Source organism: Pocillopora damicornis, chromosome 2 (genome assembly GCF_964200805.1).
Source record: "Pocillopora damicornis chromosome 2, jaPocDami1.2, whole genome shotgun sequence".
NCBI classification, from domain to species: Eukaryota; Metazoa; Cnidaria; class Anthozoa; order Scleractinia; family Pocilloporidae; genus Pocillopora; species Pocillopora damicornis.
Genome location: NC_142671.1, coordinates 9,400,819 through 9,471,993, shown reverse-complemented (window position 1 = coordinate 9,471,993; position 71,175 = coordinate 9,400,819). Strand labels below are relative to the sequence as shown.

The window sequence follows — 71,175 nt, the reverse complement described above, 5'->3', positions numbered from 1 at the left end:
TTTCCATGTCACGACAAAAATAATTATGAGACTGATAGATGTGTTGCTCAATACTGATAAATTATTACTCTGCGTAGTGTTGCTCTTATCAGTGGTAACATCATCATCCTCGGATGATGACAGTAGGTTTTTAAACTGCAATTCAGCCTCATCATCAGTCTCTCCCTAAAAAGAAAAAAGGGTAAATGTGTAACTTTCAACCAATATTAAAAGAAAAAATACCCACTCAACAGCATTCTGTTTCTTTTACCGTGAAATTTACATAATGCCATTAAATACCCCTTCTTCATCAGAGGAAAAGCTCAAAATATATTCTAGTCATGCAATGCTTTAGAGAAGTATACAAGTTACAAGTGGAATATTCCATGGTAATATTACTTCAAGAAAGCGTTGCATAACTATTTTATACTATGCCATTGAAAATACATGTACAGTGGCCAACACTATCAATGTGACCTATGCATAATGGGAAGGTTGAGTATTGCAATGAATTTCAGGTCAAACTGATTTTCACTACATGTAGTATGATTTGCATTTTCCCTCATTTAAGGATTATAGTAATAAACATGGAATGAGGGAAAATACATACAAACATCCATTATTGACTTTCCCCAAAGAGGCTTTTCAAAGACAATACCAATTTGTTAAAAATATTGTCTTCATGTTGTCAAGTGGAGAAAAAAAAATTACAAATACAAATACAATACAAATATTTAATTACAAATACAGTTCAAATTCCTTTAAAATAGAATTAAGCTAAAAATTAATTTCAGTGCAGCTCTTTATTTTGTACATGCTCCACCCACTGAGCAGCACAGGCTTATAACAGGCTAGATGATATTTACTGATGTATTAGTCAGACAATTAAAACATCTGGCTTACATGTAAACTGTCAGATGACTCAGCACTTGACAACCCATTACTGTCGTCACTTCCAGAAATATGTGTATCTGTTGGTTAAAGAGAAATATAGGTCACTTCAAAAGAGAGTGAGAGCACAGGTTTAGTCACCAGCAAAAAAAAAAAAAAAACAAGTGCATTTTTGCTCATAAAAATAACTAACTTCTTTTTCACTCAAAAAAGAAGTTGCATGATTCTCTATTGTGACACTTGCAACACCATATGCATTACAATCCCAACTATTCATATATCTGTTACCTTACATGTCAATGCCAAAAAGTTAACTCGTGAACACAAAATCGTAACAAGTCCAAGGAAAATTTTGTCTTGGAGGAATTACAATGATTTGTAAAACAGCATCTTATATTTCAGCTTAAAAGTGAGGCCTATAGGTCACAAACAATGAATAAACATGCACAACCAACTGCATTTTTGTGTCCCCTAGGTCTAGCTGCATAGCTGAATTGTGATATGTAAAAAGTGGTGTTTTGCAATTAAATTTAGCCCCATCCTGGAGCGGGCTAACATCTGCAATACAAAACTGTACTTTATAAGCCAATTAACTTCAAGCCCTCAAAACTTCAATCTCACCCAAACTTTGCTTTCAAAGAAGGTTTATTCTGAAGGTGAATAACATTAAAGTTTGGTGTAAATAGATATATGAATATATACCTTGAAGTTCCGGACTTTCAGCGGTAAATTTTGCAACTTCAGAACATTCATCGCTTGATAAATCAAAGTCAAGATCCAGGTCGCTTGAATCTGAGTGAATTCGAAGATCTTGGCTAAGCAATTCATCTGTGTAATCTAAGATCAAAAATAAAATTAGACACAGTTACAGATTAAGATGTTGTTCCTCAATATGAAAGTACTAAAACATCGACAGGCAGTTTGAAAAGCCGACCAAACAAAAGCAAACAACAACCATTCAAAGTCACACTGACTTACCAATTTTTGCATTATCGACGGTCTTCCTTCGCTTGTGGGCATTAAACGTCCTGATCGAGACCAGACGATCGCAGTGATCACAAAATCTTTTCTTCTTCCTCTTCGAACAATACACAATTTTCTCATTTGCAGGTAAAACAGAATTCATCTCCTCCACCAACGTGACTGGAAAACTATGCTAACTCGTTGAAAAAAGGCTTGGTTGCGAAGCTCACGCAGCCGCTTCGTGGTTATTTGTTGGTTCTTTGTGGCGGGAATTTTCAGTTCACGAGGTTCGCTGATTCAGACTGTTTCTCGACTTATGCAAATTCTTCCGCGGTTCAAATAGTGTTATTCATCTGATTTCAAAAACATGGATCGGAATTCCAGCGCACAAAGTCGCGGTAGTGCACCAAGCAATTTTTATTCAATATCACGGACTCCATCCCCTTCTAGCGGTTCGAGTTCGCGAGTAAGTTCAGTTGGTCGGTCGTCATCTTCTGTCCGATCCAGCGGATCTACGCCCCTATCCTCACGAGAAACAGCGCAGCAGTTGATCACTGGCCTTGCTGCCTGCCAGAGTTCGATTGAGGAACTACTTCAGACCGTGCGAAGCTCAAACGAGCGTGTTGAAGAACTGGCCGAAAAAGTAAAAATCCTAGACGGCAAGGTAGAAAAGCTTTCTTCCCAGCCCGTAGATGGAACCGAGAGTGATTCTGATGGACGAGGGAAAAAGAGAAAGAGAACAAAATCGTCTCTTCATGTTCAGGTGAGTTTGAAAATTTTGACTGAAAAACCTTGGATTGCTGTTGTGGTACCTGATTCCCTCTGCTAAGTTGGCGTCATTTTGAAACGATCGAACAACGATGTATATTTCTCTCATTGAAGACTACACCCTGATGGTAATTTTCTCATTTACATCAGTTACATGATATCGTTCAAAATCTCAGTTAAGCTAAATGAATACATGTCAGTCGCTGGTTAACTTTTTAATTTTAAAAGCTTAAGGGAAGCTGCTTGCTCTGGCTTTTCAGTCGTTCTGTTGATCGAGGTGAGAAATTTTCATGTACGTGTGATTAAAGCTTACAAGCTTTTGTCTTGGTACCGCTCAATTTAGGTCACTTAGATTTCATTTAGTTTTTGGAGTTTTCATGAGAGGCTGAACACAACCTGTTTGTGACGTGAGTTACTTGCTTTACCGTGAAAATGGAAGTTTATAATGTTGCACTGATTGCGGCAGTATTCAAATTTGTGTAATAGGAAGAGGTTCACAAGCTCCACAATAGTAGAGACCCCGCAAGGCAATACAGAGGAAGGGAATCGTAAGTAAAAATTAAACTGTGCACTTGTTTAGAATTTAAATTCTGATAACGACCTAGTGCATGTATATCTATTTCCAACTCGCATGAAATTGTATATGATTCACGTAATGTCAGCGCGAAGACAAAGCTACACGCGGAACTCTGTGATTTTGTTGGCAACGTTTTGCCGCCATCTTTCCTATTTGAGGAAGGACTTTGAGCTTGCCGCCTAAGTATTTTGTATAACAATAGTAGGGGCCCGTTTCCGAAAGTTTCAATTAACTTGTGCGCGCGAAAATATTTGGACCCGGTGAGTTCTCGGGACTTTTCTAAGTCCCGGCAGAAGAATCACTCATGGCACATGGTTCGTGCTACTCCTTGAAGTCCTTGAAAAGCCCTGGAATTAAATTTTAGATTTCAAGGGCGCTTGAAAAGCCCTTAAAAAGAAGAATTTTTGGTAAAAGTGCTTGAAAATAATGGCAAGCTTTCTTGGGTGAGAGTTATTCCCGCTAAATAATCATTTGCGCATCGAGACATCTGATTTCTCTCTTATCACTGAGGAAGAATTATGAAGAGAGTTTTAGGTTAATGGTAGGGAGAAACGACTCTAAACAAGTAAAACTAGGTCGCGTTCTCATGACGTGCAATTAGATCTGGCAAGCTGAACTAGTTCGAGACACTTTCAGCATGTAGTTGACGGAAAGCTCAAAAGTACCATACATGTAGGTTCCTGTTATTTGCCTAGCGTTCAGATCGTATAATACTAAGACGAACACTGTAACTGCTTTACCTCTGCGCCATTTCCCCGCGCGTTCATAGGAAGGAAGCTGTTGACCAAAGGCCATGTTCACCAATTTTCCTGGTTTTCGCGCGCTGCCAACTTTGCTACAACTGGCGGGGATTTTACAAATTGAACATCAGATTTTTGGGGATTTTGAAAGTATTCCAAGTCGATCGGCAATGTTCGAAAGAAATTTAAGGGCTAGAAAACCCGAAATAAGGAAAGAAGTCAAATCAAAATTGTGCAACGGAAATCAACTGGTAATTAAAATTTATCATGTAGGTTTCAGGGTAATTATTTTTTGTGGGACTGATATAATCTAATTAAGACCCCGTCCACACTACACCGGAGAAATTTGAAAACGGACTTTTTACTCTGAAAGCGCATCAAATGTTCACCGTTCACATTCCGCCGGAGAAATTTGAAAACGCAACAATCAACGGCGACAAAAACTCTTGAGTGCATCCTTGAGGGTTAGGATTAATCACAAGATTATCGTGAAGTCATTGTTTTCGAAAAGCTCCGCTTTTAAAATGTTCTCTGTCCACACTAAAACGCAAGGCCAAATTCCTTCAGTTTGAAGAGCGTTTTCGGAAAGCTCTGTCTTCGTCTCCGGATTAGTGTGGACGGTAGGCTTAACCGTGGAATGAAGCTGCGTTTTCAAATTTCTCCGACGCAGTGTGGACGGGGCCTAAGGCAGGCTTGAAGACCCATGAGCACTTTTTCTCATATGCAGACTTGGACCCATACATTTAACCCAAGTTTAAGAGTGAATAAGTAAAGGCACTAAGAAATTTTTTCACCGAGATACAGAGGCCTAAATATTTTGTATATTTTCTCCCTGTCAGGGTCACCAGCCCTCACAACACAAAGGTAACTCAGCTGATTGTTGATGAACTTTGCCGCCGAGGCCACCGAGGTGGATTTGGTAAAGCTGCTGTACAACGTAAGTTTACTATATAAGCAATTTAAAACTAGAGGACACCACTGCAACCAAGATTTATTGTCCATAACAGATAATCAGGCCCCAATCACGCAATTTTGAAATTAAAGCCTTTTTTGTTTTGTTCAGGAACTGCCAAAAAGTATCATGAGCACTTACGGAGGACTGCCCTTGGAAAAATAACGGATGAAATAAAATTGAAAAATAAGAAAAATCTTCGAAAAGAACGAGTAAGTATATAGTTAATATGCATTAAAATAACTTAAATGATACATTTTGAATGATGCAATGAAAGTCAGTTGAAAAGTACTAAAAAGCAAATTTTTCTTTATCTCATAGAAATATGAGAGAAGAAAAGCTCATGTCAAGGATGAGACTGAGTCCCGTGCCTTCGCAAAGTTAAGTAAAGAGCACATGTCTAGTGACGATGATGACACAGATACTGATGAAGGCGAAGGAGGATGGGTGTCTAGGCCCCCAAAATACAGGAGCAAAACTCTTGAAGCTTTCCTAAACAAGTAAGAAGCATGCTAAAGGTTTAGTCCTTTACTGATATTTCTAATAGCAAGAAAGATGGAAATGTTTCTATCCTTAAAAATTGTCCAGTATTGCCAGACTGTTCCTTGTTATTGACAATGATAGGCTTTAAAGTCAGTTTATTTGTTAGTCACCTATTAGCGCTTTTTTGCCCGGTTTTTTTTAAGGGTTGGATTTACGTCACGGTTTCAGTCAAGTCAACGGTATTTTCTAATTATAATATTGTTATTGTCTTAGGCTTGACAAGCGCAGCGAAAAGACAGAAAACACAACAAACAAAAGGTGGAAACGAACAAAGGCTCGTAAAGGGGAGCCTGTAGAAAGAGAGCCACCCACAGGTTCTCCTAAATGGGCGCTGTCCGATGAATGGAGGGAAATCATGCAAAGGAGAGAGCAGGAACAAACGGAAATGTAAGAATATACTGCTTAGCCTTTACACTCCTTATTGGATGTTGTCGCTTTTACTTTTAGTTTACCAACTATGGAAGTGAAGCACATAAGAATGTATAAACTATGTAAACCGATGTAAAATTCTCTGTCTCTATATATTGCATGCTATGAAAAATTTCGTAATATGCTTGTTTCCTTTATACAAGGTTGTTACATTGTTTAACTAACATTTTTTTGGTTCAACAGAGAACTTGAGGATGAAGAGACCACTGACGAAAGCAGAGCGGAAGAAAGAGAAGGAGAAGAAAGTGATAATGACAGCTCCTCAGGAAGCGATTGTGATTTTGAGAACGACTAGTTTGTTTTTCTGTGTGTTAAAGGAATAGTGTGATTGTACATAAATCACAACTTTTAATCATTGGATTATACCTTTTCGTAAATTAGATTTTCAACTTTCATTCTTCTCATTATTATTAACAATACTATTTTTGAGAAACACAAATGTTAGGTTTTTTAGTTTTTTTTTTAATGTATATGTACTACGAAAAAAATAACACGTGACTGAGGAATACTGAAATAAATTAACAGCTATTTGTAATTGAAGCATGAGATGATTCACGATTTTATGATTCCACCTAGATCACACCTAAGCAATGCAAAAATCTTTAACGCTGAACGTACCCCGTAAGAATACTCGAGAATGGTGAATTTTCCCATTAAGATTGCTCAAAAAAGGCTCGTTAAAGCCCCACAATACGCACCTTCTACTATCAGTACCTTTCCTGCTTCATGCAGTATACATCATATATACGGACTTGTGTAATAATGAATAAGAAATCCTGCAACGACTGCATACGTGCCTTCCACACAAAATCAGTATACCTCATAATTCCTTCCGTATACAACATGTATACTGAAACGAGTACTGGCGTATAAGAAATCCTGCTACAAGTGTATAAGATCCTGCTATTTTCTTGGCATAGCCTGACGTATACTGATCCTTAAACAGTACCTTATACATCATGACACCTCCTTATAGATCCCGTACACGACTTTGTGTACTGACTGTATAAGACCTACATAAGGGACCGTATTCGGATTATTTCACGCAGTGTTGTTTCGGGTCACTCAGCAAGAGCTGTGAAAAGTAGCCGCACTGGAATAGGAATATATTTTTTCCAATCCATGAAGATATTTGACCTTTCAAAATAGCTCGTCCCTATGGGCTCAGGTAAATAACAACTAAAAAATGTACTACCAAGCAGGAACTGTCTCCAATGATTTTTGTATCCTCTTCATTCTGTTGTCCAATGCGACTATTAAAAACACTATGAGTTTTACGACTTGCATGTTTTATTGATTGAGCTTGTCAAACAACACTACAGTCTGTCATTGATAGAGAAAATAAAGTTTAATTTTGGCAATATTCGATGAAAAATACTAAGAATTTTCCAAAGAGGGCACCGAAGAATAAATAATGTGCACTGTCATTTTTACGACATTTAAAAAGGAGGGAAGGGGGTGGGGGAAAGGATTTAACAACCATACTACTCTCTCTCCCCAACCACCCACAAAGTGCACAGTTTGCACAGTATACTAGTGGAAACGTCACATCAACATTTATATGTTTACGTTTAATAGCACAATTACGGTCGTTGCATCACTCCAATATGGCCATAATAAATAATTCATTGGAGACAGTTTCTGTTTGGTAGAACATCAAGTAGTTGGTTGCTTACCTGAGCCCACAGGGACGAGCTGTTTTGAAAGCTCAAATATCTTCATGGATTGGAATAAATTTATTCCTTTTTCCAGTGCGGGTGCCTTCCTCAGCTCCTTGCAGTGACCAGAAACAACTTCCGGGATGGTGCAAAGATTACCCGTCCTTCGCCAACCTAAACCTAACTTGGCACGATGAACCGGACAGATAGTCATATCCGATAAATTCGCCGGCTTTTGAAAACATCCACATCTCGCCAAAATTAATTCTACCTCCATTTCAATTCCGGAAAATTTCAACGACTTTTTGTGAATTTTGATATCCCTGTTACACCGCGTGAGAGGCGTGGCGGAAGTTGAAGAACTTGTGCGTTCGTCTGCGCCGCAAATCCCACCAACAATATTCAAGAACGAGCAAGACATCGCTGTTCTATGAAGTTCCCCGACAGTAAACTCTGGTTTTAGATGCAATGTTTCACAGATAAAGATAATTGGATTTATTTATTTAAAGAACGATGCAATTTTCGTGAGAACAGGTACTTCTGATTGGCTATCGACGGTATAAAGCTTCTCATTCTTAATAAAATCAATTCTTATCGTTTCAGTTTGAATTGCTATTATGATATTTTCTTTTATTTTTACTTCAGCAAGTTAACTGGGGAACCTGGCACATCGTTGAGTAACATATTTTAAAATAAGACTTATTGTAAATTAACAGATGTAACTATCTGTTTGTTACTGTACTAATTGTAGCGAAGTCGCTCGTGCGTGACACAGATTAGGGAGCGAGCCTGTGAGATTTAATTTCAGCTCGTGGTAATTTTGGTGTTTCATAGTTTGTTTTACCTGTGTAGACAATATTTAACATCAATATATATTTTTAAAAGGTTCAAACCGCTAAGAAAGTAAAACCCTCATTATGTACAAACTTTGGCCGAGGAGTTAATTGATTCAATAGTGCATTGTTATGTAGAGTTGTAGATTTCAAAGGCGCTCAATTGGAATTTTATCGAATTTTGATCGGCGTTCATGCAAAAGTGCTACTAGATCCTAAAGATTTAAAACCATAGACCTAAAAATCAATGACTGAACTGTCTTTGGTTATAATATCAGAGGATTTGAAGAACTACCGGTCAGCTTTTTTCGTCGCTGAGTTTGGATTATTTTACACCTTCGCGTAAATGAGAAAAGTGTGTCTTCTTAATCGGGTCTCAGTTCGCTCACAAATAAGCAGAGATAAAAATAATTCCCATGGTTTGACTAAGGAAGAATCAATGAATTCAATTATACTTAAGAAAGATTCACAGCTATGTAAACGTCTGTGTAGCGAGAAGCTGAAAAGTGTAAAATTTCGAGTTTCCGTTAGGTGAAATCCGAGCTTCCGGTAGGGTGACCGTTTTTCGTGGTTTTCTGCCGTTATATGGAATATTTCAAAAAACTAACCTCATATCCTTCAGTTACTTACCTAGGCCTTCAAACTGACAAAGTATGAGCGAAATCGATTTTTTGACCGTGGCCACGATTTCTTTGATTTTTACTGACAATCACTCTTAATCTTTTAATACTAGTGAACACGCATGTAACAGGTAAAAGACGCTTACTCTCGTTCATTAATCAATTAATCAGTTGGTATACACTTACAATCCAGTTAAGTTGGTCAGGTTGTCGAATATTCCCTCCTGCAACGTATGGAGCTCGTTGTCGTTTACACCCCTATAGTTGGGTTAAAAAAAAACACATCAGAAGTCCAGATTAAAGCAATCTATACTCTCTTCAACAATAGGTAGACCAGCTTATTATTCAGATTATTCTTATTCTATTTTGTTTTCCTTACTGCTTTCCTTTGAGCATATTTGCTAACAGGGAAACGTTTCACATAATTTAAAAGTACTCAATTTACTACTCACAAGATCTGCAGCTGAGTCAATTCATCAAAAACTTTTGGTGGTAGTTCTTTTAGTTGATTACTAACTAACCCCCTGTAATAAAGAATGTGGATGGTAGGTTAGCAACAACTATGACAATAACCATGACAATAATTATGGCAATTTATTTGTTTATTTTGTTTTCCTTACTGCTTTCCATTGAGCATATTTGCTAACAGGGAAACGTTTCACATAATTTAAAAGTACTCAATATACTACTCACAAGTTCTGCAGTTGAGTCAATTCATCAAAAACTTTTGGTGGTAGTTCTTTTAGCTGATTATCACCTAAAAACTTGTAAAAAAGGATGTGGATGGTAGGTTAGCAACAACTATGACAATAACCATGACAATAATTATGGCAATTTATTTGTTTATTTTGTTTTCCTTACTGCTTTCCGTTGAGCATATTTGCTAACAGGGAAACGTTTCACATAATTTAAAAGTACTCAATATGCTACTCACAAGATCTGCAGCTGAGTCAACTCATCAAAAACTTTTGGTGGTAGTTCTTTTAGTTGATTACCACCTAACCACCTGTAAAAAAGGATGTGGATGGTAGGTTAGCGACAACAATGACAATAACCATGACAATAATTATGGCAATTTATTTGTTTATTTTGTTTTCCTTACTGCTCTCCATTGAGCATATTTGCTAACAGGGAAACGTTTCACATAATTTAAAAGTACTCAATATGCTACTCACAAGATCTGCAGCTGAGTCAACTCATCAAAAACTTTTGGTGGTAGTTCTTTTAGTTGATTACCACCTAACCACCTGTAAAAAAGGATGTGGATGGTAGGTTAGCAACAACTATGACAATAACCATGACAATAATTATGGCAATTTATTTGTTTATTTTGTTTTCCTTACTGCTTTCCATTGAGCATATTTGCTAACAGGGAAACGTTTCACATAATTTAAAAGTACTCAATATGCTACTCACAAGATCTGCAGCTGAGTCAACTCATCAAAAACTTTTGGTGGTAGTTCTTTTAGTTGATTACCACCTAACCACCTGTAAAAAAGGATGTGGATGGTAGGTTAGCAACAACTATGACAATAACCATGACAATAATTATGGCAATTTATTTGTTTATTTTGTTTTCCTTACTGCTTTCCATTGAGCATATTTGCTATCAGGGAAACGTTTCACATAATTTAAAAGTACTCAATATACTACTCACAAGTTCTGCAGCTGAGTCAATTCATCAAAAACTTTTGGTGGTAGTTCTTTTAGCTGATTATCACCTAAAAACCTGTAAAAAAGGATGTGGATGGTAGGTTAGCAACAACTATGACAATAACCATGACAATAATTATGGCAATTTATTTGTTTATTTTGTTTTCCTTACTGCTTTCCGTTGAGCATATTTGCTAACAGGGAAACGTTTCACATAATTTAAAAGTACTCAATATGCTACTCACAAGATCTGCAGCTGAGTCAACTCATCAAAAACTTTTGGTGGTAGTTCTTTTAGTTGATTACCACCTAACCACCTGTAAAAAAGGATGTGGATGGTAGGTTAGCAACAACTATGACAATAACCATGACAATCATTATGGCAATTTATTTGTTTATTCTGTTTTCCTTACTGTTTTCCTTTGAGCATATTTGCTAACAGGGAAACATTTCACATAATTTAAAAGTACTCAATATACTACTCACAAGATCTGCAGCTGAGTCAACTCATCAAAAACTTTAGGTGGTAGTTCTTTTAGCTGATTATCACCTAACCTCCTATAAAAAAGGATGTGGATGGTAGGTTAGCAACAACTATGACAAGTATTTTCCCAGTATTTTCTCATGAACTAAATAATAAACTAATAAAATCTGTTAATAACTACAGAGAAAGCCCTTTGATATTGTGCTTTCACAGATTTGGTCACTCTATTTTTGAATAAAAGTCGCTGTGACTAAAATTTTAACGATCGATTTCTATAATTTACAAAAAATAGGAAAAAAATATTCCCGGATGAAGGCTGCTTAGTTTGTTGTTATAAAGAGACCTGATATTTGAAAAGTTGTCAGACTTCTTTTCAAAAACGCATACAGCCATCTTTGGTATCTGTTATGAAGCAATGTCAAAAAACCTGGCTTTTCATTATTACATTCAGCGCAATCAGAGTTTGAAAACTCGACGACTGAGTAGCATTACAGTTGAGTAGCATTATAAACGCAGCTTATGAGTAGCGACTGTTCACTATGCTGTCATCAAATTTGATCAAAATGTTCAAGGTGAAGAAAAATATCTTGACACTCTACGAACAAAAATCCATAAAAAGCCTATTTTCCTCAGTTCTGGTCTTTTGTTTTCAAAACTTTGAAATATATATCGATATTTCAAGCTCTTTTTAAATTTCCGTCACAGGTTTGAGTTATCGAAAGACGATAATAGACGACCATCTATGCGAACCTAATGTGGTCTAAGTTAAGGGACTTTAAAAGAAGGACCTACTATAATGGTATGCGGCACTCTTACTTTTTCTTATTGTTCTGTATTATTCCGATGACTCACTAGTCTATTTTGATAAACCGTTCGGTTATATATGAATACCTGGCCGAGTACTGAGCGTCCTTTACTCAGAATGGCTTCCAGGTCGGTGAGAGTTTTCTTTAAATTTCACTCTTATAAGATGTGTTCACTTGTCGATAGAAAGGATACGACCACTTTTTCGAATTAAATGGCGGCTATTTTCCCAAACAACGTAGCATGTACTTGTCGTATCTAATTCCTTTGAAGCCATGATGATTTTGATCGCTCTATCGTTTCTTGGCATCGGTTATTGCACTTCCAGTGTTTAGATTAGATCACTCAATTTACTGAAGTGTCGCTCGCTGAATTATTTTTGTCGATCACTTCCTCCGCTCGTTTCCACGAAACAAAAAAACTTATTCAAAAGCCTGTGCACAACTTCATTGCTTCAGTTGTCGATGAGCTAAAACTCCAACGTAATTGAATGCTTGTCTAAGAAGTATTCAACCTCCTCTCGTATTCTTGAAAACTTCTTGGATTTTAAATTGCTGAATTCATTTAAAAATATTCAGAAAAAGCTGTGTAAATTGATTAGCATTGGATTTTGATTCAGTTCCGGTCGCATAGCAACACTTCTGTTTTGTGATTTTTTTCCAGTTTTGACAAAGAAAAGAAGCAGTGACTTCAGTTTGCTTTTAATTTCAAAAAAATATTTAGAGTGAAAAAAAATTAAGTGTGCGACCACAGCAAAATTTATAAGTGTCTAATTTGAGCGAAGCTAAAATTCCATTTGTTTTGGTTGGATACGTGATCGGTCACAGTTAGCTCGGCGCTACGCCCTTCTTTGTTTTTACCATCCTTATATCTAACGCACGATCGTGGACTAGCTGTGAACTATACGCACAGTTGTAACAAACTGTATCTTTACCGTTAGTTTAGCTACCATTCCTTCTAACAAAATACTACAAACAGTTCGTCATTTGAGTTAGAAAAAAAAACCAGCTCATCCGGGTCTTCCAAATTGGTATTACTGTCCATCAAAATACCAGTGTTGTAGCCGCCCAAGGGAAGACCTTTACTCCTCGAAAACGCTTCTATCGTGCTCTCCTTCTGCGTGTATTGATACTTCGATATATGCACAATTGCTATCAAAACGTTTGCCCGTGAAGAAGGAGAATGTTAAATAAATATGTTTGATTTAGACACAAACACAATGTTGAGGGAGGCATTTCAAGTGTATGTGGTTGTACATGCTCCACCAACATAATGTTGGACAAAACATGTTTGATTAGGACCAAAGTATACAGTTGTGACTCAGACGTAAATATCCCTTACTTGGCTGAGCTCAGCGTTCACCTTAGATTCTTCAATTTCCATCCGATCATGTCAGTGATTTTTAAAATAAAGAAATTTACACCCAGCTCCCAGGCAGAATAGAAAAGAGAGTCTCTGCCAGAACTCAAACCCGCACCTTTCCATCTCAGGTTCAACGCGCCAAACATTAGCCATAAAAAAGCTAACTGCAAGCTGGTCATCATGTTGGTTCGTAATAATCCCGATAAGTGATGAATCGATGGTTGTGAATATATGAAAATCATATATGTAAACTGCGGCTTAAGAGCTGAAATTGAAGGCGATCTTTGCAGCAACGAAAACCACTCAAGTAGTAGTGAAAATAAGGCCTAAAAAAATTGACCGAATTCAGAATGACCAACTCCCAGTTGGCTTGTTAGTTCAGTTGGTTGAGCACTGCCCGGTATCGCAGAGGTCATGCATAAGGCTTTCAATTTCATTTCTTAAACCGCAGTTGCCAAAACCAAACATTTATTATCGATGTCTCATCTCTCCACGATTCATTTTCTGAGGTTAGTGGCTCATAGCCACTTTAAATTTTTTCTTTATTGCTGCGCAAAAAATAATCCAGTAGTTTAGCTTGGAAACAATGCAAGGTCAGCGAATACCAAACAAAATCATTATCGAAAATTGTTATATATTAATTATATCTGATACGAACTTGAGAAAATGTTTCTTTTGCAATCAAGGAAAGGTTTAGAATTGCCCCTCTTTCTGATTTTATCCAGCCTTGTTAATAACCGCATTATTCATAGAGCCAAAGAGTGCTACTCACGATTTCTGCAGCCAAGTCAGTTTATCAAAAATGTTTGGTGGTAGTTCTTTTAACTGATTGCCATTTAACCACATGTGATAAAGGATGTCGATGCCAGGTTAGTAATAACAATGACATAAAGTATTGAAACTCATGAAATCTACCATATTTACATTTTCTCTCAGTATCATCATTTTGCCTTGCAAATTTGCACGAAGCATATTTTGCTATAACAGGACAATGTTTCCTTCCATTGGAAAGCACTTTACATGTTTTATCCTTCCCTATGATCTGCTCACCCACTGTTTTCTAATGGTACAATACTTTCTTTCCGTATAGCACGTTGGTTTTTTCGATCTCACGATCGTGTTTCTACCTGATTTATACACAGCTCATACAAGGTAATTCAATGTAGACGTAAGAACATTCATGGTGATTATTTTCTTAAAGGGAATAAACGGGAAATACATTTTTTATATTAACCATATACTTAATTTATTTCATTGCACTGTCCATGTTATATATAGCTGGTGAGAAAATAACTAAGGTATTACGTGAACTCTGATCTGCCAACAACTCGATAATTATGCGGGTCAACCGTCTTTGGCTCCCGATAACAAAACCGAAGAAAATAAACAAAACGAAAAAAATGCAAAATACTTGTTCTCGCAACATCCTGTGTAGGTTATTCAGCCAGTAAACTGATTGAACAAACAGTCTACTACTAAATTGAGTTTTCAACCGCCGAAAAAATTAAAAACGTTGAACTTTACCCTACACCTAATTTTTTTAGAGACAAGAGAAGAAAAGACGAACGCTTTGCTTCGGTAATTGGTTTCTTAAATGCTGATTACCATGCTTTAAATGATTGCGTTCAAAGTGAAGTGAACAAGAAACATGCTTTTGAAGCCAGTTGAAAAAAAAATTGCCCCCCTCTGTGATCGATCTCGTAAACTATTCCTTCAGAGTAATAAATAGCAATCCATGCCCACGGGTTGTACAGCATAAAAACCATCGAAGAATGAGTAACTATAAACAAGTATGATCTATTTCAATAAGTTGTGGTCAGATTCATTTACGAGAATTAAGAGCCTACTAGAAGTTGCCTCGCTCCCAACCGTCTTCGTCGCTCATTTAGACTGATCAGCATAGTGACCCTGGTACTAACTTTGTATCTTTCTTTTGAGAAAGCCTCGGCCGAGAAGAGTCTCCCCACCGCATCAACTTTGTTCATTCCACCCACTCGATGTTAATAAAGAACAATGGATGGGCTTTGTGGGAGTACAACGCAGTGATAAAACACGACTTGCCATAACCAAAACCAGTGGCCTCGAGTCTCATACCTCCACAATTTACTTTTTACATCAGTTTGTAAATAAACCCCTTCAGGCGGCTGGTATGTCGGCTGATAAAGTCCACTGCTGAGAAATTGACCGAAAACTGAATATTCGGCCGAGAAGCGAAGTTTCGAGGAAAAACTTAAAAATTTTGAGGACAATCTCTCAGCCAAGGACATTTCCAGCCAACATATACCACAAAACCAGAAAGAGGTTATTCATTCTCTAACCTCCCATTAATTTTCATCTCAGGCGGAAGCCACTCGTAAAAGAGCCCGTGTTTATCTGATTGCAGATACTTATTTTAATATTAATTATCACTGAACTCAAACGACGGTTTTTCTTCCGTGTAAAATAATTGAGATGGAAACGGATGCGTGTAAAATTCATAAGCCCATGGAGATTCCCCCACAGGAGGCGAATCCAGATATTTTATCTAAGTGAGTTAGTAAGTGAGTGAGTGACTGATCGTAAGTAATAAAAAATGCCGATCTTCACCCGATTTTGACCCGATATCACTTATTGAGTATCTTCGTAGATCGACATTCGCACTATAGATATTGGGTCCAGCTTATTTTGAGTAGAGAAGAAAGCTTTTGAAGCAAATTATTTTGTGCCTAAAGAAACCCAACATATCACTTCTGAATTCTTGCTGTGACAGAAGACGAGAAACATCTCACAATAATTTTAGGATGGCTCATGATTAAAAACCAGACTTTTTCATGCAGAAATATCTAAATGGAGACGATCTGCACATCGCGTAGACTTTGAGGCATTCTTTTTTTTGGAAGAGAGAGCATTTTACCGTTTAAATCAGCGACCCATGTTCCAAAGGGCCGCTAAACTTGCGAAGCGAGCAAGATCCGAAGTTAAAGAGGCGAATGATGGAACGGAGGAATAGTTTTATATGAATGTGTCTGATAGAATTGAACAAATATCGCAATTTAATGAAAAAAAAAATAGGATTGGCCATGTCCGGATTTTACCCAGTCTTAATATCTATATCATTAGGAATCCAGAGAGTGCTACTCACAGTGCGTACAGCCGAGTCAGTTTATCAAAAATCTTTGGTGGTAGTTCTTTTAACTGATTGCCATTTAACCGCCTGTGATAAAAGATGTCAATTGTAAGTTAGTTATAACAATGACATAAGAGTATTGAAATTTATGAAATCAACAATATTTCAACTTCCTGTTTGTTTATTTTCTTTCCTTGCTGAGTTACATAACGTACATTTGCTATCAGGGGAACGTTTCACTCAATTAAAACCCTTCCATTTGTTATATCCGTTCCGTTGATCTAGTCATCCAGTATTTAAAAATGGCTACTATCTTACAGTGAAGCATTGCGCAAACAATTTTTTGCAACGCTAATACAAGTTATTGGATGAGTTGTCAGTAATCGGAACCTTGCGTTTTCGCAAAGATTTCTGGGATCACCACGGAGCGAACATTGCAAGTTGCTAGAAGAAAATATATGGCGGAGAACGATTTTGGAGAGAGATCAATGCTTTTTCATCACAGTTCTATTATAAATCGATAAAGATGATGTCGATACGAGGGAAGTGTAAGTTTTTGATAGAATTACCACAAAATATGTTGTAAGATATACCGAGAAATTAAACTTCTCTCCCTGCGTAAGGTCTATAATGAAATCGTCATCGCTTGGCGGTCTCCAAATGTTACAAAATCAGCCATAAATCGCTCGGAAAGAACCCATATGACTGATATTTACGTACAGCGTGCGTTCATACTTGTTAACGAGTTAAATACAACAAACTAGAACGCCTGAAAATATACCTCCTTAAAGGAGAGAAGTTGTTATCAGCAGAGATGGAATCTGGAAAATTTTTAAATATTACTTGTAGTATTATTACCAAATACCATTACATGTCATGCTATTACCTTTACTGACACAAGTCTGGTTATATTTTTCATCATTACTGTTTTTTACTGTTTCTTTCTGTATTTTTTTTCCTGTACACGAAACTATATATACTATACGAGTGTCAGTTGTGTTTGATTTTTATTACCGTACGTAAACTTACAATCTAACTGAGCGTGAAAACCATCAAAACTCAGACTGTCCATTTCGTTTTCTCTTTAAGGATTTTCTTCTCTGCTCACGTTATAGTAAAGTCAGTTACAGCGCTAAGCATGTCTGCAAACCTTTGTTTGGTTCATCTGCTTCTGTCTTCCGGCTCACTTTTTCCGAACTTTCACTTTCAATTAAAGTTAAAAATCTAAAGAGAAGTCCGGGAAATTGTCGAACAAAGTACAAATTGGCAGATGATGTGACAGCTTTGGCTCAGCTCCATGTTTTGTACTCTGATAGAGCACGCTCTTTCAACCGATGACAGCCCATTTTACATCCGAATTGTATTACAATAAATGTTGACTGTAAGCACTCGACCAATCAGAGTTTTCAAAGTGAGTCAATGTGTAATCATAAACGATATCAGTGTCTGATTTTGTGTACGAACGGATTATTTGTGAAGATTACATCTTTATTGACAATTGCACGTACAACGTAAGTTAAGTAGTGTAACTTTTATGGCACATTATCAACAGGACAATCGGCAAGCTAACTCACTAAGGTCTAAGAAGCTGTTTAAAACTAATGCTAACTAATGCCCTCTACTTTAAGTTGTAACAATTCCTAGGATAAAGTTTGCTCACTAAATGAGGCAATGTTTACGACAAAGTTTGCTCTGTTGCTATTAAATGATAAGGTATGCAAATTAATGAATAACCTGTTACTTCAAGCAAATCGTAGCTATTTCGTACTTCTCTCCCATATTTTACGCCCCCATAACTCGGCGAATTACTCCAAACAGCAAAAGAACTTGGATTTAAGTGTGAAAAATTACCTGAACCCTTTCAAAAGCAGAATTACTTACAGCCGTTCTAGATTGGCAAGGGTGTCAAATATTCTTGGTTGCAATGTAACCAGTCTATTGCCATCCAAGTCACTGAAACAGGAAGGGAATTGAATAAATCAAATTATCAAAGTCGCATTCAGTATGACATGCCTTTTTAGAGGTATATCAAAATCCTATAGAGCTCCGCTTTATGTGTACTGGATAAGCAAAGAGTTTATCGTCTCCTGTTATCGTCTATAGGTAAAATTAAAAATAAAAGAGCGCAAGAAAGCTCCCCAAGCCCGTCTACAGCAACCATGTGCTTTTTCTAATCATTCACTCACCATTTCCTTTGGATCACTATTTAACAAGAAAAATCTTCCTGAGGTAAATTTTACTTAACTTTGTAATGTTAAGGCTAATTCACAGCTCTTTTTTTTGGCGACTTAAAAATCGTATTTACCGACGGCCTATTGCCCTATTAAGAACTTGTGTCATATTTTGTTTTGAAAACTACAACGCTGTTTCTCACAAATAAGGCAATGGGACGAGAAAATTGCGTTGCTTCGAACAGCTGAGTTAGCGCGGATCTCAAAAATCAAAATCAGATATCGTCCTCCCCACTTATTCAAAGGGCGGATAACGCTATCCAACGGATGAATCGTTATCGAGTGAATAAGTGATGAAAAAACGTAGTGCACTATCCAACTAACAAAGATTTATCCATTAAAGCAGATTTTAGAATTGGATGGATTGAAAGATAGATAGATAGATAGATAGATAGATAGATAGATAGATAGATGAACTATTTGATAGATATGATCGTTTCCCTCAATTACCGGTTCCTCCTATTTCTTTGGTAAAGAGGGGACGATTTCTTCGTATATAATCCAGTGAATCGCGTCAACCTTTTTTGCCATCATTACAACTAAGTTCATCTGCCTCTGAGCGTTTCCACCAGACTTAAATTATATAGCATGCATAAATGAGTAAATTTATTTTCTAATACTGGTAACCAAGAATTCTCCGCCAAGTGACTGAAATTGCCTCAGGTATCAATATGTTTACCGGGTTTTAACGTCCGTATCTACCACAACTACCACTACTACCACTATACTACTAGTAGTATATAAAAAATCTAGAACAATAATTATAACAATTATTATAATGTGTTAGAGCCTTTTGAAATCCGTGTTAGACTAACATGGAGAATGATAAAGCCGATCAGAACAAACGAATGGAGCAATGAATAAACGAGAACGAGCGGCAGGTGCTGACAAGTCTACTGGAGATAAACTGCCAAGAGTTACGCAGTTTCCTCAAGCAACAAGGAACGCTCAACCTGCCAGGTGCTGTGAAGGAGCACAAGAAGCTCGAACTTTATCCGTTTTCTCCGATGCCATTCATGCGGCGGCCGACGAGCCAATATTCCGTCACTCTGCCAAGAAGCAGTCAAAGCACAGACGAAGAGGAATGAGTCATGTTTCTGACTCCCAAGACGCCGACATAAGTCCCGAGTAGCGACTGGGAACCTCTCTGTCCACCATCTCCACTAGTTTCATGCATTCCATTAAAGAGGAGCCGTGTTCAGAATCAAGCAATTCTTAAGGAGCAAAATACCTTTACAGACTTTTTTCAGTCGCAATTAGTATTTGCATTAAATAGAGTGGAAGCCTTCTTTAAGGAGTAGGATTAAGGAAATAATTTCTGTAAAACTGTAATCTCTTTCATTAAATTTTCTCCGCTGTTTGAAACATGTTATTCTTTCATTTTCTGGGAGAAAACTTTTTACCTCTCTCGAAACGTTAAATGGGAGTCTCCTAAAGTATTTAGAAAATAAAGACCCCTTTTGATTACACTCTGAGTTGCTTTGATGAGCCCTAAGCATTTTGAGTTCGGCCCTTTTCTTAAGAGAGTCTACTGTGCTGCCTTCCCGGAATTTTTAATTTAGCTCTCCCAGGATTGCCGTCCACTGAACAAATCCGAATATCTCTCTACCTTGCTTTAAGAAATCGTCCTCGTTTCCCGTTAATTTCAAGATTGGGTGCCTTTTGGCAACTATTGTGGGCCAATTACTTCGGGAGACGGGCCATTTGAATCTGTAGCTTCAGGTAGCAATGTCGGCCCCAAGGATGAGCCGCTGAACCTCGAGTTCTACTCTTTATCCAGCTCCGAACCTTTGGCTCCTTGAAGCTTCTGTAGACAATTGTGACCCCTCCCGGCAACTTCGCGCTATCTTTACTTTTCAAAGTGAACTTTGACGACGGTGGAACTGTGTTTTGGCTCATTCGACGAAATTCCTTGCTCTCAGCTTGTGGGCAAATTTTCGTTTCGATTCGGTAGCGATTCGAGTTAACGTATTATCTGAACGCGTCGAAAACTAATTTGCTCATGACGTCACCCAGTTTGCTGTGATGACCTCCATTCTTAGTGACCAGAACGAAGTTGCACTGGGATGTTAACAAGGGTCTCACAAAGTTTAGGTAGTGAATCAGGAAAATGCGTGTTTATATCTGTAAGGACAAGCGAGTCGAATACATACTTGCTGGTGGTCTTGAAAATTTCTGATCGATGAAACCCCCTTGTCCTTCGGTGTCTTCATCGTATTCTCCGTTAATGAGACATTAGTGGATGCGATCCATCGAAGACATCAATTTGGTGCCTTGTTTTGAGTTTCCAAGTGAAGACTTTTTGTTTGGAGTAATGCGCCATCAATGTTAGACCACTCGATCTGATTTGCCAAGCACACGTTTCTCTCTCCTTCTTTCCAGAACTTTTCTGATCTTTTAAAGGGGGCCAATTGATAAGTAGAAAGCAGAACAATAGACAGTCCGGGTCATAAACAGTTTTGTTTTTACCATGACATAATGTAACATGGCGGCACGGTCCAATTTTTCAAAACCTTGGCTAGCCAGCCCCTTATTTTAATCCTGCATTTTTGTCTCTGATATGTTTATGGCCTTTAGGACCCAGTTCATTTGATTTAGCACAGAAAGAGCTTTGCCTCAATGGCAGTTTGAATGGCGTCGGTGAAATGTGTGGGAGGAATCAAAATTTAAATTCGAGTTACGATGACTTATTTGGGAAGGTTGCTATCACTATCATGTAAATTTAAGGTACGTACGATTTGTTTTTGGAAAAAAAAAGAAACATATTACGATAAATCTCGATTTATGTACTTCTCATCTTTAAAACATAAGGCGAGTGCACGTTGGTTTAGTTCAAGTGCACGGCCGTTGTTGTCGTGACTTGTTGTCCTGAGCCGTCATGGTGTTATGGCTTCTGCCACCTGTCGATTTTCTCATTATTCCTAAAGGTTCCTTTTTGTTTTCGTTTTAGTTCATGGATGATCATATCTCCTTCTCGAGAAAAGTCTATCGACTCTATGATAAAGGACTGTAGACTAAGATGGTCTGACAAAAACCTAAGCGAAAATGAGCTTTCGGTTTAATTCAAAATAGTATCGACCAGGACTCTGAGGAAATTCATCCCAAATGGGTCTGCTTGGCATGCAAACGAATACTTTATCGAGTCTGGAAAAACTCAGATCAGCAAACGATATTTCGACCTCAACGATCTTTTTTGTGGACATCTCATCGTGAGCAAAACTGGCCTTGTGTGAAAAAACCCAGAGGGCGCCCTTCAAATCAAGCAATAAAACAGTTGGCGGCAAAAGCTGGTTAAAGTGTGTTGCCTGAAATTCATGCAGAGCCACTTCTAATACGCGACATTCATGTGGAAATTTCAGATGAGATCGAAGTAGAGATTTTATTTCATTGGTCAAATCCCAGGAAACCTGTATACACTAAACTGACTATGGCCTGGACCTATATAAACACTTAAAAAACAATAAAAGCTACGTTTTTCGTTTGTCTCACGATATAGTCACACGTAATGTAGATCGCGACGTTTCGATTGCATACTGCTAGTCTTCTTCAGGCGATGAGGTCGACTGGTCATGCGTGATCTTATAAAGCAGGATGCTCTGCTGTGATTAGTTGTTATTTAACAGCTCTGATTGGTGCATTTCGACCGTTGCTGTCGCACGGCTCTCCTGTTGTTGTGTTTTTTGATCGTGGGCATCCACGCTTCTGGAATTTCTATTCTACTATCCCTGTTGATGTTGTTGGGGTGAAGTCTTATATGAATTGCCTCTTTGACCCTGCTCGTGTAGTTTGAGTATATAAGGAAGACTTTTTCCTTGTATACTCAGAAAGGAATCAAGTGTTCCACTAAACCCAATTCGGAACAAAGACAACGAATCACTGTCCCTCGAATACGTAAAAGGAACTCTTATAGATACAAGGGAACGCGTTCTCAATAACAAATGTTCCAAAATCAGGGCAAAGGAACACTTGTTCCTAAATTACTCATCTGGGACCAACGTGTTCACTTGCTAAACGGAACTCGGAACAAAAGTTTCCCTTTAAACATTAAGTAAACTTTTTGTTTCTTATTAATGCCGAATTTCTTATTACGAAGGTGGTGCACTGAATATAGAACCGATTATGAAAATATATCCTGATCCTTCTGAGGGTGCACGGTCCATATCCAAGAGCGTCGAAAACAATTTATGAATATTATTATGGATGGCATATTTCGCCATCTATCAGCGTTTACTATAAATTAGTCCAGAAGCAAAGAAGCCAGTAGTCTAAGATATATGCTTGTGATTTAAACGTCGCTTACAGTTCTTCTAATCCTGTTAGATGATGAAATATCTTTTGCGGCAAAGACTTGATTGTGTTGTCCCACAACACTCTGTGAACATAATTTGGTTTCTATTAGTTAAGCGACATAAAGTTTGACGCTGTCTTTGAAGTAAAAAACTTTTGGCAAACTTGAAAGAGAAATTCAATCTGCCAACTAATTCAAAATTAGTTGCCGTATAACGCGATTTATCCACGACTCCGAGTGCTACTATTCCAAAGGTATGGTTGGATATTAAATTCCTCACTAACGTACTCCGTTCTCAGTTCCCCTTTCCCTGTTCTATACTTTTCTTCCCCTTTCCCCGCTCTACGTTTTCCGTTCTTCGTTCCCCTTCCCTAGTTTTCCGTTTTCCGTTTCCAGTTCATTGTTAGTTTAGTTCGTCGAGGATCTTGAGCTTTCACACACATTTCAGAATTTAGATAACGCTGATTTATTGTTAATTAACTTACAACTTCTTTAACTCGGTGAGAGCATCAAAAATCCCCAATGATAACTCCACTAGCTTGTTTCCACGAACATTACTTTCATTTAAGAGAACAGAAAATAGCTTCATATTAAAACTGAGTGCATATATTTTACTGCTTTCGTGTGGTGGGCTGAGATCACCAAGACGATTAAATTAAGCGTAGGGAAGAGAAAAATCATTTTCTTTCCAGCCTTTTTTCCAGACTTACCCTATCATCTCAATCATATCTACCATTCTCATTAAACACAACTTCTAATGCAATAGAATAGTGCAGCATTGTTAAAACCATTTCAATCATTACATGCCTAAGGTCCCTCCCAGAACCCTTTCTCATCTTTCCCTGCTCTGGGTTGCGACTATTGCAAGCCCTCGTCACTGTAAAATCATAAGGCAAAACTCGAACTCTGTCTTGAGTACCGCCCCCAACCAAACTGTTATCTAATCCTTTTCTCTTTGCTCAGATGACGGAACAGATATCAGTATTGAGTTAGGGAAACAATAGAGACTACGATACATATATATCTCTACGTACAGTTCTGTGAGATTTCCGAGATTAGAAAACAGGTTAGGCGGCCGGTTACCCAGACTATTGTTGATCAATTGTCTGTAAAATACAGAAAAATAACCACGGGAATTAAATAAACTTAAATGCATATATTCTTTAAGTGAGTCTTTTCAGTAACCTATAGTAGCTTCTAAATAAGTAAGAAACCCTTCGTGAGTCCGAACCTGCTAGTCATAGCATGTTGTTGTTGTTTTTTCTTAACATACCTCCATCAGCATGATGGATGATTGAATAATCTGACTAAATGGTTTTAATTCATTAGAAACATTTTTAATGTTCAGTTCAGTATGAGTAAGTAAGTACGGCTAGTCAATTCCGAACATGGTGTCTTGTCCTGTTCAGCTGTCAATGGGTCTTTCGATACACAGGATTAAGTATAATATCTATACAGAGGAATGTGCAGTGAAATTGTAACCTATTTGCTTGTAAGGATAGAAAAACAAAAGATTATCTATAGCTGTTGTTCTTCTTTGCGTTCCGATGGTACGAGATTCGTATCTACATAACCATCTCATATAAGATATTTTACATTTCTGAAGTTATTAATGTTTACGAAGCCAAAACATTAAGCACGAAGACGCAAAAATGATAAAGTCTTTTACCATATAATGCATAATTTTATATTTCCTATTCAAAGAATAGGAGAGATGGTAATTTTTTTGTTACTCGCCGTCTTCTCGGTTGGTTGCCAGTTGATCATTCGCTAATTGTATTTAATTAATCGTTTAGCAATGCACCCTGTTCTATATTCAGCATAATTTTTCTTTTAGACAGACAGATATATTAATGTAACTGTACATAAAGATATACGAGTCTTCCTCAAGGAAAGATTTAGAATTGCCCCTGTTTCTGATTTTATCCAGCCTTGTGAATAACCGCATTATTCATAGAGCCAAAGAGTGCTACTCACAATTTCTGCAGCCGAGTCAGTTTTTCAAAAATGTTTGGTGGTAGTTCTTTTAACTGATTGCCCTTTAACCACATTTGATAAAGGATGTCGATGGCAGGTTATTAATAACAATGACATAAATTATTGAAACTCGTGAAATCTGCCATATTTACATTTTCTCTTAGTATCATCCTTTTTTCCTTGCTGATTTGCACGAAGCATATTTTGCTGTAACAGGACAACGTTTCCTTCTATTGGCAAGCACTTTACATGTTTTATCCTTCCCCATGATCTTCTAATGGTACTGTACTTTCTTTCCGCATAGCACCGATCTCACAGTTGTGTTTCTACCTCACTTATGCACAGCTCATACAAGTTAATTCAATGTAGACGTAAGAGCATTTATGACGATTACAATGAATAAAGGGAAATACATTTTTGAATTAATTATATACTTAATTTATTTCATTGCACTGTCCATATTACACTGCTAAGAAAATAATTATGATATTACGCGAACTCTGATCTGCTAACTCGATAATTATGTGGATCAACCTTATTTGGCTCGTGATAACAAAACCGAAGAAAATAAATAAAACAAAACAAAAATGAGAAATACTTGTTTTCACAATATCCTGCGTAGGTTATTAAGCCAGTAAACTGATTGAACAAACAGTCTACTGCTAAATTGAGTTTTCAACCGCCGAAAAAATTGAAAACGTTGAACCTTACCCTTCACCTAATTTTTAGAGACAAGAGAAGAAAAGACGAGCGCTTTGCTTCGGTAATTGGTTTCTTAGATGCTGATTACTATGCTTTAAGTGGTAGCGTTCCAAGTGGAGTGAACAAGAAACATGGTTTTGAAGACATAGTTGAAAAAAAATTGCCACCCTTTGTGATTGATCTCGTAAACTATCCCTTCAAAGTAATAAATAGCAATCCATTGCCCACGGGGTTGCACAGGATGACGTTGGAAGAATAACTATAAAAAAGTACTATTTATTTCAATAAGTTGTGATCACATTCATTTACGAGAGTGAAGAGCCCACTAAAAGTTGCCTCGCTCCCAACACTTAGACTGATCAGCATAGTCACTTTAATACTGAGAAATGATGTAATAACTTTGCATCTTTCTTTTGAGAAAACCTCGGCCGAGGAGAGTCTCCTCTCCACGTCAACTTTGTTAATTCCACTTACTCGATGTTAATAATGGATAAGCTTTGTGGAAGTACAACGCATCGATAAAACACGACTTGCCATAATCAAAACCAGTGACCTCGGGTCTCGTAACTCCACAATTTATTTTCTAAATTATTTTGTAAATAAACCCCTTCAGGCGGCTAATTAAGTCTACGGCTGAGATATTGACCGAAAAATGAATATCCGGCCGAGAAGCGAAGCTTCCAGGGAAAACTTAAGATTTTGAGGACAATCTCTCAGCCAAGGACATTATCAGCCAACATTTAGAAACGAGGAAAGAATCCCCAGGTGACGCTAAGAACTCTCCGCAGATATTTTTGACTTTCAGTGATTTTAATTCAATTTTCCTCGAATATTTTCTTACTTTGAAACTCATTTTTTTATACGACTAAGTTGTCCGATCGCTGGGTGCTATCGATTTCTTTTCCTGCATTTTTAATCACATCGGTAAGGATCTCTTAATCAAATTTCATGTTTCATATATTAAAATTTATTGTTCAAATTGGAGAAAATGAGGTATCACCTGATAGGAAAGTACACGTCGCTTTAGTTAACTTAGTGTGATTGTAATGACATGATACTTGGGGACTATAAATATTATGTAAGGTTTTCCATACATTCCGCCTGTTTGTATTCTCTTACGTCGCAACTATATTTGGGCAAAACTTCTTTTATATCACAAAGAGCCCGTAATGTAACCACATCATAACATAATCTGCAAAGCTGGATCATGGTTAATATAGCATCATACTGCTATCACGATCACGATTTTTAAGTTAAAATAGACATTTGCGTTCATGATTTCTGTAAATACTTAAGAGCGACGGTCAGGAAATATCGACCATTGAGTGGCAAGAGTTGAAAAATGAAATTCGCTTATTTTCTGACCAAAAAAAGCTACTAAGAATAGAAGAAATTTAATGTATTTCTTTTTCTTCCGGAGCGCTTTAATTCTGAGAAAACTGAGAAAAACGAATTTGACCCGCGACGATCCCGAAAGGTCCCGCAAGCAAGTGTGAAATTGATATTTTAAACTGACTTTTGGTCTTCAAGGAAAAACGATTCAAAGGATCATGATGCCGAATTTTGATAGAGTGAATGCCGTACTTTCCCAGAAACTATGTGACTTATCTTTATTGTTGTTCATAAATAGCAAACAACGCGCAGGAAAGTGCTGTGTTTTCAAACGTGAAAAATCTCGCAAATACCTCCTTAATTCAAATGTTTTTTTCACTATGTGGTATATTTCAGATTTTCCTTTTAACTATGTCATTAGAGGGATTTAAGGTTGTCCTTGATAATATGTTAGAATCAGCACGGGTTTTCTTTACAGCGCTTCACGCGAAGGTTTTGAAATGACAGCAAGTCATTCAAATTTTTTACAACGACTGAGTAAACAATTCTTGTTGCGTGACCGTAACGTCAAGCGGAGTTTTTACACAGCGAAAGCGTACTGAAAACGATTCTGGTGTGAGCTTTTGGTCCTTTTTTATTGAAAAAAAGGTAATCGGCCAAAGAGAGGTTATTTTTTCTCATTGTTAAGGTGGAAGTTTTCCTTTTCAGTGTAAGATGTTTCCCTGATAAATATCAGGATGTAATTTGATTAGCTCTCGGCTAACCTGTTTAACTTTTATACTTGTTTTTTTCGCTTCCTTTGGTTTCAGAAGAATCGGAACAGAAAGACAAAAATCATAGATACTTTTTAAATTGATATTTTCTTTAATTGTGAGGATTCATTTTCATTATTTGTTGAAGAAATGACAGAGTTGGCTAAAGCTCGAAGCAGTTTACTAGCCGTAGTAAATTGAATTAGTCAATTAAATGCAAAGAGGGAAAATTTAATTAGCGAAGTTGGAGTGAATTTGTTTTGCCAGTTTTGTGTCATCATGGACGTTAAGTGCTCTTTTAGCTCCTTAGTCGGCGGTTCTTGCTTTTATGACCCCAGAGAAAGGAGCAGATCAACTGAGGTTATTCCATTTCTGAACTGCAAAAGAGACATCGCGGGTCATAAGTCTTCCTTGTCAATAACTGACGTAGAAACCGAAATCGAACTTATTTTGGGAAGAGTATCTACATCCTTTTCTTCGGAGTTAGACCTTTCGGAATTAACGATTTGTCCCCGGCACCGCTCATCCCTTGGTATTGGGTGGCGTCGAGGATCGAATCTGTGCCGAGTTCCTCCACCAATCTCGAAGCACGGCGGACAAGCCCCAAAAAACGTAAAGGCAGAAAGAGGACTTGGCAAAAGTGCTTGTTATTTGATATGGAAGAAACTGGGAATTTTTATTCCAGTTGGTTCAGGTCGCTTTTGCTCTAAAGGAATCTTCTAGTAAAAGAAGAACAGTGATTCTGTTGAAATAAAGTCTCCAAATTTCTCCGTGCGACTTTGTTTGCGAACGAGAGGCAAGTTGATGTATGCAAATTTCACGTAAATGATTAGCCAATTTTGTGACTCCGACCACAAAAACCGATATTCTAATTTTTCTAAAAAATAAAAAGCTTTTGGCGGGAACAATTTACATCAGGTATCTTATCTACCCAAAAGCTATTTATGGACAAAAAACCAAAGAAAGCGATTTTTCATATTCATGTTTGCATCAAACCAAGCACCCAGGTTTCCAACAGAGTAAACCGCAGAAACCTTTATCTTACCTACTTGCAAGTCACTCATCATAACCTTATTTAGCTGTGCGCGTGTACCTATAATAAGAAACTCGGTCTTAGCATCGTTCAGCCGAAGTTTGTCTTGGACCATCCAGGTTCTTATGTCCCTGATGCAAGCTTGTAGAGCGTCAACAGCATCCGTCTCAGTAGCAGAACCATCCGGCTTAAATGAGATATAGAGCTGCGTATCATCAGCGTATGCGTGAACGTTAGGGAGATGGGATTCAACAACATCGAAGAGCTTACTTGCGTACAACGTGAAGAGCAAGGGACCAAGACATGATCCTTGAGGTACCCCTTGAGGCAGATCAAAGTCACTCGAATAGCTCCCGTTAATCAGGATTCGCTGTTTCCTGTTTGATAAATACGAGTGAAACCATTTAAGAGCGGTGCCTGTAATTCCATACGTCACGCACAGGCGATTCAACAGCACTCGGTGGTCAATCGTGTCAAATGCTGCACTCAGGTCTAGCAATACCAAAAGAGTAACTCGTTGATTGTCCATTGCAGCTAGTACGTCATTCTGTATCTTCAATAGGTCAGTCTCTGTGCTATGACCAAGTCGATAGGCTGACTGGAGGATGGGATACAAACCCGACTGAGTAACGTGATCGGTTGTCTGATTATAAACTGCACTTTCAAGCAATTTAGAGAGGTATTGCAGATTACTCACAGGTCTTAAATTGGATAAGGAAGTCCCTTGCTTGGTCTTCTTCAGTCTTGGATCCACAAGGGCCGTTTTCCAATCAGATGGAAAGTGTCCCAAGGAAAGTGAAGAATTCACGACATTAGTGATGATGGGGAGAAGCATATCGGACATGCCGACTACTAAATTGGTCGGCATAGGATCAAGTTGACAGCTTTTCACAATTACAAAGTAGCACTAGAGATGCAGCTTTATATGAGCTGCTCATTCAGAACTAAGAAAAGAATCATTAAATAACGCCAAGGGTCTGTTGCAATATCGTTTAGTTGCCGTATCGTATACAAAACCTTACTTTCTTTACGTGGTCTTTGTAGTTGTGAAGATTCTAGAGGTTGCGGCTCACTCAAACCCTTAACAACTACAGGGGTGGCGCGGTGCGAAGTGACAATAATTCAAACTCCACTTGGTAGATTTAAACTGATTTAATGACAGATCAAAAGTGTAGCGATAAGTTTGGTTTAAAAAGCCTATTTATTACTTCAACATAAACCGAGCTGTTACATGTTCAAAAGACCGAAGAAATAACTGACTACATTCCGAATGCGCATATCGTTATATAATCATGAGTGGCGCGCTCATAGTGATAAGTTCAACTGCTAGTACCTATGATCGCCGCTTCACAGTATTTCGTCACAAAAAGTTCAAAGGTTTAGATCAATCGGTTGCGTTTGACAGAAGGGTCATGAAGATAGCGAAGATCGAAGGTAGTTGACCTTGGAAGCAGCAGCAGTAGAAAAAACAGTAGTATCTGTAGGTGCAGATTAAGTTGTAGAAATGAATAGACGTGATAATTCTCGTGTCATATAAATTATAATCAAACGAAGGTACAAACAACAGTATATTACTATAAACAAAAATAACTAAATGAGAATAAAAGAGTAACGATTTAAAAAGAAACCAAAACAATTTGTAAATAAGATCGTTTTGCTATAATACTGTAATAATGACACTTAGTTGACTAAACGAGACGTTCTATGACCGAAAAAAAAGGCTGATGATTCTATGACTTAATTAAAACAAAGAAAATACTGACGCACTTTTGTTGACGACTCGACCGAAAAAAAAGCAAAGACAATTGATATAGCGGTAGCTTGGATCCTACTGATCGTAACAAAGGTAACGGTGTGGCTTCAACCAACTTATAGGTTATGATACGTGAAGAAAGCTATGGCGTCGCAAAAAGTAGCGCCCTCAATAAGAACTACTTCCTGGGCAGCAAAGACTCCAAAGTTGTGATACAATACTAGGAAATCTCCATTTCTACCGACGCCTTCATTTTAGATAACGTAATGGACTACACAATAATTGAATATAAATCAAAAGGAAGTTTGTAGGAAATTAGTAAAAACAAACAGCGTTTCAAAACTAACAGTCATATGTATCCATCGTAATCAGAGTTTGCATACTAAACGACTGAGTAGCATTCCAAATGCAGCTTATTGGCAGCACATTCGGAACTCAAAAAAGAATACTCCTGTAACGCTAAGGGTTTGCTGCAATATCGTTTATCCGTCAAACTGGCCCTCAGGTCGACCCAGCGTTGGAATGAAAAAAGTTTTGTTTTTGTTTCTTTTTTTTTTTCTACACTCTCGGTCGTCTCAGTGACTAGTGCATAGTGAGGACTGTGCTGTGGCATTTAATTGCTTGCTTTGACTCAGGTAGAAACACATGGAAGACGAAACGTTAGTACTGTTAGACAACATTTTTGTTTAAATCACAACTGTAATGAAGTTGGCAAACGTAATTCAACGTACAATTCTTGAAGATTGCTGAGGCTGGCAAGCAAGTCAGATGGCAGCTCCTCCAAATGGTTATCACTCAGGTTTCTGTAAAATGCAATGGCATTTACAAATAACGTGTACAAGGGGAAATATCCGTGATCAACTCTGACTTTATTATTCTCAGGTGATTAGCGTTTACAAGAAGACTGAAAAACTCATTACATAGTTACAAGAATGGATAAAGAGGAGAATTTCTTCTATAAGGATGATGGACGATTTTCTCTTAAAGAAGCAATTGAATTATCCATTCATCTTTGCTTCTTGGTATATTTGGCAGCTGGTTGATTAGCTATTTAATGCTTTTATTTTTTCTTGAAAAATTGTATATAGTGTCCTCTCGTGTTGGTTTGTTTGTTTTTTTTTTTGTCTATTATTTGAATTTATTTGACTTGAATGATTACATGTAATATACGCACAAGATTGTCGTTGTAGCTGGCAGTTTCCATGGAAATGATTTAAGTTGTTTTCCACTGCAGTTAACTACCACTGACTTGCATTCACAGGGTTCTGGACAATCAATTGTAGTATTTGATGCCAAATAATTGCTTCTTACGGTTTCAACAGCTGTTCAGTTAAATTTACATAAGTGATAAGTATTTCCAAAATAAGAAACAAAACTACGTGCTGATTACTGATGATTACTAAATATATTTGGTAGAGAGGGCTAAATTATTCGGCAATAGTATTTACGAGAAGTGAAATGTCATCGCTTACCCAATAAAAAAATAAACACGAACATGGTTTTCTTTGTGACAGACATGACGCGAGAATCACCTGAAAGCACAATAGACAAGATCAGCGTTTAAGATCGAGGCAAGGAGGCATGGCAAAGAAATCTATGTGGAACGCATTTTCAGTCTTGTGGTCAAAGGGGAAATAAACTAAGGCGAGCTTGGAAAAATTTGAAGAGCTGAATATAACGAAATCTTGAAAAAGCAACTATAGGCGTACACTAAGGGACCAGTATTTATTTATCAACGGTAGGGGAGATGAAGAGGGAATCAGTCGTAGCCAACAGAGTATAAAAATAGAACTGTAGAAAATTGACAGCCGATTGACTTTTAATGAGGGGGACTCATGCAAATATGAAAATGACTATTTATCGCCGAGGGGAGCCGGGGGAGGGGGGAGGCAGAGGATTTGGTGGACCACGTAGGGGTCAACAGAAACGGAGGGGGATCAGTCGTCGCTAACAGAGTTTAAAAATAGAACTGTAGAAAATTGACAGACGATTAATTTTTAATGAGGGGCACTCATGCAAATATGAAAATGTCTACTTATCATCGAGAGGGTGGGGGGGCAGGGGGGGGGCGATTATCTGAGGAAATCACGTGGTGTTCAGCAGAAGCGGAGGGGGGGGGTAAGTATCGCCAACAGAGTATAAAGATAGAACTGAAGAAAATTGACAGCCGATTAAGTGCGAATGAATGGGGATCATAAGAATATGACAATGACAATGAGCTTTATTGCTGAAGTCCGTCATCAGTCGTGCCTGGTCTGAAACAAGCTCAAAGAAAAGCATTTGAAGCCTTTTGAAGCAGTCTGTGTTGACGTTACACTAAGACCTGCGATTCAAACGCACTATAAAAGTATTTGTGAACAACAAAAAACCGTCAGATAATTGTCGTTTTTGTCATTAATTTAAAGTTTTAAACAGATGGTGAAAAACAATTACCCGCTCACAAAACGAGAAAAATTGCTGCTCAGTTTTAAAAAGCCTCACAAACAATTTCAGTGATTATTCCTTTAGTCACAGAGATAACGAAAATAACTTTCTTATTGCAATCTCAAATTAATTGTCGTTTTGTCATAACATTTACGGTGAATTATTTTACCAAGAGAAAGAGGTTGCTAAACATCCGTCTTTTGACAACCGGCCGAATGTTAAAGGATGAAGTAAACTGTAGCACGATGCCATAATGATTACATTAGTTTCTGTTGGACATGTTAAAAGCTAATCGTACAAACAGCCATTGCTTCTTCAATTTCTGTTAAAAATCGTTATTTATGTGTAATTTTCAAAACAAAAAAAAAAAGTAAGAATTACGGAGCATATTGATTTTTTCAGCCTAACAACAACATAAAGTCAAAAGCATATGGTGCGGTCACAGTTAATATGACTTGATCACTGAAAAAACTATAACTGGCTGTAACTATATATTTTTTACCAATTGTTCTGAACTATTAAATGTACTACTTGTAGTACACAAATGGATGGATTCAATTATTTACCTGAACTACCCCATCGAGGAGTCTCTGGTTTCTTGTAAGCCACAATATTGCACCGTTAAAGACAGAATTGCTAAAATAACGTTATCTGAATACGTTTGCAATAAACTGCATGAAAACGTGGATTTGCATGCATAATTACCGATAATTATGTGGTGGACGATACATAATTAATATCCCGGGGAACTGAAATTGTTTTGAAACTTCCAAACTTTTCAGGAATTCATCTTTCTTTAAAAAACTGAACTGTTCACTCGACTTCTTGTCTCTACTTATAGCAAATATTTGTGCTTTTTCATCTCTTTTTCATACAATATGTTCAATGCCTGTCTAAAATGACGTTATTGGCATTGTTGTTATTTGAAAACTAGCGATCTTTATCATGAAAATTCAAATGAAACACGTAGGATGAAGTAATTTTAATTCACAAAGAAATTGTGAATGGTAATACGACTGAAGCTGAGGAATACCATTCATTCAGAAATAGATATTAGTAAAAGGTGTATTTCCGAGGAAGTGAAAAGAATGCGCATGCCCACAAGAAGCTAAAGCTTGGTACGTTGCGTTTCAATACATAAATTTCTCACCAACACAGATTTTTCTATGTTGCCGCATTTAACAAACCAGATCTCACAGACCGCCCAAAACTAATGTGGGGAGTTTTTTTTTTTTAATACATATTTATGACCTGATGCTTTGCCGTAGGTGAACTTTCCATTGCAAATCTAGCTCTTTTTAAATTATTTAGGCTAAAAGGTGAATTTCACATACAGTTCATGTTTCGTGTAACAGTTTGGTCATATCATGTAATATCTAAATTTTTCAAACTTCTCAGATTGAGCCTGGGCTGCCTGTGGTGTCAAACTTACCAAATACATCAACATGTTCAGATCTTTTTAGAAGAATAAGACAACCATCAGCCCTGCATGTTACGATTCATGTACTTTTATTCATGGACGGGGAGCTGTTTATAACCGTTTTCCTTAGGCACTCGGGTGAATCATACACGAGGGCCAGATTACAACTCTTTATAATAAAATAGCACAAACATATTTCATGCATTAAGTAATAATACGAACTATCACTGGATCAAACAATTCGTACCCTGATTCTACTAGTTTGATCAAAATGAAGGATCGATTTCTGTCGCTTGGCCGTGGAAGGTCTGTGTACGAGACTAATTCTGCCCTCGCCTTCACCCCCTCCCCCACCTTAGCCATTGAAGAAGTCCGATATTTTTATTATTCTGAAGATTTAACTGAATACTTTTCGAATGTCATTTATTGCGGAGTAGGTGGACGCCACGCCACCAATAATTCCAACAGCTATGAGTTCATGCAAGAAAACCTTGATATGAAGAGGAATATTACGTTCAATTCTCAAATAAAACAAACAGGGAAATACAAAGGTCAATGCAGTTATTGTGGATCCTCCAATAAGAGACAGAATGGGACCAAACTTTGGGATGAGTTCGCCAATGCCAAGACTAAAACACATGATGGCGGTGCAAAGGAGGCACCGTTTGACACCAAATCCTGTTGGAAAAGAAGACCGAAAAATGACTTAAGGTAGCGTAAGTGTCTAACATTATAACGCTGTGTGGATGGGGGTTTTTATGAAAGCAAGACGCCGATAAGGAAAACAGTTTTACACGAAAGAAGCAAGAAAAAAAAAGCGCTCGTATTTTGCCCCTAGATATATAAGCGTAGCTGTGGACCCTAGAGCTATCTTGATGTCACATTCCCAGTAAAATATTAGATTCTACGTTTTTTTACGGAATAGGTAGACGTCCATCGCAACCCTTGCTTCCCGCTGAATTAATGAGATTAACCCTGGGTGTATTTAAACCAACCTTGAGGTATGCTCAAAAACTCCTCAAAAGACTGCGATACTGGGTTTATCACAATAACAAAGCTTAACAGCAGGTGAAGTGTGATCAGTACAAGCACTATGTCTAACATAACAGCATCCGCGTCATGTCCTTCGTATTTCACGCTCTCGAGAATGTTCGATGTGATGTTCTTGCCGTAAGCCACAAACCGAGGCAGATACATGCTTACGACACCAACCTACGCCCAGAACACAGAAATTGGAAACTTGGAGCATTTTTTCATGTCTGTCTGAATCGTTGGAAAGGTTGAAGCGCCACCAAATGAAAATAATATGGTTCCGAAAGCTAAAAGAAAAGGAGAAATTAAAAGAACTCAGCAGCATTGAGGAATGAATATAAGGTTCACTTTAGATAAAACCTACCATCCTCATTTTTCCTGCGAAATTTTAGCCACGCAGTGGATAGCTCTTACTGACGATTAAAATGTTAACATTTCGCGGCACATTCCAGTAAAAAAGTCGTGTCATTTTTTTATTACACTGGATAATCTTGTAAGTCGACTTGGCCACACCGAGACCATTGGCAGCCTCTGTTCAGAAATGGATCACAGATGCAGTCAAAACGTGATAAGAAAAAACAAAAGAGCACATGAAGCGCAGCCGGTTGTGTCACTGATGTTTTTACCACATTTTGATGTCTTCTGTGATTTGATGTGTACAGACCCACAGCAACGTAGAATCGATTTTCTAATTGTAGAGATGACAAAATGTTGTTAATAATGACGTCATCTATGCGTTTGTCTTCCAACAGAACATAAGTACTACCAATAAAATGCTTGTATAATTCAGCTTATCGTATAATTTTATATGAGTAGCATATATAATTATATATGATAATAAGTCCACTTAGGAAAACACACCTGAAAAGAAATTCTCGAAGCTTACACTAGGTTGTTCAACAGTATTCAAATCAGACGGCATATCCAATGCGATGCAGACGCAGATCATCAAACAAGCCATAGCTGTTGCTACACTAGCACTGACAGCGATCCCTCAGAAGTGCTTGGGCGTTCCCAGCCACGAGTATGGCAGCAGAACAGCAAAACAAATCACGAGCCAAATACGCAATTCGCTGGTTTTCCCAACATCAGCCACGTGCAGGTTTCCCGCCGCCGCCAGGATCAAAAACACTACACACACACCTAATCATAATATCAAAACAGTAACGTCAGATAAAACCTAAACATCTCATTGTCCAAGCGTGGATGTTTGTTCCAGATGTAAAAATATTAGTTTCGGAGCCTTATCAAAGACATCGAGGTTGACCAATGTTTCTCATGGTATTGATGCGAAGCTATGTTTTGCCGCACGAGAGTTGAAAAAGAGGATTTAACTCATATTTACCTTTTGATTTACTACCCTTTACAAAAGTGATGGAACCCAGCATTTTTGCTCTCAGGAGAACGTAAGATAAGTGCCATAAGGCAGCACCACCTCCGTTTGAACCCCTTAAATCTAAAGATGTGACAGGCAATTTTCTTTCTCAGCTGTCACACATTTCTATGCATAAAATTAGTTAAGAGGATTTAGTTTTTCGATCATATTCTCTAACCAATCAGCGAAAATACTCCTATGTTTCAAGGAGATTTTTCATGTCAAGAAAACACTCCTTAAAGTCAGAGGGAACTGTTTTGAGTAAGTGTGGAAGATTTCAGGCACGGCGAGAATAATGATGAAGGAAAGGATGGGGCGAAATATTAGCTATAGACTTAATACAATTGAAAGTACAACTGTTATTTCTTTCCTTTGAGACTTGTAGTGCAGAATGAACCTCACCATATAGGGTTAGGGGGTGGGGAAGTAAAGGGATATTGACCGCGATGATATACCTAACATTTGCTCCACAAGACAGTGGTATACCTTAAAATTGTAAGGAGTCACCTGAAAATTTCCTCGGCCTGATTGTGACGCCGTGAAGGCACATCAGAACGATCTTTCGTAGCAGTCAGCTGCATTTTAGTAAATGACACTGGATTCTCTAGAGATTATCAACCTGCTTATAAGTTGTCCTGTAGGGATGATGAGCACAAAAACGTCGGTGATTTCTCTTTCGCGTGGGATGCTTATGCAAATCAAGTCACAACCTCGGTCCTGTTTCTCAGGGACGAGAGGTCCTGGGAACGAAGCAAAGCGGAGTTCAAAATGGCTATTTGATTGCTAAACCTGATATGAACTGTCTCACACGACTCTTTAAGTAAGTAACATATTTAGAAGTGGGAACCCAAAAGCAATTTTTAGGAAATTCACTTGGGGCATTAGACTCAAAAATAATCGAGCAAGCAGACGTCATCTTCGTGAATCACATCATGTAAAATAGAGTAAATACTCAAGGCCTATGTGGAGGAAACACTTTATAAAACTCACTGCCTCGCATGTATGTATTATAACAAAGCAATTATTGATTGATAACCCTGCAGCGAAGGATGATGCATGTGTTCAGTCCCTTGGAAGCGTCTCCTGTTGCTCCCTTAAAGTTTCCTGGCACCCGCTTCCGTGTTCAATTTCTAAATTTAAAAATCTCTAGTTAATCAATAAGCATTTCATTTCAATGTTATTTTCAGTACTGTATCGATCAGTGTGATGTTGATGCAGACAGTCACAGCCAATGATGCTCATCTTCCATAAGCATTTTCTCCGATTGCTGGGTACGGGGACCGTACGTGTCCTTTGTACTCGCTATGCCTCTTAAGAAGAGTCGCCCACGATCTCCCAAGAACCGTTCCACATGATAGACATGACAGCGTAACTTGTTTCGTCACGCAATCTTCATAAATTACACTGTATTTGACAAGTGCCTGATAAGTGCTTGAAATTAACACAATCTTTTCTGTTGACAGGAGAATGACTTTGACACAAGAGATTGGACTGCAAGATGTTTTGATACCATCGGAATGCGTAATCCATTTGAACTCAGAGCTGAAGATCTCCCAGAGCAGCCAAACTACTTCACTTGTGCCTTCAGAAACGACAAACTTGACAAGTACGTTTTCTTTGTTAACCATCAGGATTATGGTTAACAAATGGTTATGGTTAACCGTGATGATTTCTTCAAAAGTGCTCAGCGAAGCAGAATTGTAAGTGATTCCTGTAACACAGGATGTTTACTTTGAACTCAACTTTATCATTACAACACTACAAGTCTGATAGTTTTACAGTCATGTATGTCTTGTAGAACCTGCTGCGGTAGGTCTTCTACTCACTGAACAATGACCAAATGTTATAATTTGATTTATAAAATAGTATACTCAGGTAACACATCTCAGACAGAGATGGCAAAACAAATAGAAGTACAGTAAATATTGATGTTCAATTGCAAGCACGTTCACAGAATTTTGACAAGAACACAGTATGGTGAGAAGAGGAATCAGATTGGTAAAAATGAAGCAATCTTAATCAAAACTATACTTTATGTTAATGACTAGCATTAAAAATTTGGGGCCCTTTACATTAGGAAGAGAAATATATTTTTGTCAGTCATTGAACAATAAGAATATTGCCACCTACAGGGAATTTAAAGGTACATGTCAGTTTTCTCTGATAACAGCAAGACTCTTTGAAGTGTTCTCTTTTGTATATTACTTTTAATTATTGATGTCAGCTTATTAAACTGATTTTGCAGTATATCATGTATCACATTGTGTATGGTGTGATCAGAAACTTATACCTAACATAATGTAGGTGCATATCCTTGTCATTTATGCATCTTTGTAATATGATATTAGGCATTGGATGCTTAATTGGCAATGGATCTTAAGCTGCAGCTTATCTCTTACACGAGGTAAAAAGTTAATTGCAAGTTTTGTTTTGTTTTGTTTTTTTGTCTTCAGTATAACAACTCCTTACTGTGAAACTTAAAAAGTGTCCAAGAAATTTACTATGGTATAATTTGATGGATCACTGCAATTTACAATGATTTCTCTAGGTTTAAAAAATGAGCAGTTCCTGAATGATAGTCCTTTAGAAGAGAATATCATAGGCTTTAAAACTTCTCAGAATTTAGAGTGACTGAAAACAGAGACTTGAAGGGCAGTGGTGAACAAATTTAAGGGCCCTCATATTTGCACATGATTATTAAGCTGAAGGCCCAAGAAGGCTGACATACCGTTATATCATACAAAACTTAAAATTAAAAACCTTGTCTCCTGTCAGGAATTAAAGGGACATGAAAAAGCCAAACAAAGTTATATAGGTCATGGTTCATTTTTTGTAAGTGCACTCCATCTGGTTGAATGATCCCATGCAAGGGACTGGCCAGATGAAAAGGCAACATACTGCATCAGTTTTCTCAGAGTGATTTGGAGTCTAATAATGATATTTTCCTTGAATCAACAATTATGTCAGGTTGCTTGAACAGGATTTAGCCAAATGTTGGCAAAGTTAGCCATGTGTTTTCTTGTCATTTATTTAAAAAATTTTGGAGTAAAAATTTAATACAAAAAAAGGAATAACATCAAACAACTACATGTCCATATGTTTAGTCAAATGAGAGTTGGACAATGGATGTCTTGATCCAGGGAACATTAAGCTTGTTGGACATGGGGAGCTATTTGGACTGATACATGTACATTGTACATGTATATAATAGTAATAGGACTAAGAGGAGTCCAATTCAGGCTGTAATTATTCAAGTGATAAACAAAATTCAGGCTGTAATTATTCAAGTGATAAACAAAATTCAGGCTGTAATTATTCAAGTGATAAACAAAATTGGATGATTGCACTGTGAAGGCATCCATTGTACCTTTTCATTAAAAAAAAACAACAGTTAAATGGGCAAAATGTGAGACAACAGCATGCACATGTGACACCTTCTGTGCACTTACACAGGCATGGTGTGTTAACTGCCCTATTACACTGTCTTATTAGTGCTCAAACTGAGCTGGAGAATTCAAGAATTTTTTTATAGTTTTGATCAATAGAACCAGGGATTTTTAATGGCAACAAAGCATAATTGTACTTCAGGCCAATTTTCAGGGTACACTTTTTGCTCATGACCATCAAAATAATTCAATCAGACTTGAACGCACACTACATGTACACAAATCATGTTGTCTTAATCATATCTAGGACAACTGTGTGATTGTCAGTTGCTCATAACACACACAAAAAGTAATTTTTTAGCGTTTTGAAACATGTTTTTTTACCTTCAAGTGTTGATGTTTCAAATTAAAGAGTTACATTTGATTTTTTTTTTTTTTACTGGAGAGAGGTAAAAGAGATGGATTTGGCATATGATGAGCACACTGTAATTTATAATTACTTTATCAGGGAATTTGACATTTAGAGATCTATTCATTGCAAAAATTACCACAATAATACATGGAAAAATTTGATACAGTACCATCATTTTTGTATTTTACAATGGTTAATGTAGGGCACTTATGAAATAGATCAATCCAATGATCCTCCAAGACCTGAAAATGCCAGACAGGTAATTTTTTTATAATTTTTTTTAAATTAATAGACCTCACGAAGTTAATTAGTTTTGTGTATGTTGTTTCCTGTTAAGTTTACAGTGTACATTGTGTATGTACAACTTGGACCTAATAAACTCCTAAACAAATCTATGGTATGCAGTCATTTCATACCCATGGTCGTTTTGTACTCAATCATTTTATACTCAAGCTGGGTACAAAATGACTCAACTAACTGGGTATGACATGACTGTGGGTGTGAAACGATTGGTAACCCAATCTATGCCATCCTATTACCATCTCTTCAACTTACATTTCATCAGTTTTGTAAACTTCTTTCAAAGCTGATTTGTCATTCAAGCTACAGTACATGTAACCTTTTTTTTCAAAGATGTAAACATAAATTCTCCATCCAGTCTACCATACAGCTTTTACAGTTTATATAATCAAACAATACTTTGTCCCCTGAAGTTTTTTCTTTCTTCTTATCACATTCCTGCTTTTAGATGTGTTAAGGTAAATTCCTATTTTGTAGGAACTTGTAAGAGGAAAATTAGAGTCGAACAAGTCAAATCACCAAAGAAAACTTTGTTTGTTTGTTTTTTCTTTGAATTTTCTCCTTCCCAAATATTTTTACTTCTACCCCTACTCTTGATATTCTTCTCAAGCTTGTGTTCAGATATATCAGACTTGAAACTTTTGATAGCTTTTCTCAATATTTTCTTTTAAGTGCAGTTATAAATTTTTCTATTCCATTGTTTTTTCCAGTTTTTCAGTTGGTAATCAATGATAGTTTTATTTGTGGGTTGTTGCTATTTCAGTTGTTGTTTGACACTTGGGTTAAAGCACATCGCTGGTACAAAATGCAACCATTGGATCATATCAGGTAAAATCACTTACACAAGACTGTTTAACTCAAGGTGTGTGTGTCATTTTTTGTTGTTAATAATTGTTTTGGTTGATTATTCATTAATTTTGTTGCAGAGATTACTTTGGAGAGAAAATTGGAATCTACTTTGCTTGGTTAGGTAAATATAATTAATGACTTCAAATTTCATGTGCACTCTGATTGAAGTAAGTTATTGTTTCAGCTGTTTAATCATGGCTGCATATAATTTTTATTTTTGGAAGAACACATATTAAAGGCTATGACTGTATTCTAGCCAGCCAGTGAGACTCAAGGACATTGCACAATGTATGAAGTTTGGATGTCAGTGAGGAAAACAGTGTCATCAAACAAATGTTACTCTCTTGACTGTTTGACAGGTTTCTACACATGGATGTTGCTCCCAGCAGCCATCATGGGCCTTGTTTGTGTGATTTATGGACTTGTCAGACTGGAGTCTTATATTCCTGTGTAAGTGATGAGTTTGGCAAGGCCTATATGTGCATTCTATCATATGCAAAGGCCTTATATTGATATCATCCGTGAAATGGGCTCATTGAGGACTGGGAATCTTAAAGTACTATATAAAGTTGTCGTGAAATGGAACAAAAGAAAAATATACTTGGTGATACATTCACATGTGCTATTTTACATAACTTTCACTATAATGTGCATCCAGTGTTTACTTTGTGTAAACGTGGCTTTCAGACACGTAAAACCAACTGTATGTATGTATCTTTTGCTTTAGGAAAGACATCTGTGATACGTCTAAGAACTTTCCCATGTGCCCTCGCTGTGACAAACGCTGTCCCTACTGGTCTTTATCTGACACATGCATCTATTCAAAAGTTGACTTAAAGAACATTTTCACCTCTTACTTCAAGTTCCTTCTTTTCTTCTTCCTCGACTTCTTTGCTAAACTTCTTTAAAGGTTGCCATTTGGCGACTTAACCAAATTTGTCATTCTCTTCGCAGTCAACCATACAATTTTTATATTGTTTGTTCAGAGAATTTAGTATTGGAACAACTAGTTATCCCCAAATTGATATTTTTTTTATTATTATCACTTATCTGGTTGATATTATATTGATATTGTAAGGAAAAATTCTGTCTTGGTCACTCATGGGAGTTAAAGGGTTAAAATCACGAAATATTTGCCAGAAATGGAGAAAGAAAGGAAGAAAGCAGAGAAAGAAATTTTGTGCAACATTGAATTTAAGCACCACAGTTTCTTCCTGCTGACCATGATGACCAAATGACCGCAGTGTGGGGCCCTGTGTCGCAATAATAATTGATGTAGCCCCTTGTTAAAGGGGCTACACGTAGCATAAACCATGAATTTGGAGACAATTCATAATGATTAACACATTATTTTGCTGGGAAATATTCATCTTTGTAGTTCGTTTTTCAGAAGTTATCTATCCAGTTTTATCGTCTACATGTACTAATGCCCTCTTTGATTCTCTTCAGGTGGCTTACGTTTTTGACAATGAGTTTACTGTGGTTTTTGCCATTTTTATGTCGATTTGGGGTGAGATCCTTTTTTATTTTTAAGAATAATTGCTTTTGTAGTAAACTGTGTCAGACCCCGAGGCTCTATTGTTGACAGCTGTACAAATCATAAATGGCTAGCATGTGGAACCTTAAGTCTAAATGTTTCAGCCCTGGTGTGGTCATTGTATTGAGTTGTTGGGCAAAATGATTCACTCTGAGAATGCCTCTCTCCATCCGGGGGTATATACATATTGGCAACGCTGAATAGTCAAAGAAACTTAACAGAATGTTTGGGCAACTTGTACTGAACCATCCCGTTCAAGAGTTGAAAAAATAGCTAATGGATTGATTACCGAACATTTCATGGTTAGGATCATTTTGTCTGTGACTTTCACAGAAAGGAAACTTTGATTTTCTTTCAGGGTCGTAATGTTAATTAAATACTTTGCAGATGATCATGTGTGTATTTGTTACACAGCCACCATGTTTCTTGAGTTTTGGAAGAGGCAGCAGGCAGAGATTGCTTACGAATGGGATCTATTGGGATATGAGGACGAAGAGGTACGATATTAATTAATCAATCAATATATTTATTTATGACTTTTGTTTATTATTTGTAAGAAGGCAAAGATTAGTCTTGGCAAGGTAAGCTTATGCCGTTTAGGATTTATCCAGGAACAAAAAACCACACTACTTACTTCTCCGTGTCGATTTTTCTTTTGTTTTGTGAACGGTGCTTTAAATGTAAACGTTTTTGTTGATCTTGTTGCATGTTATAAGCAATTAATATTAATCTCACGAATCTCTGAAATGTGTTCGTTTGAACTCAAGATACAGTTTATTACTTAAAAAGACTCGCAAAAACTTGACCGTCAGTCCTGTTCAGTGTGTTTTTCATTTGACCATCTTTCCATAAATGTACAAGCTCCAATTCATTATTCTGTTTTAGGAACAACCTCGTCCCGAGTACGAGGCAGTAGCGATGGAGACCCGTTTGAACCCCATCACGAAAGTGGAAGAGCCTTTCATATCGCTTGGGAGGAAAGTGCCCAGATTTATTTGTAGTTTCAGTTTCATCATCTTCATGGTAAGAACTGGATAATGTTTAATAAGGCTCAATGTGATTTTGGCCAGGTTTAAAACGAGATAATACAGCAGTTTCACCAGAGCCTCCCAAGGGCATTGATGTGCATTACTACCTTACTGCTTTGTTTCCTTCCTTCCTTCCTTCCCTCCTTCCCTCGCCCCCTTCCTCTTTTGGGTGAGTGTCCATTCCGCGCACCGGTTTGTTGGTGTTGCGTTGACAGGTGCCTGGAGGTTGGCTGCGGCTTGATTGCTGGGAGATTGCTTCCTTCCTATGGTGTCAACTGTTCGCATCCACCCACCCACCCACCACCTTGATACTATTGGGCATTGCTACTTGGACGAGGCGAAACGCTCATATTACTGCAACAATTAAACCTTTTCAAATCTAGATTTACCTGAATTCTGTAGCCCCGGCGTCTTTTGCAAGCTAGTTATAACCGACAGAAAAACTGACTTTTGGTCACCGGTATGGCTCGTAGTGTTTTAAAAGAGGATAAGAGGTGCAACAGCGAAGTTCTGAATTTTGATCTATAGTATTATGGTCTTTGTATCGCAGCTGGCGCTTGTCGTCATCGCCGTGTTTGCTGTTGTAGTATACCGTGTTGCAGTATACGCGGTGTTAGCCGCAAGCAGCGACTACAACATGGGAGCTGTAAACATGGCCATGTCCGGCACTGCAGCTCTCCTAAATCTCATTACCATCATGCTCCTCAACAAGGTACCCGCATAAACTTATCTTTTTCTATGGAGACGGTACACAACTAGTAAACATCTTGAGGTAAATTTTTGTTGTCTGCCCTCTCATGTAGATGTTCGTTTGCGACTGTTACACAGCAATGGTTCCTACTTGAATGTGCAGATATTAGTTAACCCTTTAACTCCCAGAAGTGATGAACATGTAACCTCTCAATCAGATCTTGGGAGTTAGAGGGTTAACAGTAGAAGTTCAGCGGATGGTTTTATACCTTGGAGTAACAACTGATCATTTAGTGTGATCCTCTGGTGACTTCTTTTTGTTAATTACGTTATTTTATCTCCAGGTTTACGAAAAACTTGCTGAGATTTTGACACGATGGGGTACGTGTGTAGAAAATGAATTCAGTGAAATTAAGCTATTAAGTTAGTGAACTTAAGCTATTGACCACTTTACTGATATTGAATCATCAATGCATCCGATCTTTCAACTGACCTTAACCGTACTACTGTACTCGTGCACATTGTGGTCATTACACATTACATAGGAATTTTAAATTCAAAATTAGTAGCCGAATCCTTCCGTACCTCTAAACTGCATTGGCATGCGGCGTCGAAAGCTAACAAAGTAGGAGGCAATGAGGATAGGGTTAAATTCATCATCTGATTTTATTTCAGAGATGCCTCGCACCCAGACGGAGCTTGAAGACATCTTTTCATTTAAGATGTACCTTTTCCAGTTTGTGAACTTCTATTCGTCACTCTTTTATATTGCGTTTTTTAAACTCAGGTGAGTTTATGTCATGAGTAACAATGGGAAAAAAGTTACTTAGAGTTCTCCTAAGAAAGAAAACTCAAAATCGTAGACATTTTCGATTGTCTGGGATGACTGACGACAAATCGGTTAAATCGAGAGCGCTTTTTTTTTACTGACGCAACCCAGATTTTTGCGATGATCCGCGATTACTGAAGGTTAGTGAAAACTCCTATTTTGAACTGTCGTTAGTTTTAATTTGCTACCATTCCTTGGCTCCTGTAGCCCCGAGTCCGAAATGAAGTGGTGTCTGTTCTATTTTTCGCCAACCATCAGACAATCGGAATGTCTACGATTTCGAGTTTCATTAATTAGAAAACTCTGGAATCATCGAGAAATATTGAAATCACCGACTATCCGGGGTTTTTCCCGCCAGCCTTAAGTGTCATTGTTTTTCTCACGATTTAGGCTCTTCGAATGACATGCAGATCGTGATCTTCCCTCACCCATTTGCTGTTGCACGGTTCTGCTGTTGTCTTGTTTCTTTGTGATGCTGTGTTGTGATACTGACGATCAAAAACAACAACAGGAGAGCCGTGTTACAGCGAATCTTCGAAATGCGCTAAGCTGTTGAGAAACAGCCCACCACATTGGAGCATAATGCTTCAGAAGGTGACTCGTATACACTCGACCTCATCACGTAAAGAAAACTCGCACTAAGCCATTGAAACGTCGCGATTCACATCAAAAGTAAAAACATCTTCAGAAAAATAGTTTTACATAAATACCAGTAGGAACTTTTATCTATTTACATAGAAGCGTTAAACACATTAAAAATTGTTTGGCATCACAGCGGTAGAATGAACGTATTGAATCATATTTTGAGAATATTTTCAACTGACAATTATGAGTTATCTGTTTAGGGTGAGACAGATTTTTTTATGCATAATTTTAAAAATGGTACTGAACAGACCTACGGGGACAACAATTTTCGTCCCTATGGAAGAAAGAACTGCGCTGACAAAAAAAATGTTTGTTTTCAGCCCTGGAAGGCCAGCAGAATTTAACAGGATATTTGGTTTTCGACAAGAAGAGGTAAGAAAAAGTATTCGTTATGTAAAGCTTTTTTTGTGACAGTTTAGGGTATTTAAAGCTGCATTGGGTTGATCAGACGGTACTGTCGTCAAAAATTTGCGAGAAAAGGAAGGGAAGATCGTCTTTAGACATTGTTTGTAATTGAAGTAAATAATGTTTTTCGCCTTTGGTCCCATTAGTTGGACCAGTTTAAAAAGGACGCGTTTGATTAGAATTTATATCGTAAGGGTGTATGTGATGTTCGTTAAATTTGACAATGCAAGGTTTGCCGACTTGGAAATAGTTGCTTTAACAATTTAAATCTTATTTTTGACTTTTTTACCTCCTTTGGACAATATTAGTTCATTTCAATCAGAAAATAGAAAGTAAAATAAGGCATAAAAGTAACTGAAAATATCTTTCAAACATAGAGCAGTTGTAAAGGAGAATTCTGAGTCATTTTTATGTTGTTCTGGCAGTGTAATCCGGCAGGTTGTTTATTTGAGCTCTTGGTCCAGCTGGCAGTTATCATGGTTGGAAAGCAGATCTTCAATAATTTTATTGAAATAATCGTCCCGTAAGTAGCCCGTAAAGAGATGAGGTACATTTTAAACGTTCCCGCTTTTTGAGACTTCCTTGGAATTAAGGCAGGTTTTAGAAAATTACACATTTATGTACATTTACGTATTCTAATGTAATAACAGTTTACTGTTAACTAGGAGTATTTACGTTGTGCTCGATATACTTGGACAGTTTTGCAATACGACATACATATAGGTGTAATAGCTTATTGGAGAAGCACATTTATAGCGTAAGTGAAACACAGGTATAGTAATCAGAAAACCAGAATCGCTGAAAAAAAAAATCAGGGAATGTATTTGTATAGGTAATCACATGATTTCGAGTGCAATTTGGAATAAATAAGCACGAGTAAATTTTTTCAAAGACTAACAAAATTGCACGAGCCCGTAGGGCGAGTGCAATTTGTGGTCTTTGAAAAAATTTACAAGTGCTTATTTATTCCAAATTGCACTAGAAAAATCATGGGATTACGTGTTAATAATAGACATAAAAAAAATACGAGATGGCTTATCATAATTAAGCAGAAGCAAAGCGCGCGCATCAAGAGCAAAACTAATTTATTCAAACCGTGCGTTCGGTCAAAACAACAATGTATGATCAAAACAATAATATGCGATGATATCTTCACATCTTTAAGGCGCAAAAAAGTTCAAAGTCCGGCTAAACAGTTCATGGAATTGTTCAGTCTGTGTCCGAATCACTTTCGATGAAATGGAATCGTCGTTTTCGAGGTTTAACCATGTTTGTTTTTAATTTCGGCGTTGGATCGCTCGAGCAAAGTGTTAAGCTAGGTCGGCTTGTAATTTTTTATTTCCTTGGCAATTCCCTTCTCTAAAAACCACTTTTTCCAGACCGAAACCAAAAACAGTGCTTTTTACAGTGTTTTGGTTGTCTGAGCTGTTTTCAGCTGCGGTGGCGAAAGAAAACCTACTTAAAAAGCAGGCCATTGTTTCGCTCGCAAATTTTCAAATTTTCAAATTTTGTTGCGACATCGAAGGCTCTCATTTGATTGGCTATCTATGAGTTTCTTTGATTATTGACCAATCAGAATGTTTGATTTGTTACTTTCTTTGCACTGAATTAACCCTCTTCTGAACTGAATTAACTCTTTTCTGCACTGAATTGCCTGAAAACTGCATTTATCTTGACCAATCAGAACTGAGAAATTTTTCCATGTATATTATTATTGTGGGAACATGCTCCAAACACATTTTACAGTGAAATAATACTTTTAATTGTTTAGTCCTGTAAAACAGTATTTCACAGGCCAAGTCACTCATTCTGTGAACGTTTTGGATTAATAATATTTTGACTCCAATTTCAAATGAGTGGGATGATCATTTGGGTAAGCACTCCTATTTTTTCTTCATCATCATCATCATCATCATCATCATCATCATCATCATCATCATCATCGTCATCATCATCACCATCATCATCATCACCATCATCACCATCATCATCATCGTCATCATCGTCATCATCATCATCATCTTCATTATTATTATTATTATTATTATTGCTGTAGTTGATATCGTCACCATTATTATTATTATTATTATTATTATTATTATTATTATTATTATTATTATCACTATGGTCTCTTTTATTCCTGATAATAGAGGATATTACATGGCCGCGCGAAGATAATTAATTCTCTTCGAGTGTTGGGAAATATTTCACGAGTGAGCGAAACGAACAAGAGAAATATTTTTCAACGCGTGAAGAGAAATTTCGTAGCTCCAAGCGGCCTTGTAATAGTATAATCATAGTATCGGTATTGTTTCCACGTGTAAAGAGAAACATGTTATCTTCACGTATGAAGATATCATGTTTTCGCGCGAAAACTCACTTGGTATTTGACTGAGGTTTATATTATTATTATAATTATTTTCCACAGAAAGCTTCAGAACTGGTGGAGACGCCGTCAGAATATTGAAACACCCGACTTGACCGAATACACACGTTGGGAACTGGACTATGACTTGACTCAGTATCCCGTGCACGGGTTGTTTTATGAATACCTTGAGATGGGTAAGAACTGCGCAGCTTGTACGGTTGAGCGAAGAAGATGGTTGAGATTTTACTGGTTATAAACTATGTTTTGTTTTTTTGTTTTTGCTTTTTTTGTTTTTGTTTTTTCCAGTGATCCAGTATGGCTTTGTGACACTATTTGTGGCCGCCTTTCCACTTGGACCGTTCTTTGCCCTCATCAATAACTTGTTGGAAATTCGTCTTGATGCTTACAAGTTTATCGTGGTTTTTCAGCGCCCAATGGCAGCTCGTGCGCAGGATATAGGTGTGCGTTATATACAAAGAGAGGGCCGATTATTATTTTTGTTGGTCTTAAACATTTTTTATTAATTGAAATTCTATTTAGGAACTACCGAATAGAACACTTGAAAAAAAAAAACCTTTTGTTTTCACAGGAATTTGGTACGCAATCTTGAACGGCGTTACGAAGATCTCTATGGTCGTAAATGTAAGAATCTATTTAACAAAGTTGTGCGTTTTTGAATATTATTTCTTTAAGGATTGAAATTGAAAGAAAATCATTAAAAAAACGGAAAATAAACAGAGAAAAATTTCTTGGGCGACAGATTCAGTTACAAACACAGTTATTTTTTCCCCCAATTTTATCGAATAAAGAAAAAATTAATGAGACAGTTTTTCCCATGTTCGAGCAAAAAAGGTTGGTCCTGACTTAAATCAAATAACAATAATATAGTTAAATTTGGTCACCTGGTGGTAGTTATTGACCTGTAAGAGCTAAAAATGAAGGATTTCCTAATAGGATGAGATATTTCATTGCTTTGGTAACTTGCAAATTCAAGCGGACAGACAATGATTTAGCATGTTCTACAAGGACCGCTCATTTTGCTTGAAAACAGTTTGTGTTCAAAAGAACTTGAGCAATAGTATTGCCTCATTAATCGTACGTGCTGCATGCTGCGGTTCGAGTCACTTTAGTTGAAGGAAGCATACTTGAATAATTTGAATCAGCGATTTAAAGAGCAGAATACAGCAGAGAGTTATCTCTTTGTTCTACCTGTTGTCAAAGGTGAAAAACATGTCGTACTCGGCGTTTTGATTTAAAACCAAAGAGAACTTATTGTAAGGAAAGCCACAATGTATAATCACGGTAACTTGTTTTTTTCTTACCCTTTTTGTTAGGGCTTTGTGATTGCCTTTGTTTCCGAATTCGTCCCCAGACTGTATTACACCCTAGGTGAACACAACGACAGCTTGGAAGGATTTGTGAACCACACCTTGTCGTGTTTTGCGGTGGATGATTTTCCTGAGTCTGAGAGACCTTCTGGAGCTGCTGCTGTTGAGTTCCCCCTAAGAATTAACAGTTGTGGGTTTAATTTATCTACCTGCAGGTAAAATAACAAGGAGGGTTCTGTTTTATGGTTTAGTTCTTGCAGAAAAAAGAATCGCCTTTACTGATTAGTGTACTGATTCATTAATTTGTCAAAGCTTGCTGGACGCTTGGTGACACTATTGTAAGAATCATAAGTCATCCATTATAACTCAAGTTTTAAAGGTCTTGTGTGCTTGCATTTTAGATTCCGAGGGTATTATGAACGACCAAAAATTACAATACTCAACACGACCCTTCCAAATCCGAATGCGCACAAGTTCTCGACAGCCTATTGGCATATTTTGGCGGCCAAGCTGTGTTTTGTGGTTGCCTTTCTGGTGAGTTTGTGTCCACTTTTAATTGTGGGACGCTCGTTATGATGCAACTGATGGGATACTGAGAATCGGAGTATTTTCCTACAAATAGAATTGTTGGTGGAGATTACTGCAGTAATGTTGTAAGAAGAAGATTCCACCCTATCTGTGTTCCTCTCTGTTTCCTAGTTGATCCTTGTAGCAGTTCTGTGAAACATTTAAAATTGACCAACCAAAAAAAAAACGGTTCAGTTGAAGAAACTTACCTACCATCTAATATTTCTTCTTGTGTTTGGCTGATCGTCTTATTATTTTGTTATTTTGTGCAGCACATCGTGTTTGGTATGACGGCAATCTTGGCTTGGATTATCCCCGATGTTCCGAAGGAAGTTGACAATCAAGTCAAGAGAGAGAACTTTCTTGCCCGCGAAGCCTTACGGTCAGCAGATCAACACGATTCTGTCTCTCTAGTCCCTAGGGAAAATTCGCGCGGCCAGGATGAAATGTTGTAGAATGTCGTGTTTTGACAGAAGTTATCTCGTAGTCAACGACCTTGTAGTTGATATCGGTATAGGTAGTTAAATCTGATAATACCACCGTCGCATATTTTGAATAATTTATTGTGGTAAACGTAAGGCAAAGTTCGAAAATCTTCACCAAAAGCCAGTGCTTTTCACAAGCTGCGTGTCATAGCTCGCTGACCCATACGATTAATAGTCTTCATTTATAAACTCAGTTTAATCTTTCTAATAGCAAATGGTCAGTACGTGTCTGTTTTAGATAGAATAAAGGGGGTACGTCTCTAAAGAAACTGTGGTGCTGCGTCGGTGGGAGAGTATAGCAGGTAATTTACTGTTAACAACTAAGTTGAAAACGTAAATTGGCCACCGTAAAGAGTAAAAAGCTGACGTTTCGAGCTTTAGTCCTTCGTCAGAGCGATGGCGAAGGGCTAACGCTCGAAAAGTTCTGACGAACTGACTGAAGGGCTAACGCTCGAAACGTCAGCTTTTTTACTCTTTACGGTGGCCAATTTACGTTTTCAACTCAGTTGTTAACACTAAATTACCTGTTTTACATAGATCAGCTTTCTACTTAAACAGTGTAAAACTTTATAGTAAGACTAACACCGTACAAGATTAATTATTGGTATTCATAGTTTGTTTGTGTGGTGACTTGATGTGCGCGTAAGGTGACATGTGAAATTGCCGTAGGGAATGAACTATTTTTCTTTTGATTGTCAGGTTCGTTTCTTTAGCCTCAACTGAAAGACCTTGAGAATTTAAGACACTTGCTGATAGAAAGCTTTTCCATTCCTTCATTACTTATTATCCCTTTTTTTACTGGCATTGAGCGGCTCTAAGAGAATACCAGGTCTTTTGGTTGCTTGAGATACAATATTTATTTTTCCAATGAAGCCATCCAAATACATTAATGCCGTGCTAAAGTAAAGGAGTAAGAACAGATCCATCCAGGACTTGTTTGTAACAGTAATCAAAATAAACTGTTAGGCAATACAGACTTTGTAACAGTTATCAAAATAAACTGCTAGGCAATACAGACGCCTGCGTAGCTCGTGATTTTATCACTCCGTTTTCCTTCGGCGATTGCATCTTCTGTTTGTTTGAGTCAGAACATAAAAGGCCAACGGGCCAGATGTTAGCGTTATTGATATGCGAAATCTAGTGAGGGATCATATCAATTCGTTTTCACCATAGTTTTAAAACTAAGGTTTTAAAACTAAGTTCCTTGGATTCGTCGATGCCTGAACTAAGAGAAAATGAAAATTAAAGGGTGTATGGACTCCTGTAGAGGGGCTAGTAATGGCGGGATTAATCAACTAAAAAACCTTAAAGACAGAGCTGAGTGGGTAAGGAGGGAGTTTCTCTCAAAGAACTCCGTGGGTTGTCTTGGGGTATGCCAAGGTGGGCACGAGACTTGCAGGGGTCAATTGAAATAGCAAAGCAGCTTTGCACTTTCGTCTCATCAACGTACTTCTGATTTAGTAGGATACGCTGGTTAATTCTCAGTACACCTTTTTTTTTTTCTTTTTTTTTTTTAATCCATACAGACTCGATGTAGATTGGAGAGGAGCAAAGTTCTGTTATTATCACGCCTGAGCTTAACAGTCATTCCATGTGCCAATTCTAGGTTGCCAGTTACTTTTACTTTATTTTTTTAGTTTTTTTGTTTGTTTGATTGATTTTTGTTGTTGTTTTTTATGCGTTTTACAGTTTTAAGTCTGACAATCCGTCCCGCTCTCAAGGTATTACCGAAACTTTCTTCACTTTTTCCATGAAAGGGAAGTCGCATTCGGTCGAATATAAATCTTAGGCCCCCCCTTTTGTTCCGACAGACGGTCCACAAATAAACTCCTTACTTCTGCTTCTACCTCATTGCAAATCAGATGGTCGTGTGTTGTCTTTATCACTTTTCGCAAAGTAACAAGTCATCTCTAGAAGGCAAAGTAACTTAAACTCTCTCGACGGTTTTATTGATAATCATGTGGTTTAACAGCGTTGCTTACTTAATCACGATTACAATCTCATTGTCCATACATCTTTAAGCCTCTCTGTTGTTTGTTTGTCACAAACGTTTTCACCTTGTTTCAGGAATGTATGTTACTTTTCCAGAGACGGCTTCTAATCGGTGCTACAAAATTGTTCTAAAACCTGATCTTTTTTTCATTGTAAGCAAAAGCAATACATGAAATTTTATTTGACGAGAGAGAAGATTAAAATAGACCAGTATAATGAAACTCGGAAACATGCAAGAAAAAGAACCTCAACCGTCTCCTACCAACATATTGTGTATACATGTTGCAAATGCTAAATGCTATCGTAACTTCTGAGTAAAACAAGAGATAAATACGTGTCTAGGTATCTTAGTATTCAGCGAGTGACTTTTTTTTTCCAATTTTACCGAACTAGTTCACCGTAGTCTTTATGATCCTGTGGAGTAACTGAACTTTTTTTCTGTTTAGTTTTGCTGTCTTTTCTCGCTATCTGCTTATTCCAGCTCGAAACTACAAATCTAAGTGCTACATAGAACATTTATAATTATATTTTAGTTAAGTCACTGCCTGTGTCATATCAAGTAGTTTTACTACTCTGGTTTAGCTGGGACGTTCTTGCTTTCATCATCCTCACCCATTGTGTCTCGGTATTCTTTAGCTTCCTCAAATGTTTCTTTACAGAGAGCAGATGGTTCATCTGGAGCGATCTTACGTTCCTCTTCTTCTTCTTCTTCTTCCTTTTCTTCTTCTTCTTCTTCTTCTTCTTCTTCTTCTTCCTTTTCTTTTTCTTCCTTTTCTTTTTCTTCTTCTTTCTCTTTTTCTTCTCTCTTGTTGTCTTCGTGTTCAATAGCTTCTTCGCTGGTTTCCTTCAAAGGAGTTGATGGTCGGTCCGAGGTAGTTCGATCATCTCTGTCACTACTTTTGGTTTCAAATTCAACGGCCTCTTTTTCTTCTTCACCCTCAAAGGAAGTTGATGGTTGTTCTGCGGAAGCTGCCTGTTGTCCTTCCTTGTCCTGTTCAGAATCCTGCTTTTGTTCTGATTTGAAACAGAAGGAAACAAAACCTTGATATTTGTTAATCGGTAAGTTGATTGATAAGTCAATCGGTAAGGCAATTGGTTAATTTGGTATTGAAAACGTAATTTGGAGTTGAAAAAATATAAGTAGTTGAACTAAAAAACTACAAAGGTGGCTTTGGCGTAAATTAAAAAGACAAAAATTAAGAAGTGGTGATGACTTATGAACCGCTTTAAAACTGATTTGGTACAATGAAAATTTTACCTTGTCCATAAGTCATAGTTTGGACTGCATTATCTCGTGGTCCTTTGTATGGATGAACTGAAATGGAAAAAAAAACAGATTAAGCACCTCTTTCTTTGGAAAAATGATGACCCCTCAGATCTTTTCTTGATAGAAGTCTCAGCGCAATGCTTTCGGGGTCCTCTCAGGTTCGTTTCGTTTAACTCTCTGTAGGTTTTACCACTAATACTTACTATTTTCTGAAAGAGCATTCAAGGCTATGTCCTTTGATACAGACTCTCAGAGAACGACTCACCTTCCACAACAACCATTTGCAAATTTCCTCCGTTGCCCTCATCTTCGTCTTTTTCTGCTTGAACAACAAAATGGTATCAAATTATCCAACAGAAATATTCTTAAATGTTCACAGTACATCATCCCTTATCCAACGCTAGTTGAAAAAACTTATATTCACGATCGAGTGTGACATGTGTCACAATAAGCAGTCTAACAAAAATAGAATTTCTTAAAAAAAAAGCACCTTCTCTGCCAATCAACAAATGTACTTCTTCTTCTTGAGCTGCAAATATCGAACACAACAAATAAGTGACATCTACTTCAGGATAACAGTTAAACTTTGTGTGTTTATTTCATAGCTGTTCCAACACATTTAAGTTAGGCTAAAGTAAAGTCAAATTCATTCTCTACCCTATTGGCCCACGAGGCGGCGAAGTTGTTCCGGGTTTCCTTTGTATGCAACAATCATTCTGATTCATCGCTGGTCACCCGCCTTTCCCGCCTTCTTACAATATTCGTCGAGTTTTGTTAATTAAAAAAGCCAAAAAAATTGTGAATTACGACAAAAAAAGTAAACTGATCAACATACAAAACCTTTTTGGGAACTCCGCGTTAAAAGATCAAATGAGGCATATCCATCTTTTTAATCTAAGGACTTCATTGCGATAATGAAGACAATGTTGGGTCTTGTTTGTTGTAATACCTGCTTCAGCCGGCAGCACGTGTTGTTCCTCGTTAACTTGGCCTGCACCTAACAGAAAATGAATCAGTTGTTTCCATTTCTTTATTGCTTTTGCAACTCATTAATGGGAGTTCTTCTTCAAGTTCTTCCAATATCGTTAAGGAAAAAACAAATAAAGGTGTTACCACCTAGTTTGAGTTGGTTACCAGTGGTTTCGTACCGGCTCACGGTCGTTTCATACCCGGTCGATTCGTATTCAGTCAGTTGAATTGTTTAGTACCCAGCTCGGTCGTTTCGTACCAATACTAATAAAGTATACTGTTAATGTCAAGTATGTTTAAAGTGAGGTCTCTTATTTTAAATAGCGATACAACCTGTGCAAAACAAGTTTTGTTAATGTGGCATCCATTCTTACTACACGACCACCAAAGGTATATTGAATAAATCAATAAAGCTATAAAGAAAATCATGATTAAAGAATAAAAAGTTTTCATTTTGGCCCTTCATCCATTACTTTGACATAGATCAGCTCCCTAACTAATTTATCTTGTATTCATATATTAATTTTTTCTGGTTTGTCGGGATAAATGCCAAAGATCAATTTAACAGAAGTTACCTTGCTCCGGATCTGCTTGTCCAAGTTGCACCATTTCCACCATTTCTAGCATTCCATTGTCTCCTTGTTCCTGATCTACACCAATCAACATACATGTATAATAAATATTCATATTCATACATGTATACATGTAAATATATATGTATATATATGTATGCTCATATGATCTAAGATCTTGTGAATACTCTAAAGTGACCTTAGATAAGTTCTTATTATATTTAGTGAGCTTTTCCATAGATGTGATGATATGATTAAGTTTCTAATTCCATTAATTGCACTGGGCTATATTATTTTCAGGCAAACTAATATGAGTTTTTATTTCCTATCACAAAAATAAGATACCTTCCCACCTACAGAGTGACTAAAGAAAACGATAAACCTTACCTTCATGATCTTGCTGCTTTTTACAGCAAGAGAAAAAGCTGCGCACATGGTTCATCAAAATTCGAAGTTTTGGTCGCAATATGCCCTGCACCTGTTTGGGTAATGCAAAGCGAATATTTCATTAAATCTGTAAAAATTAAGAGAGAATATGATAGAGAGTTTACAAACGTAACTTTCATAAACAATGTTAAAGCTGATCATACGACTTAAACACAAGGAAAGCCGATGCTAGAATCAGCCAGTTAAGTTGCATAGCCATTGAGCCGATGCTAGAATCAGCCAGTTAAGTTGCATAGCCATTTATCCAGTTCTGATATTTTCCAAATGCCTCAAAAAGAACTATGAGAAATTGTTCAAGTAGCTTTCAGAAATTTCATGTGCAAATTTTTTTAATGATAGTTTTCAAGGAGCGGGAAATTTTTGGGTGAGAGGAATCATTTTGAAATTAAATGTGACAGCCGTGTTCATTTGCAATTGAAACATTTGATAAGCCACCTACTTCTTTTTTTTTTATGAACGAATCCACTCATTGGATGATAATTCCACGATAAGGTTTTTCCTAGGAAGCCTACGACGTATATCTTTCATTATCTACTTTTAAGCATTCTGCGAGGATACGTAATTAACGCATAAACACGATGGAGAAATCCGTCGCGATCGATTGCATTGTACTAATGTACGTCCCTGTCTTACCTGAGGGGTTGATAAGGTGTAGATGATCGGATTCAAGGCTGAGTTAATTGGCAGCACAAACACGGCGATCCAGGCAGGAAGATCGCCTCGGGGACTGTAATCTTGTTCAGCCAAAGACCTGATGCCCATGACTATTATCGGCATCCAACAGGCGCAATCTGTGAGAATGATAAAGAAGACTCTTTTGGCCAATGCTCTCTCCCTTCTGGCACTTGCATTCTTCTTTCTTGCCTGCACCTCTCGTCTGGTTCCCTTCTTTGCGAGCTGACGGCTGGAGAGATAACTTTTAAGAAAGATTGCGACATAAGCTACCGTCATGAACAGGAAGAGGAGGAAGTTTAACCCAACGAAGATGGCAATGGAGAACTCCCAACCAGCTGGAAACCTGTTGGAAAGTTGCAGTGGGAGGCACACAACGGATCGTCCGTAGTAGGCAGGGCGCTCTAGGGCGTCATAAAAGTAGCTAATGCCACTGAGGGGAAGGAATGCGATGACAAAACCAAGGACCCAAACAATCACGCACAGAATGTGTGCCTTCCTGGGAGTCAGCCCTCTGCCATGGTATGGGAAAACGATGTTCTTCAGCCTGTCAGCAGAGATGAGGGCAAGTATCATTACAGAGACCTCACTGGACAGTACTGAGATCGCACCTGTGACCTGACAGGACAAACCGGATCGCCACTGGAAGTCATGCAGATAGTAACTTCCCGACCATAACAGGTCTTTGGCACCTAAGGTGACCAAGTAAACGCCCATCAAGCAATCCCCAACCGCTAAGTGCATTAACATGATAAGCTGGACTTTGTTTCTCTCTTTAAAGATCAGACGCCATACAATTACGAACACAGCACCAAGCAGAGAAAGGATTCCGATTGCCCAGATACTTTTACGTGGGGCTGAGTCGCGAAACATGCTCTCGCAACTGGCGAAGCTGTCGTCGTATAAAGAGGTACATTGGGCGTCTTCTTTCGTCAGATGACAACACATAAGACTGGTGTCCACTATCCTGTAATCCACAATGTAGAAGGCAAGTACAGTGGTAATAAAAATACAAAAGATATGTTGTCATTCACACAGGGATGTATAATCAAAATGTGGGGTATAGCTTATTTTGCTGGTCGCTATTGGCTCAATCTACGAATAGTAAATATAACGGTCTTTGAGGCACCAAACTTTCTGCTGATTTTGAAGCTAGGTGAGGTAGGCTGTGATTATATGGAGCCTCAAAAAGGAAAAAAGAAACCTTATACTTGCAAAAGATTGTAACTTCAACAAGAATCTCTGTATAACTACAAGTTGTCAGTAGGTTCAACCGACCTAAACTAGCTAAATATTTGCGGAACGTGTGGATGTTGAATACGAAATCTTACGATTCCCCCCCCCCCCGCCCCCTCCACCCTTTCAAAAAATCTCAAATAAAGCAGGATGGAGGGCCTGAACTCAGGATGTTTGAATGACAAGTCCAACGCTAATGAAACATAATATAATATGATATTGTACGTTTCACTGACCACGGAGAAAAACTTACACTTTCATGATGTCCTTCATTCCATCGAAAAACCCGTTAGGAAGCTCAGACATTTGGTTTTTTTGCATATTCCTAAAAATACCATCTACCATCGATAAATAGGTATGGATAAATAAATTGAAACTGCACCGTGATGTCAAAATGCGTGCCCCCTTGTTGCGTGTTTAAATTATGTTTAAACGCCGTGAAGATTCATCCTTTTTTATAGCCCAGTGTCCCTGGATTTCAGTCTAATTGCTAACCAAGGTCAATCTCGAAACAAACCATAAAGTTTGCGTAAACTGGCAATCCCGGTTTCTTTAAAGGGGCCCCTCGCTCTGTGCTCGCAATAAATACCGGTAATCTTTTCTTAAAAATAAGTTGTACTATTGTACCAGCGACATATTAACTGCAATAGGACAATATTCCCTGGAATTCAAGCAGTTTAGTCGTTAACTCTTTCATTCCCAAGATCACATTAATCATTCTGCCTTCCATTCAGTCCTTATATTGTCAGTTTGGAGAACTTGGTGTTGGTTCAAAAAATAATCCCCTTACTGATGTTTTCCCTATTGTATTAATATTGTAGGGAGAAATGCTTTCTTGGTCACTCGTTGGAGTTAAAGGGTTAAAAAGTATTTTCAGGATCTTCTTGTAGGGGAATCGACAGCAACAACAGCTGAAAACAGAGTAATTACGGTTTCTCTGTATTTTTGCAAAAAATATAAGGCTAACGCTAGAACACCATGTTCTTATTTCATGATTTTCAATTTAGAAATGTTTTTCTTTACAGGACGTCATTGTTATAAACCAATTTTCATTTTTAGTAAGCCCAGTAAGATCCAGTGGGCTCTAAGATATGATGTGGTGGTCTAATGATAAATTTAATCAGTGGCTATATACTCACAAAATAACCAATTTTGGAAGGTCATTAAAGTTTTCGTTCGTGACACTGGGAATCTTGTTATCAGAAATAGTGCTGCGGGGAAAAAAAAAGTCTGCGTTCGGAAGTAAAAAATCACAACTTTAATATCCATCGTAATACGAGGCTAGGACAATTGCTCACGGGAAAGTCTTGTGTGGCGTCATGTGTTGTGGATCATTTGTTATAGTGTGAATTAGTAAGAAGTGGTTTTGCGTGGTATGACGAGAATGTTGAGGTGTGGTGTGGCGCGGTATGACATGGTAAAGTGTGACGTGATGTGCTATGGTGTTCTTTTAATGATACAGTGTGCTCTGGTGTTGTATGACATGGAAAAGTGTGATATGATGTGCTGCGGTGTTCGTTTTCATGATATGGTGTGCTGTGGTCTGGTATGACATGATAATGTGTGATATGACGTGTTGCGGTGTTCCTTCTCATGATATGGTGTGCCGTGGTGCGGTATGACATGGCAAAGTGTGATGTGATGTAATGTGTTATGGTGTTCTTTTTTTTATGATGACGTGTGGTGCGGTATGTCTTTTGTTGAGGGTTTCAGAAATTATAAAGTTTGAGAAGTTTTGAAGGTTTCAAAATGATATGATGTGCTGTGATTCAATGGGGAAAAGTGTGGCCGTGAGATGGTTTATGTGATCCTCAGTAATCTACATGTGGTGTGGTCGGTAATGTCATAGTATGATATGGCATCGGGTGATATGGAGTGCTTCTTAAGCATACAAAAAAAGAAAAATCCATCGGGTGATTTTTGCAAATGTTGTACTTACAGAACCTGAAGTTTTCTCGTGCCGCTGAAAATCCCTTTGGGTAAATTCTCGATGTTATTTTCGGACAGATACCTTAAATGTAAATTATGTTTTAGATAAATGCCCAAATTTTTTTTTATTGGACTGGCTAGGCAAACGAATAAATGTTTATCTGTTAAAGGCATGACTTTGCACCACGGGTACCAGATGTAAACACGTGCATCAACAGGGAAACTAAATGGTAGCTACAAAGTAATAGTTACAGAGCATGAACAGACACAAAACTTGCGGATTACAACAGTTATTCAAAGTAAACCCTAGTATATCGAGCTATTGAGGCAAACAAAGATATCGTGGATCTAGAGTCAGCTGATAGTGTGATAGTAGTATCACAGACAACTCCCCGTCGTCTCGATCAGTTTTTCACCCGCGTTATCCCTTAGACTGTTTTCAAAGTAGCATATTCCAACGATATTATCTAGTACAAATGGGAGTAATTCAGTTTTGCCACGCCCTTGATGGAGTTGTCTTTATTTTTTTTATAACAAAGAATCCGTCAAATTTCCCACGCATTACTTACTATTTTCAAAACAAATTGTAGTTTTAGAAGCAAGCAAAAGCGCCGTCAGCATGTTCTATACTCTCATGAATCAAGTTAGAATAAGCCAAATCAATAAAGTTTCAGAATCCTTGTTAGAATGGTTCAAATGATCTGATTGGTTGAATAAGACCAAAGCTGTCAAAAATGAATGTCAAACAATCAAAGTTTACATCCATCAAAGTGCACAATCTGTATTAGTTCACAAACTGAGATAGTACGTTCGGCAGGTCGAATTTAACACTGTTGCCAGAAGTTTTTCAGTCTTATAACAGAATCTTAAAGTGAAATGTGCATTTAAATCCGATCTAATTGTGGCTAATAAAGACACGCAAATTTTTTTTCATATGGCAACTATAAAACAAACTGCTGAAGTCGTATGTTTACTGAATGAACGACAGCCGAATTTACAGTTAGCCGCGATTGACCTCACCATGATCGCAGTCGCTCTGACACCGTCATGATTTACATGAATTTTAACAGTTATGCCAGTTTGGTTATGTTTTTCATGATTCCTGCTTGGTTCTATTTTGTTTTTGAACACGAAACTATATACTCACGTTTTTTAATAACATCAATCACGGCGCATGGCATGTTTACAAAAAAATAGTAAACATTGGCAGATAGCGTGACAGCTTTAGCTCAGCTCCGTGTTTTGTACTCTGTTAAAAACACGTTCTTTCAATCAAAGACAGCGCGCGATAGCGAGATTAAAAAATGGATCCACTTTCATATAGAGACTGAATCCAAGGAATAGTTTTACTATGCATACTTTTAAATTAGAGGACTTATTTAGGTTCGATAATGCTTTCGCGGATTACAATATGTCATTATTAAAGTAAGTGATATCTTTGAACCCAATTACAAAACTTACAGCCCGTTTAAGTTGACCAGAGTACGAAGCAAATCCCTGGGGAGACTCTTAAGCTTGTTCTTGTCCAGTTTTCTGTGGCATATAATAAGTCAATGAAAATGCGAAGAAGAAAGCTTTGGAGCACTGTGAAACATAGTATATCTCTTCAAAAATACATTTTGTGACGTCGGCGAAAACACTATTCATGGGACATCGGGTCTAGTGCTTGATGACTTACATATTTAACAGCTTGGAGAGGTTGGCAAAAATATTTCCGGGTAGTTCCTCGAGTTGATTGCCTGACAAAATCCTATGGAAAACAGGGATAGCGTAAAAGAAACTAGATACCAAGTTGAAAGTTAAGTCTAGTTTCGCTATCAACCGTTTCAGGAGGATCGAGGACTAACCTGTTGCTTATTGATTACATAGCTACTTCCGATACTTGCTTCTTCCAATCAAATACGATTGCTTAAATCTGCTTTAACACTTTGCTTGAGGTAATTCCTCAGTTTTGCACTGTGCATCCTGTATTGCGCATAAAAATCACGTAATCAGAGGAATGAGCGCCCACACGGTATTGTGGGAAAAGAGGTACGATGGTCTTTAGCTCTTGAACGAGCACAGTGACCTATATATATATATATATATATATTTTTTTTTTTTTGTGCATAATTTTGGTGCAAAATTTTTCCACTTTACACTAGGGAAATTTAAAAAAAATTATTCCTTAAGAAAAAAAAGATAAGGCTAAAAGCGTGCACGAAGCCCATTACTCGAGGATGCAAATTATAACCTTGAAAGGAACGACTTGAGGAACATGTTTAAATTTGCGTGATTTTCCCGAAATTACATATGAATTGTGCCATGCGCTGGACACTTTCTACCAATCAAGATTTTTTTACATGTGTTACTTTAAAAACCCAGTGCAGAAAAACGTACCGTTAACCGATGAAATGACGCGCGTGATCAGTACCAGTACAGGTATAAGTGGGGTAAGTTTGGCTTATCATCCAAAACAAGCATGGTGACCTATCCCTTTTATTATAATTTCGAAAGAGACATTGGTGAGGAACGTTTAAGGAAAGTTTAAAAAAAATTACTTGTATGTTCGGTTACTTTTTTTCTTTGAGGAATCACCTTAATCGACAACAAAAACCTCTGCTTTATCCTTTACAAAAAGATAATTTCCAACGGTATTTGTTTTTATCAGAAAGGTTGTATTTGAACTAAGCAAGTGAAAGGATGAATAAATTAATAAATAAATAAATAAATAAGAAAGTGAGAGAGCAACAGCTAAATGAATGAATGAACGAAGAAATAATTAAACTAAATGGTAACTTTAGAATTTTTGTTTCAAAATTTTGTGCATTAGAAGCTACTTTATATTTGATTTGTTCTTTTTTAACAGTTTTCTTCATCAGTTTGTTTCTCTTGATATTTAAATTTTAAGTCCTGATGAACTTAAGGTTTCATATACATTTATTAGAACTTAGGTAGTATCTAATAACACCAGTAAATCTTTATTCTTCTTGCATGTTCTTTGTTGAAATTTATATTTTTGAACATTTGCTTTAATTGTCTTTTTTTTTTTCCCCAATCCTGGTCCCCCTGTTAATGAAAGCGCTTGCCTTGTAGCTTATTTAGAAAATTGTTGGTTGGAAAGGTGACTGACATCAACATCATTAATTAAGATTTAGCACTTCTGGGTTTTATATTTGAAGGAAGGATGTTTAAATCATTCTCCAAAACTAAGGGATTCTTGGACGTAATTCATCACTTACAGCTGTTTAAGCTTCTTTAGACCTCTGAAAAGTCCTTGGGGCAGATTTTTAATTTCGTTGTTTGACAGATCCCTGAAAGCAATCGTTTATTTCATGAATCGCAACAGAAACAGATCCTGCTTAGCCCGGGGAATAGTGAAACCAAGTGCTCTTTGTCTAATGGGTAAGACTGATTACTATCGAGGCCAAGCCAGAAAGCAGACGTTTGCATTACTTTTGGTCATTGCTTTGACCTGGATACGTTTAGGAATTGATAGGTTAAGAGGCAAAAAGAAAACCCATGCTCGTTATGGCTAAGAAGGTAACGAAACTTGACCTGCCAGCCCCCAAAGTTACTGTTAGTAAATAAGTTGTTGATGATATTCAAACTGGGCACTGGGCTCTTTTACATTTGCAACAGGGTTTGGAGAGGTAGAGGGGGGAGGGCTTCAGAGGCTCACGCTTCCCCCCCCCTTCACTGCATTAAGTAGATTGATAGTTTCCTAACATCTGAGTGTAGATTGATTTGCTTTAATGCGTATTTCATCATGATTTCTTCCAAATTTTAAGGAAATAAAACCGAAAAACTAAGCCTTTTTCTTAAGTCAGAATGGCATGTTACAATATTTGCAGTGTACATATTTGTTAATGGTGTTATTTAGGAATAACAATTTTATTTCCCCTTTCCATTTTCAGTTAGTCTAACTTGACAAATTACGACTTTTCAGGAGGTAGAAATGTAAGATCAAAGGGCTTTTAGATTTAATCTTCAACGCATTCACTCACAGGTCATCTACACTGATTAAATCTGTGAACAGTTCTGGGGTTAGCTTCTTCAGTTTGTTGTCGCGCATCCACCTATAAGAGTGGCAAGAGAATCAATGTAAATCCAGACAGATAAACACACTGAAACGAGAAGCGGGGAAAACGGAGGGAGAGATATGCGGAAAGACAGTATAAAAGTAGGAAAAACAATCTAGATAAAGGTTAAGAATGGACTAACAGAGGATAACGACAGAAAGACTTAAAAAAAAATTGGGTAAAGGTTATAGATGATTTATCCAAACCATCATTTGGAATGATTAATGAGAAGTATAAAAATCTAATCATAGAACAGCCTTTGCAAGGTGGCTTGTCATAAATTGTAATTTCCCTATTAGTCTTCTTGCCCTGCAGTGAAAAATCGTTAACGTCTGTCGTCAGGATTTGCTTTTACAAGTTTAAATCCCATGCCAGAAAGTTCCTTTAATCATAACGTTATTAGGATCTTAAAAAGGTCTTACTTACAGCCTTGTTAAATTCTTCATTCCTCGAAACAGGTTATCACTTAATTCGTTGAGATTGTTGTCGGACAACTCTCTGCATTGTTCATAGAAATAAAACAGAAAACAAAAATAATGGTACCATAAATGTCTTAAACCTGTGAGTAACATTTGATTATGTATTCTGATCGTCCGGGTGAGGGAAGTGGTGAATGACGCCTGCACAACCTCAGCAGAAGTCTTCATTAAAGACTAATGAAGAGTTGTTGTCAGTCGAGCTGTTTATAGTCCGGTTCGTGCAAACTGATTGGTCAGTTTTCCCATGGTGTTATTGTCTGCAAGACTCGAGTACCCGTTAGTCGGTCGTAGTTGGTCGGCTTCGATCCGTCGTTAAAGGTCGTTCTCTTCGGTTCTATTTGTCTGCAAATACCGTGAATAAGACGTTTGTATGATATTGGCAGTTTTAGACATATTTTGAGGGAAGTCTGTTCTAAGGTAGTAAATCTGCTGGCCAGAATCTGTCGTCGTAAGTAGTTGAAGCTGTAGGTCAGGAATTAGAGTGAATAATGTTCAGCGATGTGAATTTTGACGTCATCAATTATTGCCTCTCGTTTGTGTCCAGTCATGCGGTTGTTTTTGAAATTTTTCCGATAAAGGATACTTGCAGTATGAGCAGTTGATCTTATAAAAGCACCCTGTCTGTTTTCTGGCTTGTCCTTGTCTCTGACTTCGGTTAGGAAATGATGTAGCGTAGATATCTATAGGCGACGCACGTAAGACCTTCACTCTTTCTTTCTCTTGATTTCTTCTGCATTCGCACCTCCCGGGGCCGCACGGCTTTTTGGCCTTACTCAAGTGGTCGCTACAGCCCTTATATGGGGATTTTTGTCTTATGTTTTTAATTAAAAGGTCGCAGGGCCGCAAGGACTATCAGCGCTAACTGCTAACTAACCCAACGTGAAACTAGCTGGAAGTAATCAAGAGGGAAAATAAACAGGTCAATGTAAATCACGAAAAAATTCAAACTTCTTTACCGGGATATCTAGAGGAAAATAAGTTCCCCGTAAATCGAGTGAACTCATCTTTAGTCGTTCAATCACTGACTGACGCACTTTTCCTTACTTAGAAGAGAGGAAAAGATAAAGGAAAACTATATGGAATGATTGTCTGAATCTAGGACCTTTTTTTATATTCACCTCCGGTCTAATATATCGATCGCTGTTGAGTACTATACAGCTTCAGTAACTATGAAGAGTAATTCGTTTTCTACTTACAGCCACTCTAGGTTTTTATTTTCTTTGAAAACAATCGGTGGCAGTTGACTGAGCTGGTTAAGGGACAAGGACCTGTAAAATATTTTTTAAAAGTTACCCCATACCTTAAATGGTTAAGTTTTAAGGTGCACAATAAAGAATTGGAAAATTAGTTCGGATATATCAGTTCTCTGACCTTTAGAATTCATTATAGGGAAAAAAGTGTTATCATATTCTTGGTAAGCACAGATCGTTTAGATCTTTATGAGACGTTTGCATGAGAACGTTTGCATTGATGAAAACGTTTTCAACTGAAAATTGCGAGTTATGGGTACTTACAGCTTTCTCAGGGAGATAAGGTTACCAAATATCGTAGAAGGAAGGCTTTGCAGTTTGTTGGCGTGTAACCACCTGCAGTTAATTTATGTGGAAATAAGCTTCTACCATCCTAAATTTGAATCCTCATTTTAGCTTTCCTGTCTTTGTAATACGATGTCCAAAATATCCATTTAAATTATAAAAAAAAACCCGCGTAGAAAGTGACTGTTGCGGGAAATAATAAAGAAAAATCCTGCACGGTAATTTCTTTACGAATAATTTGTTTATGTTTCATTGTATCACTAAGAGAGAAAGATGGCGATGGGTGCCATAAAACTCGACAAATGCAAATTCGTAAAAGATTTGAAAAAAGTCCTCGGTAAAAATTGCCAATTAGTTGGCATGAATAATATTAGGCATGTATGTTGCGCGAGAGAATACTCTCGAATCTACAAAGCTAACTAAATATGTTTTGCGGCCTTCATTTTTTTATATATGATCAAGGGGGAGAATTTGAAAATTGCCTCCATCGGGAGCTTGAGCTATGCGGCGTGGAACATTCTCATACTACCCCACATCACCCCCAAGGGAACGGTCAAGTTCAGCGCTTCAACCGGACACTTTTGTGAATGCTCCGTACCTTGCCAGAGACCCAGAAATCACGTTGGGCAGAACACTTGAACCATGTGGTACACGCTTATAACTGCACGAAACACGAATCAACTGGCTACTCACCGTTCTTCCTCCCCTTCGGTTGCCACCCCCGTTTACCGGTAGACTTAATTTTTAGAACCGAAGATGAAACCAATCTCGTGAACCACTCAAAATGTGGCGAAAAGTGGCGAAAAGCAAAGACAGAGGCATACAAATTAGCAGGAAAGACGCCCAGTGAAGCAGGCACACGAGCTAAACAACGTTATGACCTGCCTGGTGATAGAGTTCTTGTACGCAATCTCAGAGAACGGGGTAGACCGGGGAAGCTGCGCTCGCATTGGGAGGATCAGATTCACACAGTCATTAGCCGTAAGGGAGAAGATAGCCCTGTGTATGAAGTCAAGCCCGAAGCTGGCACTGGGGGGAACAGAACCCTACATGGGAACTTGCTATTGCCATGCAATAATCTTCTCATTAACATCCCAAACGAAACTAGCCAGAAGAGAGAAAGAAGAGTCCGGAAGGATAAGCGTAGCACTGCTAGTCAGATACCTGTACCACAGGCCGAAGACTTGGCAGATGATACCTGTAGTAATGATGAGTATACAATCGCCCCAAGGAACCCCCACACTGGGCAGACCTTAGAAGAAGCTGTTACTGAGGAGCTCGTCAAACCTTCAGTTGAAGAGAAACAGCCTAAACCGACGCAGCCAAAGGATGCAATATCGGGCAACGCCCATCGAGGGAAAGTAATCGGCGATCGCACTGTTTTGGAGGAGACGGAAGAAACCGGATCAGAGAACGGAAATGGACAAGATACTCTAACCTAGGATAACAACAGCCCACCAGACAGTCCTGAACTGGAACCTAGGCCTAAATGACAGAGACATCCACTAACAGTTCTGACGTACAACACACTTGGCAATCCCACATATGAGACCCAAGCTGCTGTACACGTCATAGCCGCCAACACTGTTTCTGGAAGTCAATTACCTCAGTGCGGTACTCCTCATCTTCATTGGAGAACAGGTTTACCAACTGTACAGCAGTTCCAGCTACCCTCATAACCACCTTTGTCCCAGTATCCAGTAATCCTTGGATACCCGGGAACGTACCTGCAGTATTCATCCATGCCCAAACCTGTGCTCCACCTGTACAGCAGTTCCAGCTTCACCCATACCCACCTTTGTCCTAGTATCCAATAATCCTTGGCTACCCAAGAACGTACCTGCAGTATCCATCCATGCCTAAACCTGTGTTCCAGCCAATTAAACAGTTCCTTAACTCACAGGTTTGAGTTATCGAAAGACAACAGTATTAATGTCTTTTTTGCCATCCGTTCGACCAGGATACATTGCACAAACTCTACTCAGTGTGTTTGCGCCCTGTTTAATACGTCAAGTCTCCGACACGTTTCTGCCAAACTTCATACCATCTATGCGAACCTAATGTGATCAAAGTTAAGGGACTTTAAAAAAAGGACCTACTATAATGGTATGCGGCACTCTTACTTTTTCTAATTGTTCTTTATTATTTCGAGGACTCATTAGTCTATTTTGATAAACCGTTCGGTAATAAACGAATACCTAGACGAGTACTAAGCGTCCTTTATTCACAATGGTTTCCAGGTTGGTCAGAGTTTTCTTTAAATTTCACTCTCATAAGATGTGTCCACTTCTCGATAGAAATGATACGACCACTTTTTCGAGTTAAATGGAGGCTATTTTCCCAAACAACACAGCATGTGCTTGTCGTATCTAATTCCACTAAAGCCATAATGATTTTGATCGCTCTATCAGATTCATGGCATCGGTTATTGCACTTCCAGTGTTCAGATTGGGTCACTCAATTTACTAAAGTGTTGCTTGCTGAATTCTTTTTCTCACTTCTCCGCTTGGTTCCACGAAACAAAAAACTTGTTCAAAAGGCTGTGCACAACTTCATTGCTTCAGTTGTCGATGACCTAAAACTCCAACGTGATTGAATGCTTGTCTAAGAAGTATTCCACTTCCTCTCGTATTCTTGAAAACTTCTTGGATTTTAAATTGTTGAATTCATTTGAAAATAGTCAGAACAGGCTGTGTAAATTGATTAGCATTGGATTTTGATTCAGTTCCGGTCACATAGCAACACCTCCTTTTTAAGATTTTTTTTTCTTTTTTCAGTTTTGATAATAGAAAGAAGCAGTGAATTCAGTTTATTTTAAATTTTAAGAAAAGATTTAGAGTGAAAACAAATTAAGTAAGCGACCACAGCAAAATTTATAAGCGTTTTATTTGACCGAAGCTATAATTCCATTTGTTTTGGTTGGATACGTGACCGGTCACAGCTAGCTCGGCGCTACGACCTTCTTTGTTTTTTACCATCCTAAAAGACCCTTTTCACGTGACGTCACAGTTAATTTACGCCATGTTGGTGCACATTTAAGTCTCGTGTTTCAGTCATTACTATATGCAAACACGGTCCAAATTGATAGTTCAGAAATTCGAAAAGAATTAAATGAATGGCGTCTACTGAAAAAATTGCCATTCCTTCGTCTGATCCAGACCATGTCGTCCAAATTCCTCTGTTTGATTACGTTAAAAGTCAGAGAGCGTTATCCGAAAGAACATCTCGACTATCAGAATCGATCCTGTTTTGATAGGTGGGAAACGCTTCGAGCCTGATTGCTTACCGTCGGTGGAATCGACTCATTTGCTCTGCTATTTTGTTTTCAAGACGAGCTATTATGCGCAAAAAACCTTCCGCAGTCTTGAGGCCTACAATCAAATCTGGATTATTACCGCAAGGGATTGGACAATAAACTGCGCTGATTGTTTGGGATGCAGGGCAGGCCTCACCGAATCATGTTTGCTCATAGCTAGTGTTCTATTTTACCTTGAGGCCTGGACAAAGGTCGATAGAAAGCTTTCCTATACGCAGCTTAAGTGCCCTTTGGTACTTCCCAGTTCCGCAAACAAGGTGGAATACTCTCGTGTCCGCGATATGAACTTTAAATCCGCAAAGAAAATGCAAGCTGACCTTGATGAAACGATAGAGAATCTCAATGAGGGACTTCGGGTTTCTGAGAACTCGGAGGTCTTCTCTGGAAGTTGCGTTCAAAAACCGGAGGTGCCAGCGCCGACGCAAGTGGAAATGGAAAGTTTGACCTCAGCAAATGCAAAACAAAGCCTGTGTTGCTGAGCTTGGTGCCCCCTGCTGATTCGACATCGAAGGAAATGTCAATAACCTTTACTCCTGGTTCATCAATTATTTGTTTTTTGGACTCGATTTCTTCCCGTAGCTGCCTTTCACGTTCTCCTGCGACACGTTTCAGCTCACGACCTCTGGCTCTCTCGTCTCGCTTGGCAGCAACTTCAAGATAGGCTTGAAGCTTTTCGAAAGAAACACATTACTGATGACCTAGATTTTGGGTCGGAAGCAAACCTGGATCGTAACGATCCCATAGTTTAGCCGCTTTTCCGGAGATAAAAAGTTTACCACAGACCCTGCCGTGGAAAGTTTCCGTACTTCTTCTCATCGACTAGTAATAATTGAAGGTATTCTTGCCATATTAATTCCTTTATCACGACCACTTCGGGTCCCTGCATCTTTACCGTCAGTTTAGCTGCCAGTTCCTTCTAACAAAATACTACAAACAGTTGGTCATGCGAGTTAAAAAAAAAAAACTAGATCATCCGGGTCTTCCAAATCGGTATTACTCTCCATAAAAATACCTGTGTGGTAGCCGCCCAAGGGAAGACCTTTGCCCCTCGAGCAACGCTTCTCTCGTGCTCTCCAAACCTTCTGCGTGTATTCATACTTCGATACATGCACAATTGCCATCAAAAATGTTGCCCGTGAAGAAGGAGAATGTTGAATAAATATGTTGGATTTAGAGCAAACCTAAGAATC

General features: G+C 37.8%; 5 protein-coding genes and 1 pseudogene across 5 annotated transcripts in view; 2 read left to right on the top strand and 4 right to left on the bottom strand.

Annotated features, from left to right (window-relative positions):
- The window catches only part of LOC149049817 (uncharacterized), a 4,844-nt gene extending 2,801 nt beyond the window's left edge, over positions 1-2,043 (bottom strand). The window contains exons 1-4 of the mRNA XM_089195612.1: positions 1,849-2,043; positions 1,573-1,707; positions 883-950; positions 1-165 (exon numbers count right to left, since the gene is read on the bottom strand). The exon at positions 1-165 is cut by the window's left edge and continues 991 nt beyond it. Coding sequence (XP_089051738.1) covers positions 1-165; positions 883-950; positions 1,573-1,707; positions 1,849-1,996 — 516 coding nt within the window. The 5' untranslated portion in view covers positions 1,997-2,043. The remainder of the gene's footprint in view (positions 166-882; positions 951-1,572; positions 1,708-1,848) is intronic.
- A 14-nt stretch (positions 2,044-2,057) lies between these two features.
- On the top strand, positions 2,058-6,349 carry LOC149049816 (uncharacterized). The gene is made up of 7 exons (XM_089195613.1): positions 2,058-2,596; positions 3,088-3,149; positions 4,758-4,855; positions 4,982-5,082; positions 5,192-5,370; positions 5,627-5,800; positions 6,026-6,349. Exons 1-7 carry the CDS (start codon positions 2,201-2,203, stop codon positions 6,135-6,137), a joined length of 1,122 nt encoding a protein of 373 aa, XP_089051739.1. The 5' UTR covers positions 2,058-2,200; the 3' UTR covers positions 6,138-6,349.
- A 23,510-nt stretch (positions 6,350-29,859) lies between these two features.
- On the bottom strand, positions 29,860-31,961 carry LOC149049815 (podocan-like). The gene is made up of 4 exons (XM_089195332.1): positions 31,903-31,961; positions 31,605-31,752; positions 31,162-31,233; positions 29,860-30,155 (listed from the first exon to the last, which is right to left on the bottom strand). Exons 1-4 carry the CDS (start codon positions 31,946-31,948, stop codon positions 30,062-30,064), a joined length of 360 nt encoding a protein of 119 aa, XP_089051458.1. The 5' UTR covers positions 31,949-31,961; the 3' UTR covers positions 29,860-30,061.
- A 2,591-nt stretch (positions 31,962-34,552) lies between these two features.
- LOC149049814 (uncharacterized) lies at positions 34,553-38,309 on the bottom strand (annotated as a pseudogene).
- Positions 38,310-40,686: 2,377 nt separating this feature from the next.
- LOC149049813 (anoctamin-4-like) lies at positions 40,687-52,523 on the top strand. Its single transcript, XM_089195333.1, has 19 exons — positions 40,687-40,738; positions 41,543-41,607; positions 41,706-41,749; positions 41,988-42,078; positions 42,356-42,455; positions 43,078-43,138; positions 43,580-43,662; positions 44,051-44,188; positions 44,744-44,905; positions 45,228-45,264; positions 45,559-45,670; positions 46,678-46,729; positions 47,188-47,285; positions 49,191-49,324; positions 49,437-49,589; positions 49,720-49,772; positions 50,465-50,673; positions 50,860-50,992; positions 51,298-52,523. Exons 2-19 carry the CDS (start codon positions 41,585-41,587, stop codon positions 51,478-51,480), a joined length of 1,866 nt encoding a protein of 621 aa, XP_089051459.1. The 5' UTR covers positions 40,687-40,738; positions 41,543-41,584; the 3' UTR covers positions 51,481-52,523.
- Positions 52,524-53,433: 910 nt separating this feature from the next.
- On the bottom strand, positions 53,434-59,870 carry LOC149049812 (G protein-coupled receptor GRL101-like). The gene is made up of 10 exons (XM_089191604.1): positions 59,805-59,870; positions 58,919-58,990; positions 57,391-58,396; positions 56,698-56,788; positions 56,314-56,388; positions 55,719-55,766; positions 55,260-55,298; positions 55,035-55,088; positions 54,761-54,817; positions 53,434-54,516 (listed from the first exon to the last, which is right to left on the bottom strand). The coding sequence occupies exons 2-10, from the start codon at positions 58,984-58,986 to the stop codon at positions 54,071-54,073; spliced, it is 1,884 nt and encodes a 627-aa protein (XP_089047730.1). The 5' UTR covers positions 58,987-58,990; positions 59,805-59,870; the 3' UTR covers positions 53,434-54,070.
- Positions 59,871-71,175: the final 11,305 nt, after the last annotated feature.

What these genes read in the sequence shown, in the direction of transcription:
- LOC149049812 (XM_089191604.1), bottom strand. Translation starts at nt 58,986, where the DNA reads ATGCAAAAAAACCAAATGTCTGAGCTTCCTAACGGGTTTTTCGATGGA. An exon ending in ACAAGCAGATCCGGAGCAAG is followed by an intron (nt 55,767 to 56,313) that starts GTAACTTCTGTT and finishes ATTTTCTGTTAG; the next exon opens with GTGCAGGCCAAGTTAACGAG. An exon ending in CGTGCTGCCGGCTGAAGCAG is followed by an intron (nt 55,299 to 55,718) that starts GTATTACAACAA and finishes CGATATTTGCAG; the next exon opens with CTCAAGAAGAAGAAGTACAT.
- LOC149049813 (XM_089195333.1), top strand. Translation starts at nt 41,585, where the DNA reads ATGCAACCATTGGATCATATCAG. An exon ending in TCAGTTTCATCATCTTCATG is followed by an intron (nt 44,189 to 44,743) that starts GTAAGAACTGGA and finishes TTTGTATCGCAG; the next exon opens with CTGGCGCTTGTCGTCATCGC. An exon ending in AGCTCGTGCGCAGGATATAG is followed by an intron (nt 49,590 to 49,719) that starts GTGTGCGTTATA and finishes TTGTTTTCACAG; the next exon opens with GAATTTGGTACGCAATCTTG.
- LOC149049816 (XM_089195613.1), top strand. Translation starts at nt 2,201, where the DNA reads ATGGATCGGAATTCCAGCGCACAAAGTCGCGGTAGTGCACCAAGCAAT. An exon ending in AATCGTCTCTTCATGTTCAG is followed by an intron (nt 2,597 to 3,087) that starts GTGAGTTTGAAA and finishes TTTGTGTAATAG; the next exon opens with GAAGAGGTTCACAAGCTCCA. An exon ending in AAAATCTTCGAAAAGAACGA is followed by an intron (nt 5,083 to 5,191) that starts GTAAGTATATAG and finishes TTTATCTCATAG; the next exon opens with AAATATGAGAGAAGAAAAGC.
- LOC149049815 (XM_089195332.1), bottom strand. Translation starts at nt 31,948, where the DNA reads ATGTCTGTCACAAAGAAAACCATGTTCGTGTTTATTTTTTTATTGG. An exon ending in CCAGCTACAACGACAATCTT is followed by an intron (nt 31,234 to 31,604) that starts GTGCGTATATTA and finishes TGCATTTTACAG; the next exon opens with AAACCTGAGTGATAACCATT. An exon ending in CTCAGCAATCTTCAAGAATT is followed by an intron (nt 30,156 to 31,161) that starts GTACGTTGAATT and finishes CTGCACCTACAG; the next exon opens with ATACTACTGTTTTTTCTACT.